Source organism: Glycine soja, chromosome 8, assembly GCF_004193775.1.
Source record: "Glycine soja cultivar W05 chromosome 8, ASM419377v2, whole genome shotgun sequence".
In the NCBI taxonomy this organism is placed as follows: domain Eukaryota; kingdom Viridiplantae; phylum Streptophyta; class Magnoliopsida; order Fabales; family Fabaceae; genus Glycine; species Glycine soja.
This window is the reverse complement of record NC_041009.1, coordinates 3,365,291-3,435,264: the sequence shown is the minus strand read 5'-3', so window position 1 is coordinate 3,435,264 and position 69,974 is coordinate 3,365,291. Positions and strand designations below refer to the sequence as shown.

The 69,974-nt window shown below is 32.0% G+C and overlaps 8 protein-coding genes and 1 pseudogene across 12 annotated transcripts; 1 reads left to right on the top strand and 8 right to left on the bottom strand.

Annotated features, from left to right (window-relative positions):
- Nucleotides 1-789: 789 nt before the first annotated feature.
- On the bottom strand, nt 790-4,496 carry LOC114421200 (annotated as a pseudogene). The gene is made up of 7 exons (XR_003668504.1): nt 4,224-4,496; nt 3,478-3,677; nt 2,764-3,032; nt 2,586-2,676; nt 2,148-2,445; nt 1,899-1,956; nt 790-1,201 (listed from the first exon to the last, which is right to left on the bottom strand). The product of XR_003668504.1 is annotated as a protein TIFY 6B-like (transcript).
- Nucleotides 4,497-16,551: 12,055 nt separating this feature from the next.
- On the bottom strand, nt 16,552-20,397 carry LOC114421199 (plant UBX domain-containing protein 2-like). Of its 2 annotated transcripts, none has more exons than XM_028387034.1 (4): nt 20,187-20,397; nt 19,202-20,098; nt 17,541-17,819; nt 16,552-16,963 (listed from the first exon to the last, which is right to left on the bottom strand). In XM_028387034.1, exons 2-4 carry the CDS (start codon nt 20,081-20,083, stop codon nt 16,724-16,726), a joined length of 1,401 nt encoding a protein of 466 aa, XP_028242835.1. In that variant the 5' UTR covers nt 20,084-20,098; nt 20,187-20,397; the 3' UTR covers nt 16,552-16,723. The 2 variants fall into 2 exon arrangements, with proteins under 2 accessions (XP_028242835.1, XP_028242836.1); XM_028387035.1 differs by having other exon boundaries at nt 19,202-20,085.
- Nucleotides 20,398-24,437: 4,040 nt separating this feature from the next.
- On the bottom strand, nt 24,438-25,242 carry LOC114421198. The gene has a single exon (XM_028387033.1). The coding sequence runs from the start codon at nt 25,193-25,195 to the stop codon at nt 24,803-24,805; it is 393 nt and encodes a 130-aa protein (XP_028242834.1). The 5' UTR covers nt 25,196-25,242; the 3' UTR covers nt 24,438-24,802.
- Nucleotides 25,243-29,516: 4,274 nt separating this feature from the next.
- On the bottom strand, nt 29,517-32,405 carry LOC114421197 (plasmodesmata-located protein 6-like). The gene is made up of 3 exons (XM_028387032.1): nt 31,453-32,405; nt 30,056-30,181; nt 29,517-29,944 (listed from the first exon to the last, which is right to left on the bottom strand). The coding sequence occupies exons 1-3, from the start codon at nt 32,177-32,179 to the stop codon at nt 29,934-29,936; spliced, it is 864 nt and encodes a 287-aa protein (XP_028242833.1). The 5' UTR covers nt 32,180-32,405; the 3' UTR covers nt 29,517-29,933.
- Nucleotides 32,406-44,075: 11,670 nt separating this feature from the next.
- LOC114421876 (ubiquitin-conjugating enzyme E2 variant 1B-like) lies at nt 44,076-48,493 on the bottom strand. The gene is made up of 5 exons (XM_028387980.1): nt 48,329-48,493; nt 46,214-46,353; nt 45,552-45,677; nt 45,352-45,478; nt 44,076-44,349 (listed from the first exon to the last, which is right to left on the bottom strand). Exons 1-5 carry the CDS (start codon nt 48,354-48,356, stop codon nt 44,291-44,293), a joined length of 480 nt encoding a protein of 159 aa, XP_028243781.1. The 5' UTR covers nt 48,357-48,493; the 3' UTR covers nt 44,076-44,290.
- An 886-nt stretch (nt 48,494-49,379) lies between these two features.
- Nucleotides 49,380-55,748, bottom strand: LOC114421196 (histidine--tRNA ligase, cytoplasmic-like). Its single transcript, XM_028387031.1, has 7 exons — nt 54,350-55,748; nt 53,365-53,544; nt 52,801-53,067; nt 52,093-52,227; nt 50,850-51,131; nt 50,205-50,345; nt 49,380-49,859 (listed from the first exon to the last, which is right to left on the bottom strand). The coding sequence occupies exons 1-7, from the start codon at nt 55,631-55,633 to the stop codon at nt 49,557-49,559; spliced, it is 2,592 nt and encodes an 863-aa protein (XP_028242832.1). The 5' UTR covers nt 55,634-55,748; the 3' UTR covers nt 49,380-49,556.
- A 1,759-nt stretch (nt 55,749-57,507) lies between these two features.
- On the bottom strand, nt 57,508-59,006 carry LOC114421195 (40S ribosomal protein S15-4). Its single transcript, XM_028387030.1, has 3 exons — nt 58,857-59,006; nt 58,553-58,768; nt 57,508-57,970 (listed from the first exon to the last, which is right to left on the bottom strand). Exons 1-3 carry the CDS (start codon nt 58,857-58,859, stop codon nt 57,722-57,724), a joined length of 468 nt encoding a protein of 155 aa, XP_028242831.1. The 5' UTR covers nt 58,860-59,006; the 3' UTR covers nt 57,508-57,721.
- A 2,114-nt stretch (nt 59,007-61,120) lies between these two features.
- On the top strand, nt 61,121-64,733 carry LOC114421906 (protein XAP5 CIRCADIAN TIMEKEEPER). 3 transcript variants are annotated; one of them, XM_028388037.1, is made up of 12 exons: nt 61,121-61,387; nt 61,464-61,529; nt 61,626-61,690; nt 61,759-61,871; nt 61,990-62,092; nt 62,190-62,266; nt 62,477-62,538; nt 62,640-62,771; nt 62,903-62,956; nt 63,964-64,029; nt 64,186-64,260; nt 64,492-64,733. In XM_028388037.1, exons 1-12 carry the CDS (start codon nt 61,217-61,219, stop codon nt 64,540-64,542), a joined length of 1,035 nt encoding a protein of 344 aa, XP_028243838.1. In that variant the 5' UTR covers nt 61,121-61,216; the 3' UTR covers nt 64,543-64,733. The 3 variants fall into 3 exon arrangements, with proteins under 3 accessions (XP_028243838.1, XP_028243840.1, XP_028243839.1); XM_028388039.1 differs by having other exon boundaries at nt 61,122-61,387; nt 62,014-62,092; XM_028388038.1 differs by having other exon boundaries at nt 61,123-61,387; nt 61,759-61,877; nt 62,014-62,092.
- Nucleotides 64,734-65,935: 1,202 nt separating this feature from the next.
- On the bottom strand, nt 65,936-67,545 carry LOC114423380 (transcription factor MYB24-like). The gene is made up of 3 exons (XM_028390125.1): nt 67,305-67,545; nt 67,085-67,214; nt 65,936-66,803 (listed from the first exon to the last, which is right to left on the bottom strand). Exons 1-3 carry the CDS (start codon nt 67,450-67,452, stop codon nt 66,143-66,145), a joined length of 939 nt encoding a protein of 312 aa, XP_028245926.1. The 5' UTR covers nt 67,453-67,545; the 3' UTR covers nt 65,936-66,142.
- Nucleotides 67,546-69,974: the final 2,429 nt, after the last annotated feature.

Genomic DNA, 69,974 nt, shown 5'->3' with positions numbered 1-69,974 from the left:
GAACAGAAAAACTACTGTCTAGAGGTCTTTGAAAATGACAATAAAGTGTGACAAGCCAAGAGTCAATTAAACGCAAAAATCTTATCTAGTTCTATTGAGGGTTGGCAGAAATGCGCGTCATGACCATTCAATTTACTATTTTCTGAAAATGTGATTATCATAGCTTGGACAAGTACATTTTTTTATGTTTTTGGTAGAAAAATAATTCAGGTGAGAGTGGTGAGAATAATTAGTCAGTACGCACAATTTAGATCAGAACCACACAATTTTATATATGACAACCACACTTATAACCTATAGGTACCTTCACGTTTCTGTTTCCGCGTGAATGCTGTATATGATACTTTCAAAAAAAAAAAAAAAAACTATGATTTCAGACACCTTCATACATCGTTCTATAATTATTTATGTAACATCAATAAGGATGGACTATGGAGATAAGTCAGACTATAATCTAATCTACATTAAGTTAGGACCTTTTTGAAAGTTTATTAAATTAAAAACTTTTGTTCAAGTAATTTAGAGAGTCTTTCAAACATGACAAACTAATTTGTTCAATAAATATAAATATAATATTATTATATTTATTATGCTTTAATTATAATATGTTGATATTATGTATTTATTGATCTACTTAAGGGCTTAAACCATCAACTCGTATAAAAAATTAAGCTTATTAATTTATTTAAAAATAGGTTTATTGACCTATTTAAATGTACCATATCTGCCTTTTTTTCCTGGTCCTTAAAAAGAATTCACAAAAGAAAACTAGAAATAAGAACTACTAAATAAACATAAATATCTAAACTGGGCTTTTACTCCACAAATTTAAACAAATCATGAGTTACATTACATAGTGGTCCAATGTTACAGTGTAGGAAGCTAACATTCAAACAACCTTTCAAATAACAAGGTAAAAGCCCTACACCACAAAAATAATTATGGTAATGGCCTATCTATGTGCTGAACCCGAGAATGTCAGCATAAGTTGTGATCAACGAAAATAAAAGCATCTGCTTACAACATTTTTAAGGTTACAACAATATTTTTCTCCGAAATACTTTGTTTCCTAAAGGTGCAGGCTACTATCCTTGCTTGGCCAAAACAGTGTTAGTGGCAGAAAAGTTAGCACCAGCGTATTCTGCAGTGGCACACTCTTCAGACTTTCTTGTCGAGGTTGTATGGTGCTGCACTCATCACCCTGCAACCACACACAATGACCTCATAAATAATTTCATGCAACTTGGTTATACTAACTGCCAGATTAAGCAAGGAGAAGATATACTAGACTAAATATCTTAAACCCAAAGCAGAAGCAATCTCTTATAGTATCAATAGCTGAGCCTCTCCCACCAACATCTTAAATTATACGAGTCTATAAACACAAGAATGCTATGTTTGCAAGTTTCAGCAGGTACGGGTTGGAACTGAAAAGGATGTGATGAGATGAAATGAAAGAGTTGTCTTTCCCCTTGATTGGATTGATTAAAATGGGGAATTAAATGTCATAGTAAAAGGTTGCAAGTGTAAAATTTCAATAATAAGATAATGTAAACTTCAATAAAAGCAGAAACTCTGGTCTTTAACTGAGCCAAATAACATTGTGTGATTCGTGTAGCCGACCTCATCTAGTGAGACAAGGCTTTGTTGTTGTTGTAAGTGGCAAGTTTAAATAAAAGCAAAGTTATTATCCTCATCGCCCCCCTCGATTTAAAGGGGTGCAAAAGGAGAGAGTTGGTGGACAGGTGGAGGAATGATTAGCTTTACTTTCCAATCCCACTCATAAATTTTTATGTTGTCAACCAATGGATGATAACTACTACACCTTCCTTTTTTGGAGAAATATAAATTGTGTATCAGATAACACCCACCCAGAAAAATATTGCATCCAAACTAACCTTTCTTTGCGTTTTTCTAAAAATCGAGCCAAGGATGCTTTCCGGGCCTGAGGTACAGCTGCATAACAGATGGCTTGAAAGAATCATCAATCTGAAACATTTGTAATGATGAAACACATAGATAAACTCTAGAATGAAGATGGATTCATCCCTCACTAGTATACAAGTTGTGGACAAATACCCTACGCAAGAGATCAATACACAGAAATGATGTAGAACTAAAAAGAGCCATCAAACTGCAAAACATACCTGATGTCAACATAGTGGTTGCACTGACTATCTTTGGAGGCTCCACATTGCAAACAGGAGTGGTGGGAACTCCAGTTGTTTTATCAGTACTAGTTGAGCCACTCCCTGACTGTATGCCGGTATGTGAAGAAACAGATAAAGGACTTGAAAGACCAGAGCCAGGTGATGTATTTGCAGGTTGACTCACAGGCACACCATCACCAACAGCCAACTTCGAGACAAGCACCTGAACTTTTGGCTGTGCCATGTTAGAACCTGCAGATAAGCTATTGCCAGCCAACAACATGATAGCTTGTGCCTGTTAAAAGATGGCCACATTTAAAAGCTTAACCACGAGCAAGGCATGATCAGTAGGGAGTACAAGATGCATGCTCCCCTTTTCACTTTGAATTTATTTATTTTATTATGAGGAAGGAATGTGATGAACTAAGAAGATACCTTCTCAGCGGAGATATCATCAAAGACATTGACAGTACCAGCATAGAAGATGGTAAGTTGAGCAGAAGGCGCAGATGGTTTCACAGTGTTACTTCAAAATAACATAAATTAAAGAAATAAAACACAAGCAAGTTTGTGCACTGCACACACAATGGTTAAAGCGTAAAATTAAAACTACCATGATTCGGTCATTCCAGCAACAGCAACAGCAGAGGGAAGAACAGAATGAGGCGTGGTAACAGGTATTCCCCCAAGTAACAGCTTCTGACCAGCAGTTGCAAAATCATTCTTCAGGAATGGATTCCCCAAGGAAAGTGAAATTGCTTGATTGGGAACTGAAAGCATCTTCACATCATGAGGACGATTCACAGAGTTCACATCATGTTGTACAGGATATGGAGTCAGCGAAAAATGAAGGCGACCTTGCCCATCGTGATTGAAAGACTTCTAAATAGTAGTAAAAACAAACAATCAAAGGAAGGAAGGTCAAAAAAGACATCAGCTGATACTCATAGAAGGTAAGATCTTGTGGATCAAGTCTATATATCAAAGGGATGTTGAAACAACAGGCATGAGATGTTGCACAACAATCACATGTTAGGTTCTGATTCAAATGGAATGTTCATACTTCATACATCAGGACTTAGGACAACCATAAGCAAAAGCAGATTTTTATAATTATTTTTTACATAAAAGGGGAATAAAAAGAAAAATGGCTATCCTCTTAATTTTTCATAGTTGACTTAAACAAACAAAAAAAAATCAGAATGCCCAAAAAAAAATTTGACTCATTTTACTTTAATTCAAGGGATAAACAACACTGCATGTTGAGCTAACTTTTCAATTTTGAAAAAATACAGAGATGAAAAGAGAAAAAGGGTAGTATTCTAACCTGGGGTTCACCAGCACAGCGTTTCTGACTAGAGTCAAATGCTTCTTGACTTAAGATAGACATAAACCCTGCAGATGTTAAGGGATCAGACACTATCTTCTTAGTCTTATCATCTTGAGAAGCCTTGAAAGACATCAAATGTGGAAGGGCAGATACTTTGTTCGAGAATGGCCACTGTGCAATCCGACCCTTTGTGAAGCCTACACATGCCCATAAAAACCACCATCAACATGAGCTAAGAAGTCCAAGACTTTACACCTCAGTTTATTGCCCAGTAGATCTTAAGGGATAAAAGAGATATTCAAAAAAGTTCCACAATTAGCACTTAATAACCTATCTACGTGTCTGAGTTTAGAAGCACACCCAAATCAACAAGAGACACAGCTTGATTATTTCCACTAATAAAATCTAATAACTCATGAATCCCTAATAAATAGGTGGCACAAAATTTACACGAAAGCAAAGTTTCTGTACCACCAATAGAAAAACTCATAAACTTAAAAAGAAAGAGCAAAGAAAAACTCAAACTATTTTTAAGCGTTAACCAAGCAAATCTATGAGCATGGTAAAAAAAAATATTTTTCTAGCATAAATCAACCCAACTGCAATCTAAAGAGGCAAAATTGAACCCAGAAATTAAAAAGAAAAAAGAAACCCAGACGTAATTGACAAGAATGAGTGTAATCTTGCAAGAGAGCTTTTAAATAGAGGAATTTAAAAACAAAAACACAAAAGTTGAAACATGCCAGAGTCTTCGAAGCCATAAACGTGCATCTCCTCCTTCACCACAGCAAGAGGTTCTTTTGAGTTGAGACCCATGAAATCTCTCTCCATTTCAGAGAACCCGATGAAAAATTGAAATTTGAAAACAAAAGGGAAGAAGAAGCAATCTCTTGTTCCTTAGTTACAACAACAAGAAGCAAGCAGAGAGACAGGGAAGGAAAGAAGACCAAAGGAAAAGGTTCCAACTGCATCAGAAAAAAGCAAGTCCAATGGGGTTGTGTTTCACACGAGTTTCGTGAGATCTAGACCGTTAAATCTTATTTTATAAGAAAATAAAATGAGTTATCAAAGGTGGTTGCTTTACCGGTAAACCGGTCCGGTAAGTGAGCACGTGCGCGATCATTCACAAACAAGAACCTATGAGCCTATGTCGGTGACACTGCCACCTGGTGAAATAGCGCACGTGTGTACGACACGCGAGGACTTTAATGTACATAAGTTAATGTTAATGTTGTTACTTACCATCAAATTTACAATCTAATTAATGCTACACGAGTTAACAATCATCGAAGTTCGGGAATGAAGCTCATTTAATACACTTACTCACTTTTTCTCCACTTTTTTTTTAATTGATAAATTGATTGGAAATATAAAAAAAATAAATTTAATTTTTAAATATATAAAAAATATGACAAATTAATTCTATTGTTAAATATATGAAATTATTTTATTATTAAGTTAGGATATTTAATAAGTAATTTAATAATAAATGATATTTTTTTAAAAATAATTTAATATTAAATTACAAAATTTAAGAACTCAATTATCATTAAATTTGTTGTTGAATTAATTTGTCATATTTTTTATATCTTCAAAAATTAAATTAATTTTTTTTATTAAAAATCAATCTATCATTTCATTACACTTTCAATAACTAATTTGATTATTTTTATCATCCTCTCGTACAACAAGTGAAAAGACTCATCTCCTAAGAGTTTGTTTGACTTATTAAAAAAATGTTAAGCAGTAGTCTTAAGTTACTATTGTAAAATATTAAAAGTAACAATACACTTTTTTTTTGTGATTTATAGTACAACTCTGTCAATAAAAAATAATTATTTTTTGTTTTTTTAACTAATTAATGTTCTAAAGTTATTGGTTTATAAGAACCTAAAAAATAATAGATTCAATAGAACAAAAACGATCATTCCTTCCTTAATTTTAGAAATAGGCATGAAATAATGGGGAAAAATGAAGGATATATAAAGTCTTAAAACATAAATGTAAATATTTATTACTCTAACTATTTGACAATTTTCTCTACAGCATTATAAAGACAAAAATATTGGATTTTATCCTTTTTATCATTTCAATTTTCTTTAAATCTAAATTTCAATAATTAATTAATAGAGTTGATTCTAACAAAAAAAGATTAATTCCAATCATAATAATGAACCAAAATTTAAATTTTTATTAGAAATGATACATATATATCCATATTTCGAACAAAATTATTCTTAATTAAAAGAGAATATCTATGTGAGGGTTAAAAAAAAATTACCACAACTAATATCATATTCATTTATTGTTGTCATCATTATGTTGTACCACAACTAATAATTATGGAAAATGGTATATCGTATATTTTTATATTATTTCTTATCTTTAAATATTTTTATAAAATGTTAAAATAAAGAAATCAACAATATTAAAGTTTGATATAGTTATATCATTAATCAAAATAAGAAATATTCATAAATAATTATTTTTTAATGAAGAATTGGTCTTCACTCTTTTAATTATCCAGATATTGATACTTAAAACTAAAATATGAATTGATGAAACAGTAAAAGAAAAAGTATATGAAGCATATAAATCAAAATATAAGTAAAGTAACATTTATACCAATCTAATAACTGCAAAATTAACTAAAACTTATTATGTGGTTCTGATCCCTCCAACTTCACTTAACTAATCTCTCTTTCTGTTTCTCTCAAAACACATCAAACCATTCATTCAACAAATTCATAGTTTCATTATGAAACAAATAAATGTTACCTTCCAAGATTGTTCTCAACATAGTGGCTTGCCACCACACCCACGTCGTGTCCTTGCACAGTGGTGCCCTGTCGTGTTGCAAGAGATGGACGCCCTGGTCTCTATAGTGTGGTTCGCCGTGCGGCGCTTCGACAACTCGCAGGCCTACAAGCACTTTGTCAAGAGCTGCCATGTCATCCTCGACGACGACAACGTTGAGACCTTCTGTGAGGTCCATGTGATCTCCGACCTCCTCGTCGCCATCAACATCCAGCGTCACATCATCAGTTTCAGCATGGTTCTCCGTCGGCAACACCACTGAGGACACACGCATCTTCGTTGACACCATCCTCCGCTGCAACCTCCAATCCCACGCCAAATTCACTGAAAACCTAACCAACAAACTCCATCAACAGTGACTTCACGAAAATACTATCTGTATCTTTAAATGAATAAAGAGAAATTAAACAAAAGTTAAAAAATAATAATCTAAAAAACAAGAAAATTGGACAGTTATAAAAAAAATAGCCAAAAAAAGGTAGTGGACACATAAAAATTTACAAAGTTAATAATAAAAAAAGAGTAGTGAGTTTTTAAAATAATAATATTTTTAAATTTAAAAAATTAAATAAGAATCGCCCATTTTTAAATAATAGTGGTTTCTTACGTGAGAAGAAGTGGATACTAGAAGGTGATAAAAACAAATTCATTGGTTTGTAGGCATGTTTTTTTATACTTTAATTATTTTCTAAAAAATAACAACAGAATTTCATTAAAAAAATAAGCTTAATATTTTTTAAAATAAAATAAAATAACATAAAACTGATTCACAATTTCATGGGTTTATCTTTTTTTAAAATAACAATAACATTAGCTGGATTTTAAAAGAGAAACGGATTTACTGAAGAAAAAAAATATATGACCGAGTTTTAAATTATTAATTGTAAGAAAAATTCTTGCATGCATGGAGACAATAATAAATGGTGGTAATCCAATAGGTGAATATCAATACCAAAGGTAACATGGGAGGTGCTGGCAATTGTTGCAATTTTTATACTTAGGGAGAAAAGGTTTAACACACATATATAAGAAACCAAAATTTGAGGGAGAAAATATTAGTGGTAGTTACTTCAAAAAAAGAAATTGTGAGTAGTTTTGTGATAACGTTGAGACATTCTTGATAGTTACACTGAAAAAGCAATTAATTAATAACGTTGAACAGTTTTGACAGTTATTGTCTGCCTAGTTTCTTTATAAATGATGATATTTACTTTTTTTTTTTATCAAACGTACACTATAACCAAATAACACGTTAAAAATAATTATAAATATCTTATATTTTATTATGTGTTATCTCGATGTTATATCATAGTTATTTTATTATTATCATGTACGATTTCATTTTATGATTTAAACTAGTATTCAAATATCAATTATTAATCAAGAACAAACTTTAACCTATTTTAACATAAAAAATTGATAAATTTTATTTTTAACATTCCCTATCATAGCAGATCTTTTTTTTTTATTATTATTTTCATTGTTTCCTTCTAAAATAATCAATTGTTAACGTAGTATTCTATTTTTGTTATTCAAATTATATGGAGGGATAAGGTCAAAGACAATAATTTATCAATTTTTTCATTTTTTTCTCTGAGATAAATTTATAATTTTTTTCAAACTTCTTTGAATTCTTTTTATATATTTTATCTAATATCTATTTGTATATCTATTAAAATTGAAACTAAATAATTGATAACTTATTAGGAATCCAAAATAGTAATAAAATTATCCTTATTAATCATAAAATATGAATTTCAAACGCACGCAGGGCAAAGACACAATAGCGAAATAACAAAATTAATATACAACTTAAGACATAATTTATAAATTACAAAAATATATTAATTTTAGTATATAAAAACACAATAGCAAAATAAGAATGCAGACATAAAGGCGTGACGACACTTGCATTTCTGCTAGTTATAATAATAAGTTTGGGACAGATTTTATTTTATTTTTTGAGAGGGGGACAGATTTTATTTGTAATATTTTGATATTAGGATGCGACAATGAAAATAGCTTTAGCTAATTATTTTAAACCTGGATATGAATTTTACAATTATATATTTTTATTGGTAAGGAGAAATTGCACTTCCGAAGGGTAATTCCATTTGAAATTTAGCAAATGAGGATAAATTTTGAATTAATATTCAAATAGAAGTCAGAAGAATTTTTAAGACTTTTGATTATGAAGTCGTACAAAAATTGATGACTTTACTTTTTTTCTTTATTGAAATCGTAAAAATTGAATAATTATAATATTTTTTTTGCTAAAATAGTACAAACTAAACGACTTCAGTCTTATTTATCTTTTTTTATATAAAGTTGTTATATGTTTAATGACTTCAAAATCATTTTATTTTCTTATTTTTAAATTAATTTTTGATGACTTTAAAGTCATGTTAATTTCTACTCTTTTTCATTTCAATATTTTTAATATTTTTGTTATTGATATTAATAAATAATATTAACTTAAAGTTTATCAAATAATATAAAAAATTAAAATATTTTTTAATTATATTAACTTAAAATTTATTAAATAATATTAAATTCTTTTAAAATATTTTTTAATTATATTAACTTAAAATTTATCAAATAATGTTAAATTTCAAATATTGTCAGCAATTTCTTAGGACTTCATCATCAGAAGTTGTAAAAATTATCATAACTTATTTCTGTTTAGCTATTAATTCAAAATTTACTCCTATTTATTAAATTTTAAATAAAATTACCCCTTTTATCATTCGGAATTTGCACACATCCCTATCAATGGCATATATATATATATATATATCCTTGTCATAACGCTTGTGCTCATGTATTACTTCGGATCAAAGAAACACAGAATCATGACTAGTTTAACTATTACTCTTTGGCAATATTTGATAATGATTTATTTATTGGAGTATAAATTTGAAGTGAGAATTGTTTCTACGAAAATAATATTATTTTTATGATTTTTAAAATTAAATCATAATTAAATATTAATAAAGTTGTTTTGTATGAACAATATAAAAATAATTTGAAGAAAGACAATAAAAAAGTCAGATCAATATCATATAAATGAAAAAAAAATCCATAAAACTGAATTAAGATATAATATCAAATTTTTTCGTATAATTATTCATAATTCATTGATATAAATATCCTGTGTATTTATTCTCTCGAATTTCCCAACAATGATTCACATTAAAATCAATGTGTTGCATTATATTTAATAATTTTCTTATAATTTTTTAAGATTATATTTCGCCTTTGCCCGTTTGGAGCTAAGTGGCCCTATTTTTCTTTTTGCAAACGTAGCATGTGTACATTAATATATGTGTTTTGGTGTGTTCTGTTAATATGTAAGTCCATTATAAATTAGAACCCATACTATAGGGGACATATCTTCAGCACTGAAAAAAAAAAAAAAACTCCGCCATGTGAAATTAGTTTAGAGAGAATGTGAAAAATTATATTTTATGTATTTGCTAAAATAAATTATATATAAAGTTAATAATCAGTGAAGGGTAAAGATTATGAATTAAAAACTGTTTTCATTAAAAAAAAATATGTGCACAATTAATTATAAGAAAAAAATTATAATTTTGGTTCTTTATTTTACTTCATTTATAATTTTGATCCTATAAAAAAATATTTGATCTCTTATTTTTTAAATATTTTTTTTGGCTTAGCGGTAAAATTCAAAGCATTTACTGTTAATAAAAAACGCTGACCACTAAATTATGGATGTGAAAATATAATATGAAAAATTTTAATTATTAATTTGATTAATAAAACTTTTGAATTTAATAGGAATTTAATTAAAAGCTATTAGTTTTTTAAAAAAACTATTTAAATCACTTACAAATTTAATTATAAGATTAAGATTATAGTATCACATCAGTAATTTAGTGGTCAACATTTTCTTGTTAATGATTGACTTACATAAATTTGACATTTGAACCAAAATCATATCATTAATTTTTTGAAAAATAAAAATCAAATGTCTCTATTTTTTAATAGAAGAATAAAAAATGAAAATAAAATAAAATAATGAGAATAAAATTATATTTTATCCTAATTATAAATATGTGTTTTGTAAAAAAATTTATTTTAGGCTGTTGTGTGTCCTTGACAATACAAAAATATATATACGAAAAAAATTACGAATGTTTTATAATTAAATATCAATGAAAATAGAAAAATAAAAAATTATATAAAAAATGGTATATTGGTTTGAAATAAGAAAAATCTTTAAATTTATAAATAAATAAATAAAACCTACAAAAGATTTATATTTATTTTACATCAATAAATAGATCAAAATTTAAATTTATAACTTGTGCAAGATAAAATTATTAATCTTTTATAAATTAGTAAATCAATGTTTTTGTGTGATCATGATAATATATAAAGTAATTCCATTAAAAATAATAATTAATCTTTATCAGACATAATAAGCACACATACATAAAAATCATGATTTATTTGATAATCAAGAATTAATTAAAATTAAAATTCTAAATTAAGACATAAGTCACTGTCATCATATTTTTATAATAAACAAATATATTGATGCCGTGTGACATTTTTCATGTAATAATATAAGCAGTGGTGACAATGACTATCACATGGGGGAAGAAAACCATGTGCGCAAGGCCATCGGTCCCACATTGTTTTTGGTGAATAAACAAGTCAATTTAGTGTTTTTTCTTTCAAAAGATTGTTTATTGAAACATTGAAAATGTCCAACTACACTTAAACAAATGATAAGAAAAAGAACATTATCGTAATACATAAAATATAAACAACAACAAATCAGAGACACACACACTTAAGAACTAAATAAGTTAGCGATTTTCCTCTCCTGATAGAAAGAAACTAGTACGACACAAAAATAACCCACAACAAATATGAGTAAAGCAATACATATATAATTCATTTTCTGTCCTTAACCGTATATAGTCAAATTATCTACCCATTGACTTTAAATTGGCCATCGCAGCTGGTATATATATTAAAGTGATATTTGCCACTGTCATTAATAATTAAAGGTATATATTTATGATAGGCGATATTTAATATTCGAAAAGTCAATCAAATGTGACAATCATTATATTTATTAATAAATTCTTTAATACGTTGTTATTAAGAATATCATTTCTACAGTACTTGAAACAAATTAAATGCTAGTATCTAAGAAAAGATACATGCATCTTTAATTGATAATGTAAAGTTGTAGTGATTTGGATGAGGGGCTGCGGTTGGCACGAAAAGAAGAAGCACGTGCGTGAATTCCATTTTGTTGTTTGTTTTCCGTTAACTATTCTATTTCTTACCCTGATTAGTCGTATCTGTGTTCATTTCAAAAGTATTTTATTATTCAAACATAATTACAAGAAAATTCATCCAAGTTATATATCACTCTACAAACATCAGAACATCATTCCAGGATTACAATGATAATAAACTCTTATTACAAAAGACTCCTACATAAATGATCATAGGATGACTCTCTTCTCTTACTTTAATAAGGATGATCCATTTTCTTCCCAAGACCCTTTTATATAGTAAATATTTATGACTCCATTCATAAATGAGACTTAGTCAATCTTAACTGTCTCATTTCTCCACCTATTCTCTCATTATGATAGTGAATTTTTCAAGAGTCAGGATACAATATTATACTACCTCTCTTGAGATGTATCTCTTGACTTTCCACTTGCTGTATTTATTTGGAAAATTGAATTGTTTTCCCAAACAGCCACTATTCCAACATACTTAGACTCGTCTAATAATCCTTTCTGTTTAAATTAAACCCACATCTCAAAATTAATCTAACAACATTTTAAAAATAATAATGTCCCTTAGGAGTATTTAATTAAACATCATACTTGTCACACAACTTTATGGCTTGCCTCACCATTATTAATCCTGATAATTAAGGCTTCAAAAATCTAAGACCTGCTTGTATGTGAAATATTCATAATTTTTATTTATTTATTAACAATTTAATTTTATTTACATAACATTACGTAGAAATTAAACTCAAACTTATTGATTTTATGTGAAATATTCATTGATAGAACTAAATTCAAAAATCGTCCAAACCCAAAAAAATTATAATATTCAATAACATGGGTATGTACAACACCCATGCTATAACAGCTAGCAAGGGAAGGTTTGTCTGCTAGACTTTTTTAATTTAGCCCTACTATTATAGATAGAACTGGACATGCAGATCACATGCATTCATTTTGATCATTCTTTAGTGGTACACTAATAAAGGTCACTTAGTCCAATCATTTGCTTTGGTCTTCATAGCTTTTCCATAAAGACCTTGCCACTAAACCTAAGAGATTGTTTATTACGCATTGCTCCTTCCTGAAAATATATAATTTGGGAAAGTGTGACCCGCCATCCACGTGAACGTTTCCAAAAAATTCAAATTAGTACAGGATGCATGTATGGGTTTTCATTTGTTTGTCCGCGGATGCAAATAAAGAAGAAATAAGGTATAGAACAAAGCAAAAGCAGGGGTTCTATAGGACTGTCTCATTTGAAAGTTAGGGGCTAATGCCCTATTATGCCAATTATTGATGCAGAGAATCCAAAAGAGAAGATGAACAAACAAAAAAGTGAACTGTGTGCTTTAATTTAGTTGGACATGGGTAAATGGGTCAGAATCAATTGAGTCCACGGAGCAAGGACTTTGAATATATTGTTAACTATATGTACTTACATTCAGGAAATATACTTGCTTCATTAATAATGCGTGTGAGCATAGGTGTTTGGTATTTTTTTTAACCATCTAAGGGTCAAACGCACCAAAAAAAAGACTTCATATTATCTTTCTCTGCATATTCTCAACATTAATCTCAGTTCAAGATATTCATTTCTCCTAGCCTATGTTTCATTAGAGTTTTAGAGTTACATTAAATCTAAACTCAATTTAAGATGATACTAATTGGGGAAAAAATCAAAGTCCTAAATCACTTAAGCTCAAATTCATGTTCTAACATGATACTAATTGGGAAAAAAAGGAAGATGTCACATCAACTAGTTATAATGCTGAAGCAGTGTATATAAGCTGAAGATTAACACCCTCGGGTCAACCATAATACTCACTTTACATTTACTAAACATAATTCACAACAAAATTTTCCAAAATATATGATGCACTAATTTATTAAATTATTATAATAAAGTCATTTTTTGTGTTTTTAATTTTATTTTCAAACTTAGTATTTATCCACTTAATATCACTCATTTTTCTCTGTGTGTAACTCTCATCGAAAGTTTTCATGAAAAAACACATTTTTCATAAAAAAGTTCTAATGGATGTCTTTTAAAATAATTAGGTTGATCTGCCTGCATCTTTCTTATGGTAGAACTTAAGATAGTTTCTTAATATTCTTATTAAAACTAATGATTGCTGACATAATTATGTTCTATTCTATCTTGCAGGTTCTTGCTGTTGTTTATCATGGAATTTGGAATGGATCCGTATAAATTTTATTGTTCTATTTTATTAATAGTATTGACTAGTCGTAGGCCCTAAAACTTACTTTCTTTTTCAGGATGTTGCAGTCAAGGTTTACTTCGGGAATGAATACACAGAGGAGACTTTACAACACTACAGAAAAGAGGTTTCTCTCTCTTTTTATTGGTTTTCATGGGAGCAGTATATTCATAGGAAAGACTTGCCATTGTGACTGAGTTATTACATAGGTAAGATTTTCAGCATCTTCATCTTAGAGCTTGTTATATTAACCGTTAAAGGAGTTGCACTTAGTTTAGAAGTACATAAAGCATCATGATGGATCATCCATTGTATTTTTGTGGCATTAGATAATAGATCTGTTTATTAGTGAATATGAATCTCTCAACCACTGTGTGCACAAAATCCCCATTTATTTTTCTTTTTGTATGGAAATTATGGGAACCATAGAAAAGGAATATAGTGAGTTAAAATGTAATGACGTGATGAGGTCATTTATAGGATCTATTTAGCAAAGTTTCTAAAGTTGTTTAGTTAGAAAGAAAAACGACAAATTATATATATTAAAAAAATATGACACTATTCTAAGAAACAAGCCCCTCACTTTTATCTAATAAAATATAAAATATTATTAACATTCCTCTTTTGTATTAATATACACTAAAAATATTCCAATGTGTGAAAGAAAATCTTTCATAGGAATTTGATTCTTCTTTTCTCTCTTCTTCTTCTTCTTTTAATAAAAAACAACTAACCTTTATATGAAAAAAAAATCGGTTCTTGTTAGGGTAGCTAACATTTAAGAAAAAATCATCACCTAATCGAACCTTGGCCACTTAGTTTAATTGATTACTTGAAAAAATTGAGGAAGAACAATTTCAACGTGTGATTGAAGTTGGGTATCTACATGTACATTGTTTCCACTCTAGTACAGTTTGCGCTCTCTTATTAGTTATGACCATGGTATCTGTTCATTGCACATTAAAAGCAAATTATTTGCCGGGTTATTCTTTTTTCTACTTGGGGGTGAAGTTGTTTAGGTTAGGTGTATATATATCATGTCCTTCACTTTTAACTTGCCCAGAACAGAACCTATGAGCTTATAAAAACTGACGGAATAAGCTTTTTCTCTTTTACATACACAACCATTAGAAATAGAACAATAAAATTAACTTTTTTTTATATGTAATTAGTGTGATATTTTTTTTTATCAAAATATAATGACATGTTGAAATAAAATAATAAGTGGTTTACATTACAATAATAATTAAAAAATAAAAAATATTAAAAACAGTGAAGAAAATAACTTTTTTTTTTTAAAAAAAAATGACATTTTAAGATGATTTTTAGGTCAAAATCATTTTAAAATCTTTAATTTTTTTAAATAATATTTTTTATAAAAAAAATAAGATAATTTTTTAAAAAATTATCTTAAAATGTTTTCCTTCCAATACAACTTTTCACTAAGAATTATTTTAAAAGATCTTTTAAGTCTTATTTTTCTAAGACGATTTTTTATAAAATGGTTGCAGAAAGTGAATAGTTCACTTTCTACTTAATAGTCCTCATCATATGTGTAAATTAACGAACCTAAAATGCGTTTTTTACAATAGTGTATCAATACTAAAAAAGATACACGCGTCATTTAAATGCGTGGTGCATCGCAAGGGTGCAAAAGCTAATTTAGTAAATAAAATGAACGTGAGTCATTGCTAAGAGTCCAAAACAAATTAGTGCAGGTTTTGATACATGAAAATGAGGATTGGTGAAAAAAATACCGAGTTACTTAGTAACACGTGTTGTCTTACTTACGAAATGAATTTTGTAATTAATAAAATTAGATATGATTTTAACAAAAGAAATTATTTAAACTTTTCTAGTTCTAAAATGGTTCTAATTTATAAATATTAAAAATTACACTTTAAAGATATTTCTATTTTATCTTTTAAAAAAATCAGTTCATCTAAACTCATTTAAAATATCATTATCTAAAATAAATCAAGTTTTTAACATTAATTATTTTGCTGTTAAAAAACATTTTATTTCAAAATCATTTTACCTTCAATCTATTAAAGTCTAAAACAAATAAACTGTTAAATGTCGAGAAAATATCGAGAGCAACAATTAATACACATTTGTACTAACTTACTCTCTGTTGAAACCATTTATAATCAATATGTAAGAGAATGTCGAGAAAATATTTAGAGCGATAATTAATGCACATTTGTACTAACTTAGTCTGTTGAAACCATTTATAATCAATATTGTAGGAAGTTGAAAAGAAAAAAATGTTTTTTCTTCAGAATCTAATCAAAATCAAACATCCCTTAAACGCTTGAAAGGGGTTTACTAAAATCAAATCAGAGTAATGTTCTCAGGCCACTTCTGTTTTTTTTTTTTTTTTAAATATCATGGGTTTGCCACAAGGGAAAGAAATAGATTTTATCTTGAGCACCCTGATTGCTGCTGATTTTAAACCTTTCTCGACTCCACTCATTGATGAAAAAGTTGAGCTTGCGCCAAGCTTGTTCTGTTTCCAGTGGTTTTAGCACCACATGCTTATGTTTGTCTAACACTGACTTGCCTGAGCTCAGTTCTTGAAAGAACATAGATAGTTATCAGAAGATTCAGAACAGTTGAGAACATAGAGATCAACTCACAATCACTAATAGAGATTAATCAACCTTAAAACACAAGGCGACTCTGGTATTTTCCACCACTTAGACACAGTTTAGAAGACATCGCCGCATGAATGTAGCCCGTAATTGCTTCATCAATCATCACAGTGATTTATTTGTATTGAGATGTATCACAGTATTATATAGTTTCATAGAAAATATCAGTTAAAAATGAGTAGAAAAAATTATATCTATATCCACACCAATTAAAAAAAACTCTGGAAAGTAGAACAGATATAATTCATACAAAATAAATTGCTTAACCATTTACAAGTGGTTCACTGATTTCAAGCAATTCATTTCTGAGACCGGTGAAAACAACAGAATCTGTTTCCAGAGGCTTGAACTTAATTAGAGCAGAAGGTACTAGGTCTTCTTCCTCTATTGTTTTAGCATTTTCCCCTGCTTTCGGAAAATGGGGGATCACGCGCCGTTGGATAAGTACAGGATGCATTAGCTCAAATTCCAAACCTGGTTCTTTTAATGCTGAGCTGACAAACTGTACATCAACATATAAAACAAGAACAGTGCTCAGTTGCTGACTTAGAATAAACAGAAAGACATAGGGAACGAGGAACAGACAAAATGGTCAAATCCATTCAAAATGTGTTGCAAACGTTCACATGTCTATAAAATATAGGTCAGGTTATCCAATTAGGGACTTGTGTGTAAATTGAAATTGTAATATTCCAACTTAAATCGCAAAATGTTAAGTAGGGAACTTTTATATTGCAATGAATAATTTCCAAGGTTGAACTCAAAAAACCTCCAAATTAGATTACCAGAGTTTAGCTATAATATGCAATAATGAAACTTATCATTGACAGAATTCCCAGAATCCTTTGTTAAATGCAATCAAGTTACACATGGAAATTGCAAAATCCGCTTCATTGTTCTTATGAGAAGTTTCATGTTGAGTGACATCTATCTAAGACAATAGTATAAAGGATTTAGAACCAGATGTAAAGCTAGATTGCTCCAGTATACCACAAAATACCACATCAGATGGACAAACAAAATCTTGGTCCAAAAACATGAGAAAAATCAAACTTAAAATCAAGTAGAAAAGGACAAACCTCATAGAGAGCAATAGTTGTTTCCCATGGAGCAAATACACCTTGAAGTACAACTCCATCTGGAAATTGAATCCTGATAATAGTTTTTGTGTATCTCTTCCTGGAAACTTTTGCTTGCTTTTCTTTAAGTGACTTGGGGATTAAAAGCTGAGAATCAGCAATCTTTTTTCTCCTTAATTCAGCTTCTCTTCTGACCTCTTCAGCTGAAAGTTTATAGAAGGAATCTGGCAGCTCAATTTTAGCTGCAACACTTTCAGGGACAGCAAAGAAGACCTTCACCTGTAAGAGCAATTTTAAATGGAAAAAACAGACATATTCAATCTAAAGATTAGTTGATTTCTTATTTTTGAAAATCAATAAAGAGCCAAACTAATAACTAAACCACCAAACAGAATTACTCAAAGTCTCAAACAATGAGATTTCACCAAGGAAATGAGAAATACTGGAGATTAGATTTATATGTCTCATACAGTCACAGTTACTAACAATTTCCGCAGCTGAGTTAGATATGTCAGCAATTAACAAAATATATCCTTGTTTAAATTTAGGTTTCTATTGCTCTGCCTTTTCCTCTTGATGAATAGAAAAAATGGAACGAAGACTGAAAATTATTCACATTCAAGTCAACAGGTTGTGGCCAAGCACTCCGAAAGTTACATTAGTTTGGAATTATGGGGCTAACAAATGGAAAAAAAGAAAGAATTAGAAAAGTTCTGAGGATTTATTAATGACATTTTGGATCATACTTTTATGGCTGTAGACATTTAGCAGTAACTTGAGAGTAAATTACACATATCGCATGCATGATCTACACATAACTAATTCCAACCTTACATAAATTAAAACAGGTGCATTCCTTTTTGAAGAACAATAGAGACATGAACTCAAGTAAAATATTTAACTTTTATGCATGAATTATTTTTTTGTTGTTGAATTATTGTATCAGGATGAGTTTCTCTTTGGGTGTTTATACTTGGGCACCACCATGATAGCTTGCTAGTAGTTTAGCTTAAATCTTCTCTGCCTATGCCCCTTTTGTTAACTGCATATGACACCCAAATTTAAACCAGCATATGCCAGCCCTGGTTATCAACCCTTGCAGAAGTGTTTTGACCAAACCTATCACAATTTTCACAATGTCTAATTGTCCACACAACCCTAGACCACTGTCCAAAAGAACCTATAATTTGATATGCCCCCTACTTTTACATCCAGAAACAAAAGCAAAGATATAAGGGCAACAAAGAAACCTTAGGCTTCAACTCTATATATAAAGTTACAGTTACCAAACCTAATGGCAATGATTATATGAGAGAGCTTAGCTAATGGAGAGCTAATTTTAGCTTATGAAGAAGCTCATTTCAGTTTTCTTCTTCTCATAGAAGTGCTTCTAAAGAAACTTACCCAGACAGGCCTTGTATATGCTTCATATCCTATCTTAACTCAGCTATTCCAGTGTTAGATATCTTTTATGTTCTTAATCCTGTAATCCGTGCTACTGAGATTAAAACCAGTGGTTTTCTAGATCTTCAACACATTAGTAAATTATTCACAGGTAGATTTTCCAGCCAGAATATGAATTCAAAACGCACAAAAACTTCCTATAAGAGCAAAATGCACATTGGCTATACTTAAATGCAACCAAGAGACACAATTTGTACTTGTCTGTCAACCGGCTTTGTTTCTGCCTTTGGACCCATCTCGGTAGAAGTTGCAGACGGCAAATCGTCTCTCTTAGGAGGTCCTTGTTGTACAAGTTGTGATTCCAGCAACACTATTGCTCTCTGAATGAATTTTATTTGTTCCTCAGAGGGAAACTCCATCACTGCCCATGTCTCTCCATTCTCCTCCCTGAGTTCAAACCCTACGAAACTCAGCAACTCAACTCCCCCGGCAACATCACCAACAGCCTCTTTAATCTTGGGATTATTCATCCTGATCCTCCTAAACTTTACATTCTCAGGTTCCCTACCAATATTCCTCAACAGTTTGAGAATCACATCAACCGATCCCTCAGATGGCTTCCCTGATATGTAAGTCCCAACACAAACCTCCAATTCAGTATTAGTATCATTAGACCCACCATCACTCTCTGAGACCCCATTTCCATCATCACTTCCACGCTCAACAGGGTTATTCAAACAACCGTCAACGTGTGCAGACACCTCTTCTTCGGATCTAAAGGGTTGTTTACAAATGGGGCATTCGAACACGTTCAGCGAATACCCATTTTGCGATCTATTGGAATTAGTGACCAAAGAATCAAAGGGGTCAAAGCCATCATCTTTGCGAGGCTTATCGGTGGTTTTATTTTGCTCCGTTTTCTGGGGCGAGGGTTTGGGATTGGTTACAGCTGAAGAGGAGGAGGGTTTCTGCGAATTAGGGTAGGGGCGAGGGGTAGGATTGGAATTAGCGGGTGTAGAAGAAGAAGAAGAAGAACCAAGGACTCTACCTTGGCCCTTGAATTTGGCAGATGAGGAAGAAGAGAAAGGGTTGTTGACTTTCTTCATGAAGCCCTTCACCTTGTCTTTGACGTCATCCATTGCTGAAAACAAAAACTAAAATAACAGATCAGAACAGAATGAGAATGGAAAGAAGGCTTATATGAAGACGTGAATAAATGAAATGGTTTGTTTGTGAAGAAACCTGGAAATTAAGCACAGCACAGAAGAGAAGAGAAGAGAGAATAATGTCCAGAACGAAGCTCCGGGTAGGGTGGGTTGACTTCAGACCTATTAGGAAACTTGTCTAATAAGCTTATGCCACTTCATAAAACCTCAATTTCTCACAAATCCCACTCTATTCTTTCATTTACGTCTCCTCAATGAGAGATAATCACGTTTAACGGTTTAAGCAGTGCCTCCCTCTAATAATAATAATTTTACAAAACTGACCGTATTAATAATATTACGTTTACACTTTTTAAGAATATTAGTGAAAAAAAATATTAATATTATATTAAAAAATTAAAGTAACACTTATTTTTTCTCTTTAGTTTTTGTATGACACTTATTATGAAACAAAAAGAATAACATTTAAGAGAAAAAGTATGTTTTTACTTTTTTATCACTATATTTTATAAAATTCTTGATTTTAGTCTTTCTACTTCACAATCAAGCATTTTAATTTGTGAACGTTTCAAAACAACCAAAGACATTGTTAACAACATTTTCCTATGTGACATATGTCTTAAAGGACTAAACCTAAAAACATTGATTTTTAAAAGTTCAAGGATTAAAATATTCCATAGTAAAGTACATAAATTAAAATCAAGGATTTTATAAATTATTACGTGGACTAAAAACACATTTTTTTTCCCGACGTAGAGACATCATGTTTTCTTCCTTATAGATAACATATATTGTTTTAAAAAGTCATTTTGTTGAATTAGATTATTATGGATTTTTTTCTTATTTGGCGAAAGAACATATTTATTCAAAGACAGCATCTATTATAGTATACGTCTCTGTCCCCTTTCTCTTTTACCGACGATACTTTCGACACCAGCAAACCCCTCATTGTCGCCGTAGACACCTTCGCCGTCCTCCTCAACACCTCCACTGTCTTTCTTAACACCACCACCACCACTACCAATCTGCTACCACATCATCGTCCTTTCTCGCTGCCGCAACAAGCTCCAAACTTTCTTGCAGCGTAACCTTCTTCGTCACCATGCACTGCCGCAAACTACCATTGTCAAAGCTCCTTCACATCTTATCCAAATTGATTCAACATATGACAACCCTTCAGCCTCGCCCCTACAGTGAAAGAACCCTCGCATCCAACAACCCAACGCGAATCACAAATTGCCATGAAGAAATCTGCGTCACAGATCTCTCTCATCACACTGCAAGATTGAAACTTTCGTTTCCCTTTAACTGTTCCAGAATATGAACAACAAATTTGCAAACATCATATCACTTTTTCTTTAAAGATTTGTGCTCGAGATCTATTTCCTCATCCTTCGATGAGGTCGAGGTCGTTGTCGCGTTTACAGTGTCCCGTACCGCAGCGGTTGTGGTGCCCTGTGTTGTCAGCATGTGGCCATGGTGGTTGTGTCTCCGATGAGGTCGAGGTTGTTGCCGCATTTGCATATTCATATTGGTTTTAATTTGATGATTTTTTCTTTGTTTGGTTTCCATGGCATAAGATTTGCATGTTCATATTAGTTGAGGAGATGGGATTTGGGGAAAATGGGGGAGAGGTGGCTAAAGAGTGCAGTGTTTTGTGGCGGTGACGGGTGATTAGAGGAGGAAAATGTCGAAGGTTGGAGGAAGAGGAAAAAACTTTGGTAACGACGAAGAAGAGATATAGCACCAAAGGTGTATCATAGTAATGTGGACTTTAGATTAATTTAAAAGTTAAAATTAATGGTTCACAAAAGATCACTTAGTTTGCTAGTCTATGCTAGACATCGTCTTATTCAAAACTTAAAATCTCTAAAAAAGATACTATAAGTGTTATTGACCTTAAGGCGTTACACTTGAACTAATTTTATTTGGTGAAAAAAAATTGGTGACAGAACATATTTATTCAAAACTAAAGATCTTTAAGGAAGGTAATATAAGTATTATCGCCCTTAAGGTGTTATAAATCAACTAATTTTCTTACTTAACGTATGAAAATCTGTGTGTAGAAACACCTATAGGACATAGTCATTTTTCACCTAACTTAACGTATAACTCGAGGTTCGACACATAATTCAAAGTAGAATGTATACAAAGAGAATCGGTGCTTGTTTTTTCTTAAATATTTTTCATTCAATAGGTGACATAGTAATTCTTTCAAAAGAAAAAAAAAAGTGACATAGCAAATTTTCATAATAATAACCTCTTATGTTTAAATTCTGAAAGCAAATCTAAAATTACATTCTTAAATATTTGATTGAGTTCCTTCTACTACCAACCAATACATATTAATACCCTGACTTGAGAACATTTTATATAAAGTTGTATTTTAAAATATAACCGAGGTTAATTTTATTCGCAGCAGTTGCTTAATTATTCATCACTTTAGTATATAAAACCTTTCAAGTCAATTCATTAGTAAAATCATAAATACATTGCATTAGCAACTGCTTTGCTGAATGACGTAGCAGAAAAGTAGCGATACTTTGATACATATAGACTTATTTCCACAAAAAAAAATCTGTGTGTAGAAACACCTAGCGCAACTTATGTTTGTGTCCACTCGCCCCCGAGGCAACCAAAAACAACGTAAATAAGTAGCAACGATCCTTTCTCCAGATTCAATTATCATACAAATAAAAAAAGCTTGATAAAATAAAACAAACAAATTTTAACTACTTTGATCATCATACAAAAATATCTTCCCATTAACTGAATTTCATTTCTAGTGACTCTTTATTCTTAATATCAAGTTATAACTAAGAAATTGCTTTAAAAAAATGATTAATGTTGCCTATATTTTAATTTGAAAAGAGTATAGTAGTAGTCCACAAAGGACTGTAATAAAACTGGTTCCGGCACATTTTGTGACATCTCCTGTCTTAGATGGAGATGTAGTTGTTTGATGAGAGAGATTTCAAATTTTCAACGATACGAAAGATATCTACAATTCTACATGCCTCTGGTACTAGGCGACATCAATCTTGTTGCACGAAAAGAGAATGGAGCATTGGAAACAAAGCCTAATGATAATAAGCTGGATAGGGAAGCTTTATGCGTAATCCTTCCAAGGCCGACTTGCCTTTCTCGTCTAAAACCGTTGATGCTTATCAGTTAATTAATACTTACCCGCTTTCTTTTCTTTGTCCTCCTTGCTTGCAGGCTTTGCTGAAAACTTGATTCCAGATAGAAACAGAGAAGCTTCTCCAGCACACATGGCTTCTCAGTTGAGTAAAATACTCTATAAATCTTTTTCTTTTTTCAAATAACTAGCATTTTAATTACAGTTTCTAAGAAATTATCAAGAGATGCAAGGGCTAAGCGTTTTATGATAAAAGAAAACACTTTCCAGTTGTATAGATCAAAAGATTACTTTTACATAATTGAGCTGCCAATTCTTGAACACTGTTGAAAAGACATCGTTGCTTCTTGACAGATAAAACCATCCACATTCCATTACATTTAACAGGACAAAGCACTTGAACAGAGCAAGATTCTGCTTGTTGCCTCACCTTCAGGATTAGAATATATTCACTTGGTAAATAAAGGCAACCATATAATGTGAGACCCAAGACAAGTAGACAACCCAATCTCCAAAAGTTCAAGAAAAGAAGATTCAACCAAAGTTATAGTTTCTAGAGTCTACAGAACTATATTAACACCCCTCATCAAAAGTACAAAAGAATTGCTGACAGAGAGAGTCTTAAAATTAACATTATGTAAGTTAGACAACATTAACTAGCTTATAGTGTACGGAAAAAGGATTGCGGGTTACAACTAACAGGAATACAACACTAGAAGAAAATTTAGTAGGCAGACAAACGAGTGGTACACTATATTCAACAGGGGGCTATAGTTCATTGGCTCTTCTATAGAATACAAAGATCAGAGTAAAATTTGAACCTATAATAGAATTGGAGAACGGGGTTTTGAGTTACGTTAAGAGAAAAGATTCTTACATCAACCCCTTCTTTGTTATGTTATCTATTCTTTATGGTTGAGGGAGGTTCCCTCAACCATGCAATGCTAGAGATCCCTTTCCCTAATTTCACAGCTCTAGGCACTGGACAAGAGAAATTGATAACAAGATGCTCGAACTCGTTAAAATTAAATAGCCGGATTCAATACACGTCAAACTTAATGAGCCAAAGTTGTTGACAATCAACAAATTGAGGTTGAAAATTTAATAATTATCTTACTATCATGTCAAATTTCAAGCAACAGAACAGACTCCCATACGAGCATTCTCACGCCAATTAAGAAATCATAATAATGCGTAAAAGAAAAGTAAGTAGGCATTTCAGATAACACTCAACAATAATCGAAATCGTGTTTTCCTATGATACAAGGGAGCGACGAGGTGCACGGAATTGGATCCCTGAGCGCAACAATAAGAAAATCCCCAAAAGGAACCCTAGGTGGCGGAAATTCAAGTAGCATAGTTATAGCAAGAGTAATAATACTAAAAAAAGACTCAATAATCGTCATCACTCAAACATCGATTTAGAAAGAAAGAAAAGAAAAGAAAAGAAAAGAAAAAAAGAGATAGAAATAGATCCTTCCTAGCACAAGAAAGAAAACACCAAGTTTATATCCGAGGGATTGATTAACCGACTTATCTGCAAGGGTGAAATCTCAATCGCGATTCTTCAAGCGTTCGAGACGCTGGTTCAAGTGGTCGATCCTGACGACGAGGTTGGTGACGGAGTAGAGGAGCCAGTAGAAGAGGAGTGCGGCGGCGATGAGGAGGGCGTTGCGTTGGCTCTTCATGATAGATTTCTGGTGGCGAAGGTGCTCGGAAGGGGTGCAGGAATCTCCCTCACAGCTAGGCCTGGTTTCGAACTTCCAATATATGTCCATGAAAAGGAACAGGCAGAAAGGCACCACCGAGAGGAACGGCTTCAGAAGGTTCCGGGTCACCGCGATCAGACCCTTTCGGAGAGCTTCCAGGCCCGGGATGGTGAGGAGAATAACCATTATGGCCTCTGCGGCCGCGACGTACCCTAGCACAACCCACTCTAGCGCCATCAGATCTCCGCTTGCTTACCTCCGGACAGATACGGAATTCAAGCCTTTTTTATAGCCTACCGCTTTGCACTTGGATCTAACTCTAAGCAGACACGTGCTCTACACGTCGCACACACCTCCTAGCCTAAGTAACCGCGTCTTACCCTAAGGCCCAAAGTGAGGAATCGGCCCAGTTCATCTTAATGACTTTTCACTCGCCTTCATTGGTCCGACATTTTCTACAAACTCTGGCTCCGGCTAAATATATGTTTAATATATTACAAAACATACATTCCATAATACCTATATATTACGGATTAATTGATCTGGAATGATACTTGTATCACGGAAATGTATTCCAGAATGTTTGTTCCCTAATATATCAAACATATATTCAAAAATACATTTTTGGAATACTTGTATCATTGCAGATCAACCATTCTGCAGTGTGACAAAGGGTAATGCGGGCATGTTCAAAATTATGGGATGCATCGAGAAAAATGGGGTCATAAAGCAATAACCCACTACAGCACATATTTATTATTAACAAAAAGCCGTTTAAGCCCAAAATCGAGTCAGGCCTGGTTATTAGGGTCATATGCATGTTCACGTGAATTCACCTACATTTGGGCTTGGTTTGTCCTGCAATTTCCTCAGGACTGAGCTCATAAGTATAAGCCCTATTGTAATTCGGCAAAGGCTATTCTGCTTGTTTGTCAATATGGTAATATGATGTGGCTAAATGTTCCGTTGTCCAGAATAGACTGTTCTGGCGTTCATAGTGCAAAAAAACAAGGTGGGTGAGCAACAAGTGTTTTGACTTTTGACCCTAATTATGCATGGATAAAAAAGAGTAGGTGCTTGACATGCACACATATTACTAATTACATGGAGAGAATCCTTCAAAGCTTTATTTTTCTTACTACAACTACAAATGTTGAACATTCATGAAGACCCAACCTAACCATCATTTGTTTTTTTAATCGTAGGTCATAATTATTATCCCTACAAAGGAAGTTACAAAGCTGAGCTGACTGATATAACTCACAGGGTTTTCTAACCGATCATCATGGTTAAAATGGTGTTGCAATAGTTGAAGTTGAAGGTGATATAGTTATTGTTTTACTATTTAAATATGTTTATAATGAAATAAAAATTAATTTTATCACATACTCCTTAAAATTGAAAAAAAGAGTAGAAAAAAATTCCTCTATTTGATTACTTTCATTTATTTATAGGATCATAACCTTAATCTGTATAACTGTTCAACCTTTCAAAAAGTGATCAATCTCTCATTAATTTTTTTAACCTTTTTGTACATGAAGACGAAAATGAACGAAAAGAAGAAATAATCTCACAGATATAGCTTTTTCCCATTTCCTTCCTTCTATCCCCATTTTGTATCATCATCCAAATTAAAGGACTTAAGAAGCTTCCTGTGTTGCTCTTCATACATATGTCACGGCAGAAAAAGATAACAACTAATCGAATGTAGAATCTTACCTTTTCCAATAGCGCCATATTGCAAAACGAAGACCCAAGTGTAAGCCACGTACTGTTGCTTTACACGCCTTTGTTTCAAATAGACTTTTTAGAAGGTATAACATGCCAAAACTAGTTGTTCCGTCTTTCGGTATTTAAATTACTATTATGGTGAATGGAGTCACTTTTATGGTAGTTTCTTCGTCAATTTCATTCATTTCCCTTATATTCTCATATATTAGTTTTATTTCTTACATTAGCTTTTTAACTACTACTGAATTAGAAATTATAGTACCAACTTAGTAAACTATAAAATTATTTCTAATTCAAGGCCTAATTGATTAAAGTTCTTATCACATGGCCGAATTCACCACATCCATAACCATCGATGTATGTGAGAACCATAAAGTATGTTTGTGGATAATCGTGGATTATAAAGACCACTAAGTATGTTGTTTTTTTGGTCTTCTGATTTTGAGGATAATGAATTAAGAATTAATGTTTTAAGTTTTTGTTCACCGAATAAACTGTACATTTTGTTATATATATATATATGAATTCTCTTTATTTGCTACCAATGTTGTAATTTGCAACAGAAGTAGTATGGACGAGGGTTGTCTGTAGCCAGCTAGAAACTGCATTTGTTGTGGATTTCGAGTTAGATATTAGTATTTGTCAAAAAAAGAAGTTAGATGCTGGTGATGATTTGAAATTCCTAGCTATACTCTGGTTCCTATTCATCTATATGGACCGCGTATTTTACCTAATACATTTAAATAAGGCATCAATGACACTCCTCCGAAATTTAACAAAGATGTTAAATGTATTGATAAATGCAAACCATAAAGCCAAACCTATAAACAAGAAAGCCAAAAGCAAAATTAAATGTACATAATGAAGGATTAATGTAGTGATGCTCTCTGTGAAGCCAATCTGTATTGCCAGCCTAACAAGCTATTAATCCAAAGTTAAAGAAGAAATTGTCATGGAGATCATACTCAAATCCATTACTGCACCTGTTCTTGGAACCATACCCAAGCTGGAAATTAAAAATTAGAAGTCTACTCTCAAACAAGAGAGTAATTAAGTTAGCGGTTAATGTAGTCAGAATGGTTGATAGCAAAATCTCCTACAAAGAAAATATATATACCATGCCTAAAACTAAAGCTGAAGACCATAATGATACATGAAAGGAGTGGGAAATGGTAGGAGACATCAATCCTCTTCGTTTTTTAGACTCATACATATTTCTTTATTTAGACAATCAGATTTGTAATATATAATTTAAAGTTTTATAGCTTTTTATTCAGTTCAGTTCTGTCATACTACAACCAAGTTTTGCAAAGTAATTTAAGCTTAATTCAGCTATAAAAAACAAATTACTAGGTCATCTGGTCATGCAATTAATATTACCACAATGTAATTGAAACAAACAATAACATTGGCTTTTTCATAGTGATTTTTATGCCGGATTTGTTATTACTGCTCATACATTTTCAGGAGCATGAAGATGGAATATATTAAATTTACAGCTTTTTCCATTAAGTCTCTTTTTTTTTTAGAAAAAAAATCAATCTTTTTAATATAAAGGTAGGTTACATGATGCGCAGCATTAAGATACCAAATTCAAATTGGTAGTTAGGCTTAAAATTTTTATTATCATCCTCTAGTTCCTTTTTTTATGACCCTGCTTACATTCGTCTTCACTTTAATGCCACTCTTTGCTCAATGCAATCATTTCTACTTCCCTATGAATTTGTTAGTGCAAGAATATCCAATGAACACGACAGGATTTCATAACTTTTGTCACGGATATGGTATCGTATGTTCTACATTCTGCTTAAGAAAGGAGAGACAAGAAATGTTTCCATAATAAAGATTAGTAAAGGATTAATAAAGTAAGTAATGATGCTAACTGGTGCCAAGAATTACATATACTAGGACAAAAACAAGTTTCTTTATTAAAAGCGAACCCCAAAAGCAATAGATGATGAAGGAAATAGATAAAGATGGGAAGAACGAAGAATCCGGAGGGATCTCGTGAACATTGTTTACTTCTGAGGACCATGGTTCTGTAATTATTAGTACTTTATACCAATATCTAATCCCATCCTTTTCTCTTAAATTAATGGCACATTGGTCTTCTTCTTATAGTAAAATAATAGAGTAATGATGATACTTCCTTAATCATTGCAAGATTATAATTTGGCATCTTTAGTATTCAATGTTTTCTTTTATCAAAAAACATATCTCATGAAAATTACAGAGTATAGTGCTTGGTCAAACTTGAGTAGGTACGTTTTTTTGCCCATCTTCAGATTAGAATAGAAAATAAAAGGCCATACAGGATTAGCTTCCGTAATTGAGATAGGAAGATAATTAAGTAACAATTAGTAAAACTAATTATTATAACGACTTCCAAATTTATATAAAACAAAATGGGTATAGATCTGTCAAACTGTAATGTTGAGATTAGCAGTACTGTGCTGTCTTTCATATAGATATAACCAATGGACTAAGTACAAAATTTTACATCCTAAGATGAATTTTGAACTCATATCATATAATTTTCAGGAGGGAGGTATTTTCCATCGGGTTGTATATTTTGATTCAACAATTTCGGGTTATTAAAAAAGATGAAAAAACAGAATTCATGAATTAACACCTGCATGGAACATAGCATATCTGGTATGATTATAATGGCCACACAGGGTAAAGAAATATTAGCGATAGACCAATGACCATGTCATTAGTCACAAATGATAACAAACTGGGACACCGATTTGACAGAAATTTTATCTTCTTAATCTCACTTTTCAGATCGAAAGTAAAGTTCTTCATCGTGATTTAATATAAAAACTATAAAGTAAGTAAAAACTCTAATTAATCATAACCATCAAAGGCTATAACAAAGCATGCATGCTGCACCTTTCACTAAAGTGTTCAGTATTTGTACACATCGGTGGACACTAGACAAGAAAACGAATGGTCATTAGAGAGTGGAATCTTTGAGGCTTTTCTCCTTATTGCAACCCTTGTGTAACTTGTTTCATGGAACAACTTTTTTCCATAATATATTTCTATCTATACCTTCGCTGGTGTTCTTTATATAAAGGGGACTATGCGGGAAACTTAAAAGATAAGAATAAGATCGATTGATTACAAAAAGGACATATGAGACTAAGAGTAGCAAAAGAGCTACCGAAAGACAAGTAATTTACCAGAGAAAAAGCAAAGGCAAAAGTTCAATCCCAGTACTGTGCACATATTATATTCTTTATTTACCACCTGCATAATTCAGAAAAGAGATGATGCATTAATTAATGTAACAATGACCAATTAAATACTTAAAGGAGAATACACAGTTACACACATATATATGTACCAGAAAAACCATACCTTTGTGCTTTTCGCAGACCTTGGACAAGAAGGAAAGGAAAACGATGATCAGAGCAACCCCCGCAATGAGTCCAATTAAAATAGCGAGTGTCTTCTCGATCTCATCATCATTGTGATTGCTATCATCTACATTGTTGAAATTAAATAAGAAAATTAAGCATCTCATGTTCATTCTCAATGTTTAAAATAAGTGCTGTAATAGTATATACAATGAAATTTAGTTCTTTTACAGTGTTACGGGACTTGTTATGCCCTGAATTTTTTTTTCACATGTGCGTTACTGCAGTTATATGTAATGTTATGCGAACTCATGTCAGATTAAAGATTTTATTTAGTAATTTTTAAAAAAATAATAAAATTAAAAATATTATTTATTTCAATTTTTTTTAGATACCACAACCCATCTTAAATAACACATCCAAAAATCAGTAAGAACTTTATTACCATCTGACTTAATTGTATTAAGTGTAATATGCTTTTTTATCCTGTTTGACGATAATATCATTTCATGGATCGTGATTGACTAATTGTTCTTTCCATACATAGGATTCTTCATCAAATCAAAGCGGCACATCATTGTCAAACAGGGTGTTACTGGAATGTTAGCATATATGCATATACATATGCATTTACCCTGGCACAAAGACAATCCAAATACTTTGACGAGGCAAAATCATAATAAAATAGATCGAGCAAAATTTTGAATATCTCCTTTTTCCCTTTTTAAGTCTCCTCGTTTGCAGAGCCTAAAGAATAACTTTAATAAAGAATGTAAAAGGAGCACAGGAGCAGTGAAGCAAAATAGTAAAAGATTCAGATACAAAGCTTCTAGAAAGAATAAAATGATGATAATCACCAAACGTTGAATAAATAATTAGGTTTACTAAAAAAGATAATTAGATCACGTAAATCAAACTACTTAACCCATCATGGTTCATTGACACGTACTATAGTTTTAACAGCGACAATTAGCCATGACATACAAAATCTATATGTAATGGAAATTTCCGATCTAGGACGCAAAAATGAAACGATCCAAACAAGAGAAGCCTTGCGTACAAGTACTAACTTTCTCTTCTTCTTCTTTTTTTTTTTTTTACAAAGAAAAAGTAAAAAGTAAAATTGAATATTTAAAATTAATTAAGTTTTTAAAAAATTTCTTTAATCAAATAAAAAACACATGGTCTTACCTAGCTACGGCTCTCTTTTCCCTGTTGAAACATAATTTAACAGTGACAGACAGTAGATAATAAAAATATAGAAAAATAAAAAAAGAAAAAGAAGTATCTAGACTAAATTGAGTTTCCACAGGAAATTGAATTATCCATATTAATGAATGAATTAGTAACAGAGACAGAGAAGCAAGGAAAAGGGATGAGAAATTAATTAAAGATTACCATTATTATTAGCACGCGAGCGAGTCCCAGCTTCTGAGTAGCGCGCGTAGCACTTGGCCAAGTAAATCTCAGCCCAGGTAGTGGGCCCGCAATCGGTTTTGAAGCGTTGGATGGAATCAGAAAGACAATCCTGGCACTGGCTGGGACTCAAATCCCCGGTGCACTGCGCCACACCCTGGAAATCCCCATAACCGCTCGTTCTGAATGTCTTGTAAACCCCATCGGACGTCTGTAAATATGCCAGCACAGCATCTCTCCGGCTCAGCGCATCGGAGGTCAACCCAACGGACGGCCCACATTTCTTGCTGACCAAGGTCTTGTCCTCAACCCCAATGAAGGTGGTGTTGTCGTACTTGACGAAACAGCCGTCGAGCTGCAAGGCACCGCCGCAGGAGGCAAAGCAGAGGGTGCCGAGCTGGGTGACCGCACGCGAGACGCAGCGCGAGCACTGGTCGTTGGGGAGGTCGCCACGGCACTGGAAGAGGCCGTAGACGGTGTCGGAAGAGGCTGGAACGGTGAAGTTGTTGTAGTTGGCGAAGGCCGCAGAGTTGACCAGCGAGGTTAGGAGGGAGTTGACGGTGTTTTCGTAGGCGGAACCCGGCGTGAACTTGGCCTGGGAGCAGCCGCCGAAGATGAAGGTGTCGATCGCGGAGGTTGACGGAGTGGTCATGGCGGAGAAGATTGCCATAAGGAAAAGGAGAACGAGAACCATGTTTGCGTTTCGCATAAGTGAGGAAGAGAAGAGTGCTATGAATCGGTAGTTTGATAGCTAGCTAGGTGAGAGGGTTCTTTCTTGGGACTTGAGAGAGTGTGGTTATGGTCAGGGTTGCTTCGTCGAGAATTTACGTAAGGAAGTCACCAAGTTGATGGAAGAACAAGCTATATATCATAGTGGAAACAAAAGCAAAAGTCGAGTGCTCAATGGTTAAAGTTACTAATACTATAATCTATTCATATCTGTCTGTACATACCATAATATATATATATAATATGATGATTATTTTTATATAAGATATATTTTATATTATGTGATGACTTAAAAAAAGGCGATTTTTTTTAACAGATGATGAGATGCTTTATGCTAATATATAGTACGTAGTTTGCTAATTTTCTTAAAATATATATATATATATATATATATATATATATATATGAACATTTAAGTTTTAATATTAATCATTTTGAATATAATTTCGGTTCTAGACAAAATATAACCCTATAAAGTAAGCCCTAATTAAAGCTAAACTTATGGTTAAAACATTGTGTCTCTTGTGTTATACAATTATATTTGATTTTTAACCCTTGAGAGGAGTCTCCCTAAATTGTAAATTTGGAAATTCGGTTCCTAATTCTTGAGAAGAATTTGATACAGATGACAATTAATGGTTAATTTCCCGATTCCTCTCGAGATCATAGTTGAGTTCATGGCACAAACTATATGAGACCGGAGATCAATCTTAATGTGTGTTTGAACTAAAGTTTGTAAAATTTTATCAAATTTTACTTTTTTAAATAAAAAAGTTACTTTTAAACATACTTTTGGATTCTAAAAAAAAGAAATCCACAGGCACCTTTAATCCATGAATGTCTACACCTATCCAAATTCAAATGACAAGGAAAAGAGTTATGGAGATTACCACTAATATGGGAAGGCCTAGTTTAAAATAACTTTGTGATTATTAATTAACTTAAATTTTTGTTATTGTTTATGTATAATTATATTACTCTTGGAAGGGAGGTTGGGTTGAGTTAATGAGAACGTGTATTGGTAGAGTATTGTACAGAGCTAATTAAGGTTGAAGTCAAAAGAGTGTTAAGGGGGGCGGGTGATGGTTGACTATAAAGGCATCCAAAGGCCAAAAGGTGGGCTGGGTTTTACCTACTACTTACTATTATTTTAGTATTTGATGGATGGAAGGTCACTCAGAGACTCTGAGTCAGTCATAAAGTTATAACAACTACTGTTTAAAAGAAAAATAATAAATATTAATCTGGTCATTATCTTCTTGTCACTAACAAATTCGCCTTTTAAATGATTGATGATGATCTTTATATAAATATCACTAGAATATATTTCTTATCCTTAAAATGTTTTTGTTTATATGAAGTTTTATATGTTCTTAGTCTTTATGTTTATCCACAGTCGTGTTTTTAATCTTTGATAATTATAAAAAAAAACTAAAATTATATTACTTTTGATAAATGTAAAAAATAAAAATATATATTAAATTTTATATATGGATTATAATCAACATTTCTAAATATTTTATATATACTTCAACGGTCAACAGATAAAAAGCGGCACGTGGAGTCTTAGAATATGTTATATGGCAATAAAAAATGTTGAACTTGCTATGATTTTGAAACTAAATAAAATCATAAGAAAAAAAGAGAGACCTAAATTAATAGTTTTGTTTTGAAAGAAGAAGAAAAAATGTCACTAGATGGATCCTGGCTTTATATAGAGTGAAGTTGCAATCTAAGTGCCCATCGCATTCAGCTGTATAGGCCACGGTTATTTTGCTAAATGGTTGGTCATGCGATTTTCTTCCATTTTGGAATGAGAACATATATATGTGTATATAAGAAAACTATACTTTTCAGAGGGTTAGGGTTGAATTGGCCTTGATAGGAACAGTTTGTTTGAATACGACGGTGTGACCTTTGGCATATCTGACCCCTTTAATTTCTTTCCACAATATCATTCATTCTCGTAATTATTTGGGTGTTTAAACTGTTTACCCACCACTAGCTACTATTAGAAGTAACAGATTGTTGTTGATTCTGAAAAAGGAAAGTAAATAAAGATAAACATTCACTCAAAATGGGGATGGAAAGGGAAATTAAAATATTATTACCTTCTGTCAAAAAAATAATTATTACCTTTCTTTGTTCTAACTGTCAATATACCCCTAATAAGAGTGACTTAATAGTAGATATAACTATAAGATAAGTTCTGACTATTGCTTAGTTTAATTTTACAAATTAGCTAGGCTTATAATATTTTTTTTTATATCAAAACCTTACAAGGATAATGTTAGTCATATCTCTAATCATACCAAATCTTTTGAAATTTATTGATTTGAAGGCATTATGTATTATTGACATTTTTTAGAAGTCCAAGTTTCACTAACATATTAATTAAATTCATTTCAACAATAATTTATCACAGTAAAAAATAATTAATATTGACTGTAAAAAAATATTAATTGAATTGAGTCTAGAGAAAAGATATAGTGTTTAATAATATCAAAATATTTAAATTATCATTACAAAATTTATTTATATTTAAGGTTTAATTCTGTCTCGAACATGATTGTCTTTAACAAAAAATATTATAATAAATAAAATAAAATAATAATTATGCTTTGGTTTTAGTATAATCTTAAACCTCAATATCTGAAAGTCAAAATGTTATTAATGTAGCTTGAATTTAAAATTAAAATCATTTCAATGTTTTTTTTTTCCGTATACATAATTCGAACAAAAGAACATGGAAAAAAAAACTTTGTTGCTTAGATCAACCCTTGTTGGTTAATTTCTATATATATATGTCTGGCTTTGTTGTGTTATGCAGTTTGTTTCAACAATTTTTTTCTTTTTGCTTTAGCTCATTTTTCTAGTTTTAACAAGTTATGATTTATTATTAACAGGTTGATTCGAATGAAATCAAGTTTAATTTTTTTAAGTAAGGTATGAGTTTGATTGTTATGAATGAAAAATAATGTAGCTGAATGATTTTTTTAATTAAAAACAATCAATTAAAATTTTCAATCAAAATTAATTTTAAATAAAATAAAATTTACAAATATTTTACATCAATATTATATTGACCTAGATAAATCACGATTTACCAGTTCACAGCATATGTAACAAATTTACAGTGCTATGTTACATTCCATTTGCGGAGTTTAGCTTTATACATGCAATCTTATGAAAACTCTCTTTAGACAAAAAAAAAATGTATTAAGCTTTAAAAGAAGTTTTAAGTCACACAATTTTCTTCATTTTCTTCAGGAAACAAAAGTATATGGCAGAGGAACACACAGCCTTCATGATGCTCTAATTATTAAACCTACGGACAACAATCATAGAATCTCTCGATCGTTGCTACTATTTTATTTTGGTCCATTATTTTTATAAAATGTATATATAAAATGCACTATCCATTTTATTAATATGTTTTATATTGTTTAAAAGATAAATCACAATTCCTCTTAATAAAATTATGAAAAGAAAAAATACATCTTAATTAAAAAGTTTTTAAAATTAGTGGAATAAAATTCAACTATGATTACCATTTTATGCCATTTTTACACATTTGTACAATTGAACTAATGCTATAGGATAATATATCTTACACAAGAAAAGACACATTGGATAATAAAAATAAATTTATAAGAAAAATATAGTTATATTGCCCGATCTGAATCAATGAAAAAAGAGAACTACCTGAAACGTAAAATTTTATTTGATATCGCAAAGATGATACCACATATATAAGGGCTTTTCAAAAGAAGAAAAAAAATGGTGAACATTAATAAAACAATTAATAGAAATTAACATTTGCCATCGCATTTGCTAGCTGGCAATTCTAATTCCCTATCAGACTGGGCCACAAGACACTCCGTGAGTGATAAAAAGTGGCTGATGCTCGTGGGTGAAGAAAATTATTTGAGGTAGATGGAGATCTCGTCGTTATTCAATTTATACTCCATTCCCATTTTCACTCTGCTGTTAGAGAGATTAGGTTGTGTTGGTTCGTCTATGCAGTTAGATCCTTTAATTTCAATAATTCATTACTTTTCTTTCAAATTTTAATCGTGATAAAGGTGTTCATATGTTAGTTCCAAATGCTGCAATTCAGTATTTTATTTTTTAAATGCATTGTTTCGTTTTAATATTTTGACTACTCTTTTGCTGAATATTAATGGATTTAAATTAAACACATTGATAATCTAACTATAGTTTAGATTGTCATTCAATTATAATTATATATTTCCATGTATAGCAACTAGCAAGAATGATGATTTTTTGTAATAGCTATTTTAAAAATTATAATCATGCTAATTTTTCGTTAGTTATTTGTGTAAAAGATTTTACACTAATAACACATAAAAGTTAAACTTGATATTTATAGAAACTTTTACTGATATATTTGTTGGATCCGGGTAGGTTCAATTTTTATTGTTTATTTTTGTTTAACACAACACATTTAATAGAAAATCAAGCACACCAAAATCATTAGAATCGATCAAGTAATAGAAAGTTTGAATATCAAACCTCATTCTTGTTATTGTAAAATAAATAAATCCGCACGAACAAAGTTGATAATAAGGCTAGAGCAGAGAGTTCACGCACAAATTTTAAAGAAACTTTTTTTTAATCCACAGGCAATGGGGACATGGGACACAGAAAAGAGGATAAATATGTGTTTAATTTTATAAATTAAGGAGAAGATGTACTTAGGTAAATAAACTAGTGAATATCCATCCCGTGTGTTGCAAGCTAAAATTAGTATCATAAATTGAAAGACAAAATAAATTTAAACAGAACGGAAATCATGATAGTCAAATTGAAATATATATATATATATATATATATTATATGGATTAAAAATACTACGGGTTAGTCTTTAAAATAAAAAATTACCAGTAGGATTATTATTCCTTAAAATTTATTATGGATTTTTTGAAATGAAAAAGAAATTAAAATATCAAGATAATAACTATATTGTGTTTTTGGAGTGAAATAGAGGGACACAAATAAGTAGAAAAGAAATCATAATGATAGAAGTAAAACATAATAGAGTAATAATAATGTGTTGTTTGGATAGATAAAAATAAGACTAAAAAAAATCCGTATACTTAGTTGGATAAATAGAAGAGTCAGTGAAAATGAATATAAATAAATAAGTTATATATTATTTTTATACCAAAAAAGTTAATCTTAACTAAAAAGGATTACAAAATTTACTATATTATTTTTCTGAACATAAAGTTATTTATTATTTTTTATGTTAGAAAAAATTATTTAAATTTTAAGAAAACTAAAACAAAATAAAACAAATATTCCTCTCTATCTCTCTTCTCACACAAATAGTGAAATTTTAACGGTATCCTTCATTATTTAGTAGAGATATTCAATGTGTACTTTTGAGTTTTGAATATAGCTAGAGGAAATTCTAAAATCCTATAGATCATTACTTGCTTTTGTAGAATAAGATTATAAGAATTTGATAACTTGTTTTACAATTAATGCGTAAGGCACCGCAACTGATTGATGTTTATTAACTGAAAGAAAAGATACTTTTATGTCTAAGCATTATTGTTAGTTGTGCTAATCCTATAGTTGGTAAAAAAGCATAACATGATTGATACCAAAGAAACAAATATGAAATTTGGTAGAAACACAAGGTAAAGCATCGAACTTAAGCGTGAGAAATTCTTACCAGAAGCTACTAGTATTACAATAGCTAGGTTGATTGGACAAAGACAATATACGATAGAGTGAGAAGCTTCGTAGCTCCTTAATAGTCAATTCAACACAACCTTCGTAAGCAAAGCAAACAAAATTGATTGATAAGCAACAAACACTCATGCACATATCACTACCAATAATAATAAATTTCAAACACCTGCAGAAGAACCAAACCATTCTAAGTTCCAACGTTTTTAATTGGTCCTCAAGCATGTGATATGCTTTTTGATTTTTTAATATTATGCGGAGCATTGACTCATTCGGCTAGGTTAGTATTCCACAAACTCGAGGGAAAACTAAACGATAAAATGCAATTTCTTGTTACCTTTTTTTTTTTAATTTGTGATTTTAATTTTTATATTTTTTAATTGCAATATTTCAGCCTTGTTAATTGTGTATTCTTTGAATCAATTAAGTTTATTAGCAATTAAATAATTTTTAAAAAAATTTGTCATGTGTGTAATAAACTTTATATACACCGGTGGAAATATAGATGTTATTATGCCTTTATGTATTTTTATTTTGTTATTGAGCTTTCATATGTTAAAATTAATATATTTTTTTATAATTTATCTATTACGTATTAAACTATATATTAATTTTATTATTTACTTTAACACTTGTTTATATTTCTATTACGCAATCACATTCCTATTATGTTAAAGTTATATTAATTTCTCTTGAATTAATATTTGATTTATTATGTGTAACATATTTTGCTTCCAGTTTTTATGTTATAAATAAATATTAGTTCATTTTGAATTTGATGCAAATATCACCTCTAAAATATCATTGATAGTGCTAAAAAAATATTATTATTGATATAAAAATTATGTAGCATTTTTTTATCCTGCAATTCTTACAAATATTTATCCAAGTTAAAAATTTAAGATTTCTTAAATTCAAGCAATTAAGACTTTGACCATGAGGAAACATTATTAATATTTATTTTCAAATTAAATTTAAAGGTAAGATAAAATAATGGGTAAATAAAGTAGACCACAAAAAGAGAAAACTTTACTTTTCTTGTAGTTTCTCACACAGAATTGTAGAAAAATATAAATAATAGATAAATTTAATAAAAAAAAGGCAAATAATGAGATAATAATTTTGATACTATTTGACACTTCATGCCTACCTAACACAAAAATAGAATGTAAAAAGAAAAACCAATTAAACTATTTATAAAAAAGTACATTAATAAATCTTTGTCTTTCTATAAATCATTCTAATTCCAACTTTCTTATTCTACAGCCCATCAAAATTCATGTTGTTTTATCTTTATTGAAAGGTTTTTCCGGATATTTGTCTTCTTTGACAAATCAAAATCCATTTCTTTCTTCCAGCTTAAATTCAAAATGCACAAAAAAAAATCATTTTTTTTAAAAAAAAAACAGAGTTGCATATACTTTTCATTTTTTCCAACGTAATTTTTTTTATTGTTTAGACATGTTTTTGCTTAAGAGATTTCCATCATTCCCCGCAATGTCCAAATTGATAAAATAAAGACTAATCAAATTCTTCTTTTTTTGAGTAAAACAAAATACCTTAAACCCAAATTGAAAATTTGGGAATAATAAGTCCAAAATGATAAGATGCAAAGAAAGATGGTGGTTCAAACCGCAAGAGAAAAAATTGAAGCAAGTACAACACTGAAATTTGGTGCCCTTGATGTAGATGCAGTATAATAAAATCAAATAAAAAATGCTTCAAAAAACCATGTATTCACACGGGACAAAATACTTTAAAAAATAAATAACAAAAAATAAAAACAAAGGCTTGTAAAAACACATTTGTATTGAAAAAATAATCTCTTGGGTTAAACGTGCATAAGTGCATCCACATCTATATCAACACAATAAAATAAGATATCTCCGTCATCTATCATTATAGATGTGAATAAGTGCGTAAAAGATAATAATCAATAAAAAAATTACACATAATCAATTGTTTGATATTTAAATAAGAATAAATAATTTATGTATTGATAATATAAAAAAAATTATTACTATTTTCAATAACAAAATGTTATTTATCTGATATGTAATCATCTTTATAAAATGATAATATATAATTAGTTGATAATGTAAAAAAAAAATATCCACAAAATATAAAAATTAAACTCTTAAAATAATTTCACAAAGAATTTAAATTGCACGATTTAATTATTTAAATATAAGGAGCAGAAGTTGCAATTTAATAATTAAGAGAACAGTAATACTGTAAGACACTGTGTGTGATGTTTACTTATTATACCTATACATACATCACGACACATACATCACATGACACTGGAAATGACAAAATAGATGAATCGGATAGGTTTTAATTTTAATTATAAATATGTCGAATCAAAATAATCTATTAAAATATTATTTAAAAATTTCATTCAATTCGATACAATTTATAAAAATTTATTTGATTCATCCATTAACATTTGCTTCATGCATGACAAACGATTTATATAATGAGAGATAGCAAGAAAGAAAGAAAACATGGCTTCCCTGATCTCATCCCTCCGCCTCTGTTTCATGGAAAAGTTTCATTACGTATTGTAATTTCCACCTATCAATAGCATGAAAAGAAGAGAAGCGAACCGCCAAAACAACTTCAATTATTTTGTCCTCTTTTAACTTGTCGGGCAATAAGAAATTTTATTTATATTCCCACATAAGAACAAAAATAAGAAAAGCGATCAATTAATGGCCTAGACTTCTTTTTATGTTGTTGTAAGTATTACGTAGAACCCTTAAACAACATACGAAAATAGGAATTTTGTTGGGTTTTTATATATATATATATATATATTTGCATTCCCATTTAATAATAGAAGTATTAGATTCATTTTCCAATAATCAAATTGAACAGCCTTACTATCTATTTTTTTTCTTTGTAGAACTTTAGCTCAAGTCAACCGTCAAGGAGTTGGCTATGCCGGTCTTCGTGAATTATGGAGAAGCAACTATAGTACTCTCAATAAAGTATTAATTAGTTTGAAATATCATCACCTTAATTAGTCAATATAATAAATTCTGCAAACTTAATTCAAAAGCTATATGATAAGTAATTACCAGTCAATTATATGGCTTTGGGATTGTCAATCTTACGTCTTACTTTCATATGAATCCGTGAAATTATTACTTAGAAAGTTTGCTCCAAACTCTGAGACCGAATTTCCCCTCTCCATATAGAAAGATTTCCATTTTCAGAGTTTGGAATATAAATCCCAATTAGCAAAATAATTTTGTTTTGTATTAATTAATATAAGCTTGTAATTGAATAAGATGAAGTTGATTGATGCCTACGTATCAAACAAGGTCCCATTATTGACTAAATAGAAACAGAATTCCTTCAAACCCGTCTAAGCACAATCTTTATACCTGGTCAGGTCGTTGTTGTATGAAAAATGACACATTAAATACATCTCTTTTCCCCTAGCTCATCAAATAGTAAAAAAGAAGGGTGAAAATAATCATAGTTTGATTCAATGATTGACTATATATTAATATATATCAAACCATGCACTTAACATTCGACGTATTGTTTAAGTTTCATTCTTTCTCTCTCACTGAGTGACACACATGGTTGGTGGGTGCAGTGCCACATTCACATTGGTAAGGAGTGTGCATTGGGAGTTCCATCAAAGGAAAAAAGAAAAGCGAAAGAGCATTGGAAGAGAGAAGGGAAGGTCACCTCAGGTTCAATAATGAAGGGCATAGGTTTCACTATCTTTGATAAAAATATTTTGTTTACATTATTCTGTTTACATGAGAAGTTATGAGGATTTTTGTCTTTGCCTTGTGATGTGCCACCACAAGAACACATCACTACAACTCTACATTAGGCTTTCTGCCTCAACTTCCGACCAAAAAGCCAATTTCATTTTGCCCTTATGGATAAGGTTTTGCATGAGTTATACCATCGCACCGAATGGCTTTCCCTTTACATTACATAAATAAATGCGATCAACCCCATTGCCGAATTTAGCGTTGATTGAATCTCTGTCCGCTGGCCAACCTCATTTTGTATCATTAGCCTATTATACTAATACTACACACAAACTGGGAACACACAGACATAAATTATTGAAAAACCCATACTGCTTATTGCTAGCTATATTACTTTGGATTCAGCGTATCCACATCCACGTCAAAGTGCCATTTCTATCTCATTCATTATTATTGTTTCATGTACTAGTAAATGTTCATCAATGTAGTGTACCTCCCATAACAAAGTTTTAAATACCATACTCAAAACTTGGTCTCTGTATACGATAAAAAAATGTATATAAATTTAAAAATTTGGGGGCTAAATTTTTTGGGACTAAAATTAGCATTAACCCAATTAAAATTGTATCTCACATCAAATGTCAGTTATCACACGTAGAATGTCCAGTTCAGAAAATGAAAGGATGGACATTTTTCCTTTTCTCTTTTCTTCTGTAAATTAGTGCTGTAGACAGCTCCACATTCGTATCACTCGTACCCATAAAGACTCGTATACTCACGTGTCCCTGCCACTCATTATTCAGAATGCTTGGAGAATAAAATTGACAAAATGTTTTCTTACCCATATGATCATGTGTTGCATCCATCTTCACACAAAAATAAATGGAACAAAATTTGCACTACACTATGATTCGTATGGCCGCGACGATGAAAAAACATATCAAATTAGATGAATCGTAACACGATTCTTGCAATACATCAATGATCATATTATCTGATTATAATTCTACTACGTATGTTTTTTTTTCCTTTCTGGCACGGATTGGTTTATGATATTAATATTATTACCTTCCGCTTTATGTCTTCTGATAATAACTGTGTGGTAAACATTTCGGGGCCATTTTAAAAGAGTGGATAAATTATAATAGAATGGTCAAAAGAAGATTTTTTTTTTTTTTTTTTAAATGTGGTGAGGGGTCAGGTCCACCATGGAATCATTGGCTGAAAGTGTTGATGGGAGTTGTAGAATGCAAGTGTTTTCTACAGAAGGAATTGGGTCTTGCGGCTACGTTTTATTTTGTGGAAACAAGATCTGGTGTCGAAGAGTGGTGTTGAACAAGTGGAGTTTGAACTGCATCATAACCCTCAAAATGCAATAATTGCAGACAAGACAATCCAGCGTGCTACATTTCCATATAGACCTTCAAATTCCTTTCACTACATTGTTGGCTAATGGTGTGGGAGAGAGGCTGTGCTGGAGGCATAGACAATAGACAATAGACAATCAAGTAAAATTCAATCCATAAAATTATTTGATCAATGGATAACATAACTATGGTAAACTTCGTAATGTCTGAGCAATCATTATCGCAAGACATAAAAATGAAGGTGGAGATGCTAAGGAGAATTGAAGTTAAAGAAGAACTGAAAAAGAGAGCCCTTGTGAGGAAACTTAAGACAAACTTACATTCTTCAACAAATTTACAATAGCTATCCCTTGGTGCATCATATCTGTATTTTTCAATTTAAAGTTTTAACTTCAGTGCCGCATCTCTCTAGATCCCTTCGTAGTCATTAACACCACCACACATTCCCACGATATTTTTATTTTAAAAAACCTCCGAATTCTTTGAAAGGTTACTTGGGAGAAGATCATTCCTTTGGAAACAAAGTCATTCCAAGTAAATTTATCATCAAAATGACAAGGATGGGAAAGTCAACAAATAGAACAATATTTACTGTAAGCCTATGTGATCTAGACGACCTCCAGAATGAAGAAAAGTAGAAATATAACAAATAAAAATCTGCAATATTAATTAGTATTTTTAATTATCCATTCCGTTCATTATCCAAACAATGAAATAAGAATTTTGTTTCATTCAATTTTATCATATCCGTTCCATTATGTTTCATTCCACTCATTCAATTCTAATCCATTCCCTCCCATATTTTTCTATCAATTCAAATATAGCCTAAAAGATAATGAAAAATAAGAAATATAATCTTGAAGGATATTTTAAAATATAATCATTAATAAGATTTTTTTTTATAATCTGACACTTAATATGACCTAATTGCCATATGGTAAAAGCACCAGGATGTTTTGGAAACGAAGTTGGAAAACAATTCAATGATATATTGAATGCTATCCCACAATATTAGGATCAAAGTGTGCATACGGTTCACACCTACACAGATGAATACATATACACTTCCAAATTAGAAACCGCTGTAAAATCAGTTTCAACATCATTGACTGTAAATTTTCAAGGATACGTAGTCGCTCTTTAATTGCTCCATGTTACATAAGCAAATGGTCCATAATTACATTTATAAATGTGGTAACCCACAAAAGGGATTATCTATTGAATATAACTATTTACATTATTATTCTTTGATTCTCACCTGAATTACATGATACAACATCTCAGCACCAGCCCCTTTTGATCAATCCTGCCATCTTCATTGCCTAAAAGTCATACACACGATTCAGCTTCATCATACACTTTATGATTCATAGAGAAATGCAAACCTTCTAACAGCCGACTACAAGTTCCAACAATGTCATATCACGGCAGCTTATAATCCAGTCATCACAAGATAAAAGCTAGGAGCCTAGGAGTTCAAATTTTTTATCCAGATAATGTAAGTTTTCTTACACTAATTCAGTGACATGGTTTACTTCCTAGTGTTGCAAACTAAATGGGACTGTTGGATTAAATGACACCAAGTATTGAATTTAGTAAAATGACATCTGTAATAACATTTTATCAACCCAACTGTTGAATTATGTTGTGTAAATGCAATGACCATAAACATAAAATTTTACATGAATTAGACATTCATAGATGTGAAATCAAATTGTAACCATTTAGTATATTTTAAAAAACATGTTAAAGTTAAAATAAAGGCAGATGATGAAATATCAATTTTTTTACGATACATGACGATAGTGTGTGTGTACTTCAACTTCTTTTTATTATGTATAATATCATGAAAAAAGATAATAATTCTTTTGTAAATTATCAATATAAATAAATTTATAGTTACATACTAATCATACATTAGGCACTGAATTGGTAATTTTTAGCTAAAATACTTGTCAAAGATTCAAGTCTATAAATATCAAATCCTGGGAATACCCACAAATGTAATGCAGTGTGTCAACTAACAAAACAAGGTGTCTACCAACAAAAATTCTTAATAAGATGACTAGCACAGAACAATTCATTTGAAAATTATATTCTTGAAATAGCTCATAAGTAATTAGGCATGTCTTCATGTTTTCAATTACCTCTATTCCAAAGCTCAACAGGATCAACACTCTCAATAATCTTTGACAATTAATATTCAATCACTTAACCAACAAATATATAAAGTTCACATCCAATCACTTATCCAATAGCTAAAATAAAGATTACATTATAAATAAACTATCAAGTAACAACAATCAGAAATAAGATTGACACACCTTCAGGTGGCTGAGCTAGCTTCCGATTTTGTGGAGACATCATTTCTTTCTTCAATTGCATCAAAATGTCTTCCATTGTACACTCTCTTTGCCAATTAGCAAGCATAGGAAACAAATGTGGCTCAACCTGGTAATTTAGATATTTATAAGTTCAAATTCAATCACAAGTACAAGGAATCCTTTGTGAAAATGTTACCTACCACTCCAGTTTCTTGGTTGACACAAGTCATGTTAATCCTAGTCTGAAATCTAACAGTTGGTGGATTGTCTGGATAATCCTTGCCACAAAATAATTTCAGCTGGTAGATACGCCCTTCATGAACGCCCTTCAAGATGGACAAGAAAAATTCATCATATCAATATATTGTTTTGGCAGACACAGCTGGTTCCACCTAACAACTAGAAAGCAGTACATACTTCCTTTGTATGGAATTAATTTATTAAGAAAAATACTAGTGGTGATAAAAGTAATTCAGATAATGGCAGATAGTAAAAAATTATCTTGGAAAGATGATATGGATTTAATTACTTAGAAATATTAACCTCTATATTTTAAACCATGTTAGCTCTGAATTACATGGTTCCACAAGAAAAGAAAAAAGACTCTAAAGGAAAATGATATTGCCCATAAGGTCATGACCATTTAGTTGCCAAAGCAATGTTCTTGGAAACCAAACCCATGGTACCCACACCAAAGTTTGCTAACATAAGTTAACAAGGATGAAGTGTATTTTTGATAAAAATGGAAAAGCATAAATAGAGAGCCGTAGACTCTTAAATTTCTATAAAAATAATAAGTTCTGCAATTTTGCAAAGAGGTTATCATTGTAACAGAATTTCTCCAAAGAACAGAAAAGCTTACACCAGGGGGGCCAATAATAGTCCCAGTCCAGGACTGCATGTAGATATCATCAGCATCATCCATTCCGTAGCTAACAGTTCCATCTCCAATTCCCTTCTCACCTCTCTCAAGCTCTTCTAATAATCTGAAATTCCTAGGAACTGCAAACATAGACCAAAAATTTTAACAAGATAGGTGCAAATTACAAATTTACAAAAAAAAAAGAAGTTACAATAAAAGATGAACACAATCAGTGATAAGTTACATTTACAAGTAAGTTAGAAAAATATGCAAAAACATTAAGTTGCATCATAATCTTGAGTATATATTTGGTCACTTCTCAATATCTGAGTTCACATATCCACTATGATTGATAAAAGGAGAATGACCTGATCCAAATACTGTCAATTTTAGTACCAAAGTTATTGACCCAATGACAGCCCAAAAGTTGTTGGTCTGATTTTAGCTCAAGAGTGATCAAGCTGGCTTGGTATTAGCCCACATGTGATCAAGCTTGCCTGATTGCAGCTGAAAGCAAGTGACCCAATTTCAGATTATTAATAATAGCCTAATAGGTCCCAATTGACCTGCCTGACTCTAGTCTATTGTTCCTTCAAATCCAATAAAAGAAAGAACCAATGTCAACACAGAAATCCCATTAACTGATCTTTAGAAGAGTGACATTTCTTACAGTACATGTTACACAAAATTACGCTTAGCTGAATAGGGCTGTTATTAGTTAGGTTTCATCTTCCTGCTCATCATATGCCGCCAGCACCACTACCAGCACATTCTTCCCCTGCTTCATCTCAGCAACTGGCAAATTTGTGTGCTCTCATTTCCTCCTTTTTTTCGTTTTTGCAATTCAATGGCAATTCCTCCATTCAATGTGTTTATTTCCCCCCCCTCATATTTCATTAAGTTCAAGAAGTTGGTTCACCATTTTGCAAGATCTGAATTGCATTCCAGATCACAAAAGTACCACAATTTAGTTTTGAAATTTTGCTATATAGCCATATAGGACAAGGGTGGTAGGAGCAAATTTAGCAACTATGATGGAGAGAGTAAATGAGACAAAAGAAAAGGAAAGATTTCAAAGAAATAGGATTTGCCTTAATCACATCCTCCCAAAATCAAAAGCAAAACCATTCCCCAGAAAAGGTTAAAATGAGGGGTGTACCAATAAATACAACTACCAAAAACTGACATGTGACATGCCACCCATTCTAATGAAGTTCATGTAACTACTAATTTTCAATAACACGGGTCGAACAGAAGCTTCAACCAATTAACCAATGACCACTAAGGAAATATTTTTAGACACCAGATTCCCCAGGGCCAGTCTAATCCATGCTGCTTCAAAAGTCATAAAAGACATTTCCTAGCAGACAACATGATCCCTCCTATGATCTCCTTCTCCTGACAAAAGAAAGTTTTTCATAATCTCCTCAATCTTTTGCATCACATCCCCAGAATAAGTGGATATACAAGTTTGTATATGTAATGACCATTTACTTTAAGAAAGATAGAAGTTTTTTTTTAAAAAAAAAAATAATTGAGAATTACATGACCATTTTGACCCTCTGCTTTTTCCAAATTTTACTTCCTCTCAACTCTTTCAATCTTTGTATTTCAATTATTTCCTAACCTTGCACACAATTGTGAGCTCATTCTAATATAGTGCCAGGGAAGATGCAATTAAATATCCAGAGAATATGCCAGAGCATGGTGTCTAAGTTAACTAAGCAGCAAAGAATTTATGTACAATCTCAGCAAGGAACAACACTGGAAAAAAAATGCTAATAAATATAAACAAAAAGAACTCAAAGTTTATTATTACGAACTACTCTTTAAAATCAAAGTTTTTTTCCTTTTTCATATTTTTGTTTTGTTTTGGTCCCCCTGTTTGTTTATCATAACACTAGTTAGTGGTTTATCTTAACGATATAGCTCATATTCCACACAGCTCCAAACAGAAAGTAATTGTATCACCATTAGTCATATTATATACAATAGCAGCCGAAGCATTTCAAAGAATATCAAATAGAAATTATAGCCAAAAAGACATAATTAGCGAAGCACAAGATAGAGAGAAGGGAAAAAAGATAATAGGAAATGAAGAGGTTGAATACTGACCGACGACAGTGGAACCTTCAGAACCCATGTTAGAGGATGAATTGGAATTGGAATTGGAAGGGGGTAGGGTTTTGGAATTGTAGAGAGAGATAGAAATCAGAATTAGAATAGAAGAGAGAGAATGTGACTCAAGTCTAAGAGCTGTTGGGAAAAGTAGAAGGTCCGTTACACGTAACAATATAATAATATAATACTCACCTAGGCCGCTAGGCTAAGTGCGTCTTTAAATTAATTAGGCATATGTTACTTCTTCAGATTAAAAGCTAGCCCCAAATTGGAAAATGGACAACTCAAGCAAAATTAGTCATTCAACCTGAAAAATATAAATAACATATTTTTAAAACAAAAAAAAATAATAAAATATAAAAAATTATAAACTAGCATTTTAAAAAATATTATTTTAAGTAGTATTTCAAAAAATAACAGAAAATACCTATTACCGAACAATTTTTTTTAAAAATTGTTTATTAAATAATCAAACAATTTTTTTAGTTATTAAAAAAAATTAACTGAAATAATTTACCGGACGTAACCTAAAACTAATAATTTATTGATAACCAATAATATTACTAGTACCATTTTATTGAAATTGTGGAGTTTCTTTAAAATTAGAAAAATATCAAATAAATTTGTGAAGTTAAAATTTGTTAAGCTATTAGTAAATTATAAAAACTAGGAACTACAATGATAAATAAGGTATACATGTCAAAGACTAAAATAAAATTTCACAAATTCATTTGATATTTATCTAATTTCAAAAACTGTTATGAAATGTTTCATAATTTCTTTGTTGTTGAATTCGATTGCAAACTCGTGGTTGACAGCTTTCACTCCAAATCGAAAGGCAATTCAGAATTTCATCTTGTTTCCAAATGTAAATCTGCTATGAATGTTTTCCAAAACTCTCATGAATTTTGTATGGAGGCAAGTAAGTCAAATAGCTCGTTCTTTAACAAAAGCTTCTAGGTTTAATAAAGCATCCAAGAATTTAAGCGTATTCCAAATTGTATCCATGCACTTTTTTGAATGAAATGAAGTAAATAGACTTTCTAAAAAAAAAAAAAGTTTCAATTGAACGATGCATAATGTTTTTGAAAAATAAACACGTGATTTGTGCAATTAACTTTCCTAAAGGAACATGGAACAAACACCAAAAATCATCAAAATCTATACTCCTTCAATTCTGATTGTTGAACTACAAAGTTGGCTCCGGCATATACTGGGGGCCTTAAGGGTATAACCGTCTACGAAGTTCCTCCACAAATTCTGCTCTAGAAATCTTAATATCAATATTAGCCTCGAGATTTTTCAATTGCACCACGCCTTCTTCTTTTATTTCCTGCTCATAAACAAGAACTATCCAAGGGATCCTTGATTCTTTTGCATATTCGAAGTGCTTTGTTCTTCTTTTATTGACCAAGAATTCTGCTTTCACCCTAGCATCCCACAGTTCTCCGGCTAGCTCTGCAGCAAGTGTAAAGTCATTCCCCACTATGCTCACTAGGACTTCTGTCTTGGTTGGACGAGCCATCTAAAAAAACCAAAAAATATATTAAGACATACTACAAAGGCAATGATAAAAAGGGAAAACAAATCTAGCAAATCCTGGCTAGACAATGCCACCGTTCAAACTTTCCTGGCCATGAAATAACCCAAACGTTCAGAACTTCATAAGAGCATATAAATTATAAACTTGTTGTCAAATGTTTGGTACACTAATTTGAATCACAAATGTCCCTAATAAAATTCACTGAACTTTGTAGCAAAATTGGTGTTGAAATGCGATTTGATAGATGATCCCCAGAATAATAATGATTTTTTTTTAACACAAGCAACTAATAAAGTTACTTATCACTTATTCAAGCATTTTGATCACCTGGTTCTGATCCTTCTGTTGTTGCTCCATTATGGCAAATACTCTTTCAATTCCCAGACTTACACCAACTGCAGGCACTGACCTTGAGCCAAACATCCCTATAAGGTTATCATATCGGCCACCAGCAGCAATTGAACCAACCTGCATAAAAACCATATGCCCATTCCTAAATAAAAGCTGAAGATTTCAACAAAAACAATGTAAATGAAACACAAAGAACAGGGTGTATGCAAAAATGTGACTGTCATAATAAAACTACAGAGAGGTAACCCACTTCAAAGAATCAAGAATTTCAATTCAATTTTTCATATTTCTTAAGCTTTTAGAATGACAACTTTAATCACAGAAAAATGGTTGAGCCTTCAATTTCAAATCAAATATGATACTGATTGATTGAACTTTCTATACAATAAAACAAGAGCTGAACTGAACTACAAATATCAAATCAAATTTCTGATTAACGAAAAGTTTTGGTAAATGTTTATATTCAATTAAGTTGAATTATGGGAACAAGTGTGCACATGTTTAGGGTGGCACACAATATAACTAAGCTAGCATAATGCATAGTTGCCCCCGGAAGGATGAACAAGGGATGAAAGAAGAAGCATTTTACAATGGAGAGAAGATAAAAGACATGAAAAATACCTGAGTGCCTCCTTTAAAAACAGCTTCAAATATAACTCCAGTGTAATAATCCAGACCTCTGGCAAGACTCAAGTCAAAAACCACTTTATCAATACGTTTTGATTTTTCCAGAGCTATAAATAAAATTTCCAGCTCCTCCAATGCCACAGAAGCTCCTTTGTGTTTAGAGAAATCACTACCCTCATGTTTAAATTTAGATAATAATGCTAAAGGAGATCCTTTTTCTTTAACAAAAGTTTCAATTCTGTCAGCTGTCTCAGCGGTTAATCCTTTTTCTTCCACCTACAACATCAGAGTATAAAGCACATTACCAAACACAACAAAATCATGAAGTTAATTAACAAAACAATAATTTCCAGATACTAACAGTTAATGTGGAATTTTAATGTAAACTTTAACCAGAATTATACCTAAAAGTAAGACAACAATAATGACAGTCTTCAAGACCTAAGCCAATGGAATGGATGATACATGTAGTTCTACAGATATATAAATCAAGAACATAATTTCTTTTTTATTTTATGGAAAAATGTAAATTACAAACAAACACAAACACACAATATGCACACATAAACAAACATACTAAAATGCAACTAACACAAATCTTTTACACAAGCTAGACTCTTAAAATAATATGAATATACGGAGACTGGATATTAAATCATTCCACTCAAAAAACACATTCAAGCAGATTCCAGATCATAAACATTTGATGAGATTTAAGTTAGCTTTCTAACAGAATAGTAGTACTTAACTATATTGTAACAAACGCAAAAACAATATAACCAGTTTTGAAGATAGTAACTTCAGCACAACCTTTTCTCCCCAACTCCAACACATAAAGCTCAGACATTTTTTACCAGTAATTTCTAAATACAAAATGAATGGATGTGTAAAAGAAAACATTTTTCTTAGAACCCAGATGACTCAGGGAAGAAGAAACCACACAAAAAAATTCTATAGAATGAGGCGACCATACAGACAGTGACAGGGTGTTTGCTTCCTCCATAAATCACATGACAAGATTTACCCAAAAAAGCTTGAAGGTAACAAAATGAGTTCAATCCCTAACCAAAACTGCTTCCCATAATAAATAAAGCATAAATTATTAAATATTTTAAAAATGAATATTGAAAAAAAAATCATACATCATTTATAATGTGCAACAGAAGGAACAATATAAAGATCAAAAACACTACCTATTCATCCACTAAATAAAAGACACAAGCAGCAATATCCTCACCATTTCTTTTCTTATCTGTTGAAAAGACTGTTTGTCTAACTTGTCAATGCTTGAACATATTGTCCTAAACTTTTCAGGAGGTACTCCACATATTTGCATCATGCCATCCAATAACTTTCTATGATTCAACTTTATCTGAAAAAAAAATCAAGAAAAAGGTCAAACGTGAACTCACTTGTATTGCAATCTGAATATGGTTTTTAACCATTAAGTAGGAAAACCACAGTCAATTGCCATCCACATTCAAATGAATGATAATAGGTTAAATTCTAGTTCTAGCACATAGGCTGATCAGATTTTGCACGAGCAGAGCAAAGATCACTTCAGTTAGCAAGTAATCTGAAAATTGACACAATAAAGACTTGATAACAAAGTTAGGCTATAGGACAAGAAAACAGGCATCAGCCAACAGGTAGCAAAGACCTGATGCAATCAACAATGATGCTAAAAATCCCACTTCAAAGTGTAAAATGAAACACACCAGATATATCAATTGTAGCCCAACATCCCCATATACTAAAGCACATTCTGATTTCTGAAAGTATCACTTCATTCACTTGGCATAACCATTACAATGATAAGCAATCACCATGAAATAAAAAACATGACGGTTGATGCCAATTTTAATTTATGAACTCAATAGACAGTTCCACAATTTCAGAAAATCAATAATTTTAGATATTGGAAAATGAATATTAAAAAATTTACCTCATATTCCCCAATGTCCAGCTCATCAAGTAGTTCAGTCAAAATCCTAACAACCTCAAAGTCCGGACCCATAATTTCAGATAGACCAGGAGTACCAGCAATATCAAAGTCACATTGATAAAATTCACGGTATCTTCCTTTGGATGGGTTATCCCTTCTGTAAACCTTGGCTATTTGGTACCTTTTGAAAGATACCAGACCATTCATAGCCACAAACCTAGCAAATGGAACTGTCAAGTCATACCTCAAAGAAAGAAGCTCCCCACCCTGTTAAACAAGTTGATTAAAAATTAGCATGCAATTAACTTTCAACTCTCTATGGATTTAAACAGGAAGGGGGTACCAATCTTGCATAGAATTCTAACCGCAAACATTAAAAACACAGGTCCAATTCAGCATCAGAAACAGAAACAAGAAAATTTCTAGATGAAAAAATATCCACTCTTCTCAGACTCTTGAACATTTAAAGTTTTCCCTCATAAAATATCTTTACCCATAGAAAAGAGAAAGGTTTTGTCATAACATCAACTAGTCAAGAAATGAACAAGCAATAAACATATTTACCTGGTCAGCAAGATCATAAATCAACTTTGAATCTTCTCCATATTTTCCCATGAGAGTTTCTCGCAATTCAAAAACAGGAGTATCTAAGGCAGTGGCACCATGCCTCTCAAAAACTTCTTCTATTATTGCAAAAGCTTTCTTTCTAATTGTCATTTGTTCTTTAGCAAAATCACGAGTCCCCTGGTACATTATATTGTGAAACTCAAGGTAAGACTACTGACAAACATATTCCATCCAGGAACAGAAACAAACATTAAAAATCCCATTATCTATAGACAACACCATCGCATGACAATATGACATAAATAATAATAACAATAATAATAATAATAATGGTTCAGCAGTAGTGCAGTAAAAGCAGTAAAAATTGGGTTATGCATGATTAAAAGTTATGTCTTGAACAAAATGCCTTAAACTACAGATAAAATTAAACAATTAATACTATCATTCTCATGTCTCTTTCAGAGTGAATTATGGCTTACAACAATCACTATCATATTACAAATACATAAGTATACACCCACTCTTCCACTCTTCCAGTACCTGGCCAACCCAGAGGATATAGAAAATACATAATGCATATATCTTATTCTTCCATTATTCTCTGCCTCTTAAGATAATTTACCCATTCCTTTGAAAATTGTCAATGAGTGCACACTTTCAATAACAAAATGTCAACAAGTCAGTTGCTATATTACTTTTATATTCAATCAATCTTGAATACTTCATAGGTCAGTCCTTAGTACTAAGGATGTAACTTCCTACAACTGATCAAACAACATGCTCTTTTATTGAACAGTGATATAATCCTCTCCTCACAGCAGTGTGCAAAAATGCATTGGATAGATAAATTATCCAGTAAAATGCCCAAACATAATTTCTATTTGTCCACAAAAGAGTGGAAAATCTAAGCAGACTATAACACACCTAAAAAACACAAAGGTTAATCAAAATCATACAAGTAACCAAAACTTGAGAGAATTACCTTAGGAATCTTGGGTAATCTCCTGCTTTCATTGCTGTCTACAACATCCTTTACTTTCAATAAAAATTCATTAAACTCGGGCTTAGCCAAATCCAAAAGTGATAGAAAATCTCCCACCCAGGTCCCCAAAGCAATCTGTCCACCACTCAGTAACCTCTCCTTGATCAATGCCAAAATCGAGCTAGTCCCTTTCCCCAAAACAACTTTCTTCTTCTTCTTCTCCACTTCTTTCGCGTTATCCTCTACTTTGATCTCCTTGACACCTTCGATCACCTCATTCAACTCAGCAGCCTGAAGCACCGCAACCGCAGTCACAGCTTCCCACGCCACAACTTTCCACACAAGCCCCAACAGCACAAAGACCTCGTGTGCGAACTTACCATACTCCTTTCCCAGAAACAAGTTCACAGCCTTATTAAATCCACCGCTCAAACCATCCTCAGCGGAGCATTCCTTCCCAAACACTTCCCCAATGCCGAATTTCAAACCATCACCAGCAATAACCTCCAAATTACTCTTGGCACGTGCGAAACTACACTCACCAAGTTCTCTAAGTGCTGCAGCCAACGGCAACAGCACAGTGCAGACAGCTTCCTCACTTCCAACGACACCCTTAACCCCCGAATTCAACTCAACACGCATTCTGGAGTGCAAGGCTTTGGCCTGCTCCCTTACACTCCCGTGAACCTTGGGAACCCTCGCGATGGATCGAATCTTCTCCTTGCCGACGGACTTGGATCCGTTGAGCAGAACCCGAATGTTGGCGGCGACGGCGACCTCGTCCTTCGAGGTGTGTCCGTCGCCGGAATCCATGAGATTGAAGGGCGTTGCGTCGGCCTTCAAGGCCTCGCAGGAGAAGGCGGCGGCGACGTCGGCGAAGGCGGAGAGCGCGGCGGACTGGTGGTCGACAATGGCGGAGACAGCGAGCAGCGTGGAAGAGGTGAGTAGGTCTTGTTGGGTGACGTCAGCACCATCGTGGAAATGGAAGGTGGGAGGGTTGGAATTGAGGGTTTGGGAGAGGAGGAGGGGAACGCGGGAGGGGGCGTTGGAGAGGACGAGGTTGTTGAGGAGGACAAGAAGGAAGGCGCGGGATTCCTCTAGGGTTAGGAAATCGGGGACGCTGATGCGCTGCTGAGGCGAAGCCGACGTCGTTTCGGTCTTGGGGAGTCTATCGAGCGCGGAAGAATCGATCCGCACGTGAGCGCGGCCCGTGGCCACGGCGAAGACGGAGGAGGAAGAGATAGAGGAAGCCTTGCCTCCAACCGTTACGGAAGCTTCCGCCATTGCTAACGCTATGGGAAGTGAGGGTTTAAGTTTTCAGGGTTCCTTTGCCGGCGCTACCTACGCTTTCTTCTTTTCCCTAATTTTTCTATTTCTTTCTTCCAACGGTAAAACTAAAACTATAGTCGTATTGTATTATATTGCATTATATCTTTACTTTAATTTCAAAATATATCTATGATAAAAATATTTAGTATTTTAATCCATTTCAACCCGACTTATAAAATAACTGGGACGTGGATTATGTCATTTGGAACATGTATTTTATTCTTCCAAAAAAAAAAAAGACAACATGTATTTTGTTTTATAATGTTAGATTTAGACAGTTCGACTTATATCTTCTTATTTTTCTGATTCTTTTCATTTCAAAAATATACTATTAGTTGACCCAAGTATGAAGTACCCAACTCAATTCAACTTTTCTGTAAAAAAAACAAACTCAATTCAACTTAATTGCATTCAATTAGATTGCTTAACAAAAATTCTTAAAAACCAAACTTACTCAATTTAGACCACTTACACCCTTAACAAATACAGTACTAGGTAAGATTTTCCAATAAAAACAATCATCTTAAATTAAACCAAACTTGACTCGATTATTTTAAGGTCCTCGTGTTACTGATATTTATAGGCAGACTTTATGAAATGAGAACGTTGAAACATTTATTATTTTTAATAAGACAATGACCAAAACAGCCATGAGAAATGAGAACGTTAGAAAAATACTACAAGGAGGATACATTCAAGAATTTGTTAAGACTCTTATAAACTCTGTTTTGGTCAAAATGATAACAATTTGTTTTTCTATATTATGCGTTAGACAAATTGTTAGAAAAATACTACACTCTGTAATTTGTTAGGACTCTTCATATGGCTTAACAATATGAAACGGACTGTCTGAATCTTGTTCAATGATAGAGTAACAAGGAGTCAAGGCAGGAAGCTTTTCCATGGTCTGGTTGATGACTGCATAAGGCTGATTCATGGCTCTCATACGAATAAGCTTCTTTTCACCAAGAGAAGTGGAAACAAGGCTGATCAATGCTGGTTAGAGGAGGTCCCCCACCAATATCTCTTCTGATGTAAACTTTATTGTTGCAATCAGTGAATAAAATCAGCACTTTTATTTATTAAAAAAAATCTTCATGTGTTCTTATTTCATTAAAAAACAATATTTTGTACAAATATTAATATGAAAATAGGATATAAAATGTACAAATTCTAATCCTTTTTAGGCGTAATTTTCTTCAGATTAGAACAAAGACGAAAATTCACAAGAAAAAAATAACGTTGTGAAATAATTGGATTGTAAAAGGCTTATAAAAATAATTAAATACTTTCTGCTGATAATTTATTTTATTTCCTTAACAAATAAATAAATTAAAAAACAAAATACGAAAGATACATTTATTTTTATATTTTTTTAGAATTAAATCAAATTAAATTTACCGCAATAAATCCAATTATGTTAAAAATTGAATAACTAAGCAATTGACTACAAAGGAAATAATCAGTTCACCATCTTATATAGAAACTAATGCCTGTAAACGCGTCAGTGATCTGGTTTCTCGCAACTAGAATGAAGATGCCCAAAATACATTTATGACTTTTTGCTTGAAAACATTTCCAAACATGTTATATAAATGGGGCTGTCACATCTGCGAGGGCTGAACAAGAGTTGGGAAAATAGGAACACCACTGAACCAAACCAACTCAAGCTAAAAGAACAGCAGCCAATCCGGCTAACCGATGAACCCATTACAAATTGGTGTATCAATGTTCCAACGTTAAGATCGAACCATGAACCAAGTTCCATTCTATCGATTATTCCATCAAAAATCGGTCTTTGATTCTATCAAGTCTCAAATACGCTTAAATACCATCTCAACAAACATGTCAATAAATAAAACAAACTTCAATGGATTAAACAGTAAAATCTTGATACTATAGAATTAAGTCATGATAAATCATGTCAAAACATAGATAGACAACTCGATAAAATGCGCAACAACAAACAAAATCTCTGATAGGAGTCGAAGGTTTTCCTCAGAACCACTACAAACTAAGAAGTAGCTTTCCCAATAACAGTCTTCACTTAAGAGGAATAAACCTGGATGAGTGAGTAGCACCAATACCAGGTCTCCCGTGCTTAACGGGTTTGTATGAAATAGAAAACTCAGCAAGATAATGCCCAATCATCTCAGGTTTGATTTCAACCTGATTAAAGGTTTTGCCATTGTACACTCCAATAATGCTACCAATCATCTCAGGCACAATAATCATGTTGCGGAGGTGGGTGCGTACTGGTTCTGGCTTCTCACCTGGTGGAGCTTCCCTTTTCTGTGACCAAACAAAAAGGATATGATTGTTAAACAGAGAAGCTAATTCCTACAATTAAACTTCACAGAAAACAAATATCTATAATCCATCTCAAACAACAGAATACAACTTGTCATCGAGTAAGTGAAAAATGAACGAATTAACAGATATTCACGGTAATAAGTATTAACAAAAACACCGGAAGAAATTAAGAGAGCGCTTGGTTTCATGGTGGGACTCATGAAAATTGACTTTGACCGAAATCAAATTTGATATTATAAAAATATAGGTGTTTGATTATTGCTAGGTAAATTCGATTTTATCTCAAAACCTTGGTTCAACTAGAAATCATATAAAAAAAAACGTAACTATTTTATTGTGTTAAGAAATTTACAATAAGTTTTATAGCCCTAAATTTCAGGGTAAAAGCATCCAAAACAAATCAGTTCACTAGACAATCAATTTTACAAAGCCAAACTTTACCGTCATCTGGGGCCAACACACTAAATTAAACATAGAACATAATACCTAATGAATTGACGCTTGACAAAGCATAATTGGAAGCAGAAAATACGAAGGATAAAAGAGGATAGAAAAGAGTACCGCTTTACGGAGCTTCTTGATCAAGGCCATGGGCTTTCTAGTGAGGCCTCTCTGGAACCTTCTACGAGCGCGGGCACTGAACATCTTGACGAGTTCATCGGTGGACATGTCGAGAAGTGCATCGAGATCCACGCCTCGAAAACTGAACTTCTTGAACGTTCTCTTCTTCGGCAGCCCTGCTGCTGCTGCTGCCGCCACATCGACTTCAACGTCTGCCTGCAAATGCAATTCATTGAGACCATCAGAAAACATAAACAGCAACACAGAAATTAGGCGTCAATGTCATCGGAGAAGGAAAACTCACCATTGCTCCACTTGCTAGGGTTTCTTTTCAACAATGAGAAGCAGCAGATCTGACTACTGAGTGTCTCGGATTTGCTTAAATATGAGGGTTTATGCTGTAACCCTAACCCATATAGACTCGGTGGACTGGGCCTCAATATCAGTATCACCATCCCCAAAGCCCGTTCAATAGTATAGTATAGTTAATTTCTCGGTAAATATTAAAATCTCGTCATTTTTTTTGTTAAATATGACGAATAAGATTATTATAAAGACTAAAAAACAATTCTAATTTCATTAATAAAATATATATTTACATTTAAATGAGAAAAATAGATTTAGAGATGATTCCTATTTAGCATTTGAACAAATTAAATGATAACTTGAATAACAAAAAAAAATTGTATAAGAAGACTTTTGTTTCACCAAATCGGTTAGGATTCTCAAAAATATGGAGATTGAATGTATATTCTTACATTTTTTTAAAGGTAATAAATAATGTTTTCAAGTATCTTTTATTACTAAGAGAGTGACATGTGAGCTTTATGATGATTATGTATTGAGATTATTCTCATGAAAAGAGAATGAGAATATGAATTTTTATCAGGGTGGAATTTTTATGTAAATTTTTTATTATATCCTCAATATCAATACTACTTATGTATTAGTTCATATTTCAGATTCTATAATTCAATTTTGATAACAAATGTTTGTGAATTTGAAAACAAAAGACAAATATGTTATAGATGTTTTTGAAATTTAATTATTGATATGAATATAATTTATCAATTTTATTTATTTGGGTGTGGTTAAAGTTTGGTTGTACGGTGTCCTTTTTGTGTTGCTTGCTCTTCACACCGAAGGGGATATTTTGGTGTATATTAAAAAAATTAATAATAAGATGTGATTAAGTAATTTATCAGGAAAAATTGAAAATTCTTACTCCAATTGGCAAACTGCAATGTTTAGCCTTGTTTCTTGTTGTTGTATAGATGTATAGAATAAGTTATTTAATATAAAAATGATATTTTAGTCATATAACATATATTCTTAGGAAAAAATAACATGAACCAAACAAAAAATTTAAAATAGTCCTGAGAATATAAAAAAGATTTCCGACCAATTTTAATGATTAAATAAATGTATTTTTGTTAAAATGTCCAAGAATGTTATTCTCGTTTAATATTATTGAGAATAACATTCCCCAAAATAAAATTAAAAAATCATGAAACAAATGTCCCATAAAGCATATGATTTCATAACATAGACTGGGAGTGAGCATGCCCACTAATCTGGTAAAGTCCGGGTTGGAGTTTTGAAAATGATAGTTGTTAAACACATCTCCTTAATTATTAGATGTACCTCTCCTTTTTATTTTATTTAGTTGTTATTAAATTTACTTAAATAATTCCACCCTTTATCTCCCTTCCATCCAAATATTATGAACAATTACTCTCTCGCCTGTGAACGAGGCATTGTGGTAGCAAGAAACGATGTAATATATAAAAAGGATAACAGGTGTTATAGCATTAATTTGATGGGTAAAATAATGGTTCCTCATGCATTGAATATGTGGGTGAAAAGTGTATAAAACAATTTATGCCCTATGTTGTATTAGGAGTAAAAAACTAAAAAAACACTAATTGTTATGAAAGGGGGGTGCATAGGTCACTGGTGTTTAGGATCGTACTCTACCAATTTGGTAGAGTTTTGGGCTATCCGTCCCAGTCTAAGGATTTCCCATCAACACGAATTTTGCAACATTGAAGTGGAATCTAATTCCCTTGTTGCATTGCAACTCATTTGGGAGTCTTGTCATGGTGCCCACCTTTGCGATGCACCAGTGTTAGAAATTAACAAGTTCGGCCACACTCTACGAGAGGCCAACCAAGTAGTGAATGTACTTGCAAAACCCGCTTTATTCATGCACTGTAGTTTTCAATTATCTACTCAATTACCTAGTTTTCTTTATATAGGAGATGTTAACTGTTTTGGATTTTCTTGGTGTTTTTAATAAATCTTTGATGTGGGGCTAGTTCCCCATTTTTGCCGAAAAAATAATAAATGTAAAACCAAAAATGTTTATATTATATTTTTTTATATTTATTTTACTGATAAAAATATACTTGGGAGCATTTTTAGTTTTATATTTTTTTTTATCAATTTTAATTATATTTTTATGTTTCAATTACTATATATTTTACTATAACTTTGAATAAAAATTAAAAGTAATTTGGGTTGGTGTGGGGCTTTTGGTAGTATAATGGGCCGAAATGTGAAATGGAAGGCCATAGCAGTAGTGAGTGGAGAGAGCGAGAGGCATAACATAACATAAGACCACACAAAGCTGTGTTGCGCGTTGAAGAGCGAAGAAGGAAGAAGATGTCGGGTATGGGAGATGGGTACGTGGGCACCGCCCAAGACGCGGTGAGGATTCGACGGTTGGAGAAGCAGAGAGAAGCGGAGCGTCGCAAAATCCAAGAGCTGAAAACCAAGTCTGCCTCCGCCAAGGACCAACCCGGTCTTCTCCAATTCGGTTCCAGCACTTCCGAGGTAGGTTTTCTCTTCTTCTACCCTTCCATTTCCCAATCATCTTTAATAACTTCTTATGTATCTTTGTATGTTTCAGATTCTAGAGACTGCCTTTAAGAAGGAAACTGTGGGTTTGGTCACTAGAGAGCAGTATGTAGAAAAGGTACCTTCCCTCTCCTCTCTTCTATCCTCTTCTCTTGTCTTTTCAATCCCTAATTTGTGACGTTGCTGATTTAATTTTTGTATGCGTTGATTGTAGAGGGTTAATATTCAGAGCAAAATTGAGGAAGAAGAGAAGGAGAAACTTCAGAAGCAACAACAAGAGTACGTCTTCTCCCCACTCCTTCTTCTTTTTCATAATTTGTTACTTACTATTCTCCCTCTCCAAACAGAGAGGAGGAGCTTCAATTACAAAAGCGTAAAAAGAGGAAGATCAGGGGCAATTCTCGATTGTCCTTTGCTGAGGATATTGACAATGAACCCCAAGAGGACGAACCACATCACAGTAAGGGTAATGCTTGCTGTTCCTAATTAGAGTTTTTCTTCTTTTTATCAATGTAGTGCCATGTTGCCAAGCTGTTTAAATAGAGATTTGTGAATGTTCATTGATCAATGCTTTTTAGAAAACTTTGCTATGCTTCTAGCAGATAATCTGGAGGCAAATAGATTACGGTGTGGTAAGCTTGGCAAAGACCCTACTGTTGAAACTAGCTTTCTACCTGACAGGTGTGTGTGGCATCTCTTCTTTTTCCTTTTCTCTTCCTTTCTTTATTGGCTGTTGCCCTAACCTTCGGGCATAGGAGTGCTGAGGATTCTTGTTCAGTGAGCGAGAGGCTGAGGAGCAAGCTGAGCGTGAAAGGCTGCGCAAACAGTGGCTTCGTGAGCAGGAGCAAATTCGAAGTCAGTCTGCTCCCTCTTTTATATTACTTTTCACTGTCTCTTAAACTCTTTTTGAAACAACAAAAGGGTTAAGAAGTATAGCTAATGCAATATGATTATATTAGTGGTGAAAATTACTCTTATTTGACCCTAAGGCATATATTAGCTGATGCTAAAAACTCTTGTAACCATATAAAGTTTATGATTGATTAAGTTATTTCTGGGCATCAGATGAGCCTCTTGAAATCACATACAGCTATTGGGATGGAACTGGCCACAGGCGTGTGATCCAGGCAAGTAAAGGACATATGCTTCAACTTATCAATTTCCTGAACATGCCTTTACTGTTTGATATTATGTCTTGGTGTCTGAATAATTTTATAATATGATTCAGGTACGCAAGGGTGACAGCATAGGAGAGTTTCTTCGAGCAGTTCAACAGCAACTTGCTCCTGAATTCCGAGAGATTCGAACAACATCAGTAGAAAATTTGTTATACGTGAAAGAAGACCTTATCATTCCTCATGTATTAGCTTTTAATTTCAGAAACTCTGTGTGCAACTTGCTATCTTGTTTGTGTGTGTATAAGCTATGTTAACATTATTTTAACCAAAGGATATCTACTAACTTATTTACCTGTTTCCATGTGTATTACAGCAACATAGCTTCTATGAGCTAATTGTGAACAAAGCTAGAGGCAAAAGTGGACCGGTATGTTTATTTTTTTATTTTACGTTATTCTCTGTTGGAAGGTGCATCTTTTGTTGTTAATAACATAGTCAATTTCTTAATGGTCAGGGGCAAAGCATAATTAGGATTTAGGCCCCGCCAAAATTTTCTGCAACTGATTACTCATGTGTACTTTATTTTTCCAAAAAACTGTTCCCCTGCCCCAATTAATGTGTTTGTTCTTTTTGGCTCCTGTGAGAAAATTTTCCTGTGTAAATGGTTTCTTTTTATTGACAGAAAATGACAGTTGTAGTATTACAGTTTTAACATTCTGCTTATAGGATCGATTTATTTATTAGAACAAGGAAGATCACATTCAAAACTATATGGATACTTGGAAGAAAGAAGTCAGAAAATAAGCAAAAATAATACAAGAGTGACAAATGTAATAAGATGGAAGAAGATACAACACTGAGCGAAGTTTTGTTCCACAAATGCTTACTTAATTAATAAACCAAGTTGTTTTGTTCTGTCAGTGATTTAAGTTTTTTAACCCTGGGAGGAGGGAGGGGATGCTGTACTGATTTTAGTTCCAACATCCAATTTTTAAGTTGCATGGTTCTCTGTGTTGCCTTGTAATCCTTACTGATGGCTAATTAAATGTCAGGTTTAAGCATGCCTCTCTTTTTTTCACAAATTTATTTCCTTTTTTTAAATGGTATAGAGATACTAAGTTGGAAAACAATGAATAATAATTTTTCATTTCCGATCTTCTGCAATGAACTTAACTGTGATGGCTTAGATAACAACAGTCAGTTCTCACGACCAGTTGGAATTCCTCTTGTGATAATTGCTGGTTTTTTTCTTATGATGATGCTTCAATGTTGTAGTGTTTATATAATTGCTGCTTCAAAATTGCATATCATCTGAACTCTGAAGCATCTCATCCCTAAATAACATTTGCATGCCATTATAAACTTGAAAGTGTCCCCTATTAAATTTTGATTAATTTTGCAGTGTTAAAGTTACTTGTTTTTCTATCTGTACAGCTTTTTCATTTTGATGTGCATGAGGATGTACGAACAATTGCTGATGCCACTATAGAGAAGGATGAGGTATACTTTCTTCCTAATTATTACTGCTAGTCTACTACTATTTTCAAAATCTACATGTTCAAGATAACGAAAACAAGTGTGCATATTGTCTTTTCTAGTAAACTTATGGGTTTTTGCTTAATTATCTTACTCTGGTGATCTTGTCTCAACCAACAGTCTCATGCTGGGAAGGTTGTAGAAAGGCATTGGTATGAAAAGAACAAGCATATATTTCCTGCTTCAAGATGGGAGGTACTCTCTCTCTCTCTCTCCCATGTGTGTGGATAGTGCATGAATTGGTCTTTTCACTCTTTTGTCCTCCTCTTGGCTGCATTTGTAGTGATATTTAATAAATGTCTATTAGATAGGATAGTCTGAACTGGCTATTTATTATAAGTCTGTCAGATTAGAGTGCATAAGATGTGTTGCATTTTCCTGCTTAGCTTCTGATTCTGGTTACCATTTTTTCTCCTTCTATTGCAGATATATGATCCAACGAAGAAATGGGAACGTTATACTATCCACGGGGATTGATTTGAGGCTGCCAAATAATTTGCATTAGCATTTCCTGTATTGACATTTAATTTGGTCATGCGTTTGTACGCCTTGGTGATAATTATGCTTTTGTTAGCATTTCCTGTTATTCATTACAGACAACATGGACAATTAGTCAGATCTATATTACAGTGGATTTCGTGTCAAATAAGCTAACTTTAATCTATTTACTAGCTAACGTACTTGTTTAACGAAATTAAGCATTTGGTAATTAAGCTTTCAACAACGACAAAGCTTAATTTCTTTCACTAAGTGTGTGGTTAGGATGACGAAATTATGATATTTGGTAATTAAGCTTATTTTACTATAATGAGCTAAGTTAAAATTTCGTAAAATTGAATTGAAGTGTGATGTCATGTTTCTTTTTAGGATAAATAATGAATTGAATTAATTTGAACATAGTTCAATGTTGAATTTGATTGATGAATTAAATAAGTTGAATTTGAGTTTAAAGTTGAGTATGATAGATACAGGAGTTGAATTACATATAGTTTGATTTGATTAATTTATGAACCAATTTAATATAAAAATCTATCTACTTATTATATTTAGATCGATAGATCTATCTTATCAATTTATGTATATATCAAATATACTATATTATTGAATTCTTATATCGAGTATTTTTTTTATTGAATTCCTATAATTTTTTAGTTAATTTAATATATATATATATATATATATACTTTTTTTTTAAGAAATGAATAAATAAAAATATGTACCATAATTATAAATTTAATATATACATATATATAAATACTATATAATATATTTTATATTAAATTGATTTAAATAAATTTTTTAATTAATTTCTTATTGACTTTATTTTTGCGTAAAATAAATAAATAAAAATATATAAAATAATTATAATTTAAATAGAGTTGAGTTGTGGAGTTGAATAGGATTATTTTTTTTTGTTTGAATTCAGTTGAGCTTGAGCTAAAAACAACTGTTCATATTACATTTCAGACAAATTTTGAGCTGAAACATTTTTTTATCAAATCGAGTTCTAGTGGATCCATTTTCATCCCAAGACTTGTTCCTCAACCACTAAACGTATCTTATAACATAACTCACTCGCAACAAGTCCAATTACTGAAAAACGAACTATCTTTATTGGCTTCAAAGCATGAATGTGGATATCTACGTAGGGAATGGATAAGCAAAATCAGTAATTTTGTAGCTTTCAACTTTCATCTTCAATTACATCCTCATTCAATCACGGGCCCTCTTCATTTAGATATCATAGTGGCTGCATTCGGCATTCCGATTTCCCCTACAAATGCACCAAAGTTTCTAAAAGTGTTTACTTCTATATATTTACGAATTCTTTATTAGCACTCAATTTCCAACTGTTTGTGTTTTGTACTAGTGACTAATTAATGACTTTTCTCAATCAATACAAATTACAAAAGTACTTATCTGAACAGAGTAATACAAGACAGATGTACAGAAAACAATCGCCATCTGTATTAATTAATTCGGTAGCTAATCCACAGTTCATGATAACAATAATAACGTCATCAAAGAAAGAGTTTTGGACTTTTGGTTATTCCAAAAAAAACAAAACCCTAAAATCTTATTTTTGTAACTTGCTAAACTGCCACAGTTCATCCATGTTCCACATGTTACATGCAAAATCGTTGTCTACCCAATTGCTTCCTACCATTTGACAATCACCAATTGGGTATTGCGCATCCTCAGCCACCCTTGTAGTAGTCGTTTTGAAGTTGTCCATCTCATAGACATTGTTGTTTACATTATAACCTTCATATGTGAAGGTGCCAAAGTCATTGGTATTCAAGGCATGAAATTGGGTGATGGTGGTGTGTCCAAAATGCTGAGGCACTTTTGGAATATTTGCTGACTCAGACAAGGAGATGCATGAACCATTGTTGTGTTCCGAGTCTGAGTTCTGCTCATGTTGGTCCATGTAAGTGGGACCAGCTTCATTCATACAAGGTCCCTGCCAAGGAGGTATGGTCCCAACAGTTAAATGCTGAGAAACATAATCAAAAGGCATAGGAATTGCCTGGTTTTGAATTGACATGTTTGAAGAAGATGATTCTTTTGCTTTCTGAAGCAATCTAGGCATCCAGAAACGCCTAACAAGTTCTTGAAACTCTCTGCTGTCAGTGTAAATTTTCAAATGTCTTGCTTGTTTCTGAATCCTAGTTCTCCAATAGTTCTTGATTTCATTGTCTGTTCTGCCTGGCAAATGTTGTGCAATTTTTGACCACCTATAGTCATTAAAGAAAGAAATGAAAATCCAGAGAGAAGATAATATTTTGGAATGGAAATCATGTTTGTTGATAGTGGCAAGATTTGAATCATTGCTTCTACCAGCATTTTGAAGAGGCAGGTTTTAAAAAATCACGATTTCGGCCGCGGCCTCAAGGTTTTGAGAGTCCTTGTGACCGTTTTGCGGCTGCATTGGCCGCATTTGTCTACAATTTCTCACAATACCAAGAATCACGATAAACCCTGTGGAGCTCAAGAATCAAATGCACAAGATAAGCACCTGTTTCCCCACTTTGAGTGGAGTTCAAGAATTATAAGTTGCTCTTGTGGGGTTAAATTTCCCCGTTTTACATCTGGCTTTAGATAATTTAGCCACCTTAATCTGCAACTTTTCCCAGTTCTCTTTAATCCTGATTCATAAAATGGAAAGGAAATTAATCAGAATAAAATAAAATAAAATTGCAGGGCCTTTCATTTATGTATTTAACTTGTTGTGTTACCTGAACGTTTAGCCAGCAAATTCCATCGCCCTTCCCCATGATTAAAAATATATTGGGAGAGCAAGTTATCCTCTTCCAGAGTCCAAGGCCCTCTTCTAAGTTCATTGTCATCTTCACTAGAACTGCTGACGCTCTTTGAAGTAGACATGGCTATTCTCACTCACTGAAACTATAAAATTAAACTATGCCTATATATGAACTCATATGACTTAAATGGGGTCAAGGGAGAAACTAGAGTTTCAAAGCAAATTGGCCTACGCAAGATGCATAGGGTATAATATACTATTACTATATACTGTATGTCTGTATCCCATTTTGGAGGTGAGAATAATTAGATCAAGTCAAAGTGAATACTATACACTTTAATACTTTTCTTTAATCATGCTCTAAATTCCATACGACACCTTCCATAGTCATTGCCACAGGAAACATTGAAAGGTGAATAGGTTCATTGCTTGGCATCTTACCTTTATTTCTTGACAAAACGACACAAAGCTATGAAATTGACGTTACAAGCTTATGCTATGCCTAGAGCTACATTCAATCGTTCTCAGTCAAAGAACAGACTTAAATGAATTGTATTCCAAATTAATCACTCAATTTCCCACACAGACATCAATAAAAGTCTCCACATATATGGATAGAAAATGAGTGTTATGTCACGTTCTTTCTGTTTTTCAATTGCCAATGTAGGATGTGGTGTTGCTGCAGTGATTTCAACATTTACCTTTGAATTGTCTTGGACTCTTCTTAATTTCTATTCTTTGCCAGTGTGTTATGTATTCTCTTCCATCAATCAATCCAAGCGAAGTGGGTGAGAGCTAAGCTGTTAGCTTTGGTATTATTTTATTCCAAAATCATACGGTTATAAACTAAAACTTGTTATTCTAAAATTGGTTTTGGTCTACTGATTAAAAAAACGCTTAAAAACAAAATTACTTAAACTCTCTGGCCGATAAAAGAAATTAGAGAAATAAATAAGTAGAAAGGTATTATTGTCTGAATAAATAGAAATTAAGAAATTTCTTTCTACTTGTAGAGTGAGTAAAAAAATGTGTTACTTTAAAAAAGTTAAAATAAATGGAGATAAAAATGGAAAGAGAAATTTTTCCACACTTAAAATTTCTTCTTTTTTCTCTCAAGTACTTTTAATCACATATTTATTTTCTCTTTCATTTTCTTCTTTATATTTCCTTCTTTTCGTTATATTACATTGTTTATTTCTTGTTCTTTTATTTACTTTTTGCTTTCTTTCTCTCTTCCTTTTATCTCAGTTCACTCAAAATGAACAAATTATATTTTTCCACTTCTCTTTATTAATATGAAAAGTACGCGGAGAATTAAATCATATCTAATATAATCTTTATTTTCTTTGATTCTTATAGTGCTGGTTTCATGTTACGAATGCAATTTTTGTCATGTATAATTGTGATAAGTTATTGGTATAGTTTCCATGTCTTAAATGTGATTTAATTTGAATTTGTCAATTGATAAGAATTTGTTATTGTACTAATAATAATGAATAAGTTAGTTTTAAATTTTAATTAGTTTTTTATTCTGATTTTGAATTATAAGTATGCATAATAGTTTCTTAAAATAATGGAACATGATGTGCTACTTGTTCCAAATTATACATTGAGATGTTGAACTTAGTTTCTCAAATTGCTACTCCTATAATGGAATATGATTTTTTTATTTAGTTATTTAAATGTATTTAAATATGAAACTTATTCAATAAAAAAAGTGAGTCAACAATTCCAAATCATTAAATAAAAAAGTGTATAAGCAATTCTAAATTAAACTAACTTTCTTCTCTATCATTTTTTCCTTCTCTCTAACGTTTTTGTTTGTTTAAATTCAAACCAACAGAGATGTCTTTCGCCTAAACGAGTTTCAAAGACATTGTATCCAGTACACTAGAGTTCAAACAAACAAGAACGGCCAAGAGCCCAAACGTGATTAACATTTGATGCTCATCCAAAATTGGTTCTTTTCAAAATCGATACTATGAGTGTTCGAAACACTTGAATGCAGCCCTTATCTCATGAAGGCATTGTCACGAGTCATGAGATTAAGGCATTATTGGTCATCATAACAGTGACAGAAACGTGCTTGACTGAACATATATAACAAAATTTAATACTAATAAACTTACTCAAAACGTGGGGTAATTGGTGTTGGCATAACAAGGGGCGGCATGGAAAGCCTGCTAGGAATCTTAGAACAGGACCACTTTTTTTACGTTTGATTGGTTGTCACTTGTCGCATGATGTCGGCCTTGCCATAAGAATAGCGTTCCATACGTGGTTCCCGTTAGTTCAATTTTTTCATTAATTAGAAATTTCGAAAAGTCTGCTACGATTTTTCTCTGCTGTTATGTTTGACTTACGATGTAGTATTATTTACTTTCTACATTTTCTGTTGTTCATTTTTTAGTTGAAGACAACCACGCACAGAGCGTTGCATAGAAGGTGGAATCATCATACACACAAAACTGATGAGAGCTGATTGGTCAAGAAAACTGTAGGAGAGTTAATGTTAAATTGTCTCGTTCTATTCAAATTCAATGGGATATACATGTTTGTCAATTTTTTATATTTGGAAAATAATTAACCAAATCTTTTCGGCATATAGGTGCTGAATTTCATCCTGATTTGTTTGATTGCATTA

Coding starts and splice junctions, on each gene's coding strand:
- LOC114421198 (XM_028387033.1), bottom strand. CDS start 25,195: ATGGCGCTAGAGTGGGTTGTGCTAGGGTACGTCGCGGCCGCAGAGGCC.
- LOC114421199 (XM_028387034.1), bottom strand. CDS start 20,083: ATGGATGACGTCAAAGACAAGGTGAAGGGCTTCATGAAGAAAGTCAAC. Junction 17,820..19,201: donor CAAAGCCGGTTGACAGACAA/GTACAAATTGTG, acceptor TTGCTCTTACAG/GTGAAGGTCTTCTTTGCTGT. Junction 16,964..17,540: donor CAACTATTGCTCTCTATGAG/GTTTGTCCTTTT, acceptor GTTGATGTACAG/TTTGTCAGCTCAGCATTAAA.
- LOC114421197 (XM_028387032.1), bottom strand. CDS start 32,179: ATGCGAAACGCAAACATGGTTCTCGTTCTCCTTTTCCTTATGGCAATC. Junction 30,182..31,452: donor CTCGCGTGCTAATAATAATG/GTAATCTTTAAT, acceptor TCAACAATGTAG/ATGATAGCAATCACAATGAT.
- LOC114423380 (XM_028390125.1), bottom strand. CDS start 67,452: ATGTCTACTTCAAAGAGCGTCAGCAGTTCTAGTGAAGATGACAATGAA. Junction 67,215..67,304: donor TTTGCTGGCTAAACGTTCAG/GTAACACAACAA, acceptor TTTATGAATCAG/GATTAAAGAGAACTGGGAAA. Junction 66,804..67,084: donor CACTCAAAGTGGGGAAACAG/GTGCTTATCTTG, acceptor TAATGACTATAG/GTGGTCAAAAATTGCACAAC.
- LOC114421196 (XM_028387031.1), bottom strand. CDS start 55,633: ATGGCGGAAGCTTCCGTAACGGTTGGAGGCAAGGCTTCCTCTATCTCT. Junction 52,228..52,800: donor TGGACATTGGGGAATATGAG/GTAAATTTTTTA, acceptor TTTTTTTTTCAG/ATAAAGTTGAATCATAGAAA. Junction 49,860..50,204: donor AACAGAAGGATCAGAACCAG/GTGATCAAAATG, acceptor TGGTTTTTTTAG/ATGGCTCGTCCAACCAAGAC.
- LOC114421906 (XM_028388037.1), top strand. CDS start 61,217: ATGTCGGGTATGGGAGATGGGTACGTGGGCACCGCCCAAGACGCGGTG. Junction 61,691..61,758: donor CTTCAGAAGCAACAACAAGA/GTACGTCTTCTC, acceptor CTCTCCAAACAG/AGAGGAGGAGCTTCAATTAC. Junction 62,957..63,963: donor CTAGAGGCAAAAGTGGACCG/GTATGTTTATTT, acceptor CTATCTGTACAG/CTTTTTCATTTTGATGTGCA.
- LOC114421876 (XM_028387980.1), bottom strand. CDS start 48,356: ATGGGTTCTGAAGGTTCCACTGTCGTCG. Junction 46,354..48,328: donor TGAAGGTTCCACTGTCGTCG/GTCAGTATTCAA, acceptor CTATGTTTGCAG/TTCCTAGGAATTTCAGATTA. Junction 44,350..45,351: donor GCTAGCTCAGCCACCTGAAG/GTGTGTCAATCT, acceptor TATGACTTTTAG/GCAATGAAGATGGCAGGATT.
- LOC114421195 (XM_028387030.1), bottom strand. Junction 57,971..58,552: donor TCAAGAAGCTCCGTAAAGCG/GTACTCTTTTCT, acceptor GTTTGGTCACAG/AAAAGGGAAGCTCCACCAGG.